The sequence below is a fragment of the Nomascus leucogenys genome, chromosome 18, assembly GCF_006542625.1.
Source record: "Nomascus leucogenys isolate Asia chromosome 18, Asia_NLE_v1, whole genome shotgun sequence".
Taxonomy (NCBI): domain Eukaryota; kingdom Metazoa; phylum Chordata; class Mammalia; order Primates; family Hylobatidae; genus Nomascus; species Nomascus leucogenys.
The window spans coordinates 89,251,523-89,323,611 of NC_044398.1; the positions used below are offsets into that span (position 1 = coordinate 89,251,523).

At 41.5% G+C, this 72,089-nt stretch overlaps 1 protein-coding gene across 1 annotated transcript; it reads right to left on the reverse strand.

Annotated features, from left to right (window-relative positions):
- Positions 1 to 14,387: 14,387 nt before the first annotated feature.
- Positions 14,388 to 56,200, reverse strand: ERCC4 (ERCC excision repair 4, endonuclease catalytic subunit). The gene is made up of 11 exons (XM_030798432.1): positions 55,994 to 56,200; positions 54,165 to 54,345; positions 37,291 to 37,486; positions 35,832 to 36,039; positions 33,184 to 33,364; positions 31,789 to 31,917; positions 29,807 to 29,917; positions 28,366 to 28,963; positions 26,246 to 26,338; positions 19,201 to 19,313; positions 14,388 to 16,427 (listed from the first exon to the last, which is right to left on the reverse strand). The coding sequence occupies exons 1-11, from the start codon at positions 56,198 to 56,200 to the stop codon at positions 15,694 to 15,696; spliced, it is 2,751 nt and encodes a 916-aa protein (XP_030654292.1). The 3' UTR covers positions 14,388 to 15,693.
- Positions 56,201 to 72,089: the final 15,889 nt, after the last annotated feature.

Genomic DNA, 72,089 nt, shown 5'->3' on the forward strand with positions numbered 1-72,089 from the left:
GGAGATCGAGACCACGGTGAAACCCCGTCTCTACTAAAAAAAAATACAAAAAATTTGCCGGGCGTGGTGGCGGGCGCTTGCAGTCCCAGCTACTCGGAGAGGCTGAGGCAGGAGAATGGCGTGAACCCGGGAGGCGGAGCTTGCAGTGAGCCGAGATTGCGCCACTGCACTCCAGCCTGGGCGACAGAGCGAGACTCCGTCTCAAAAAAAAAAAAAGAAGACACACAAGTGGCAAACAGGCATATGAACAAGTGCTCAACAGCACTGATTATCAGAGAAATACAAATCAAAACTATGATGGAATATCACCTCACACTACTTAAAATGGCTTTTTTTTTTCTTTTTTTTCAGATGGAATTTCACTTTTGTTGCCCAGGCTGGAGTGCAATGGCACGATCTTGGCTCACTGCAACCTCCACCTCCTGGGTTCAAGCGATTCTCCTGCCTCAACCTCCCAAGTAGCTGGAATTACAGATGCCCGCCACCCCTCCTGGCTAATTTTTTGTATTTTTAGTAGAGATGGGGTTTCACTATGTTGGCCAGGCTGCTCTCGAACTCCTGACCTCGTGATCCACCTTTCTCGGCCTCCCAAAGTGCTGGGATTACAGGCATGAGCCACTGTGCCTGGCCTAAAATGGCTTTTATCCAAAAGACAGGCAACAAATGCTGGTGTGGATGTGGAGAAAAGAAAACCCTTGTACACTGATGGTGGGAATGTAGATTAGTACAACCACTGTGGAGAATACTTTGCAGGTTCCTCAAAAAACTAAAAATATAGCTACCATATAATCCAGCAATTGCCCTGCTAAGTGTATACCCAAAAGAAAGGAAATCATTTTACCAAAGAGACATCTGCATTCCCATGTTTATTGCAGCACTATTCACAACAGCCAACGTTTGGAAGCAACCTAAGTGTCTAGCAACAGGCAAAAGGATAAAGAAAATGTGGTACTTATACACAATGGAGTACTATTCAGCCATAAAAAAGAATGAGATCCCATCATTTGCAACAACATGGATGAAACTGGAGGTCATAATGTGAAGTGAAATAAGCCAGGCACAGAAATACAAACTTCCCGTGTTCTCACTTATTTGTGGGAGCTAAACATTAAAACAATTGAACTCATGGAAATAGAGAGTAGAATGATGATTATGAGAGGCTGAAGAGGGTAGTGGGCAATGGGAGTGGGACTGGGGAATTGGTACAAAAATATTGTTATATAGAATGAATGAGGGCTGGGCGGCGTGGCTCATGCCTGTAATCCCAGCACTTTGGGAGGCCGAGGGGGGCAGATCACGAGGTCAGGAGTTCGAGACCAACCTGGCCAACATAGTGAAACCCCGTCTCTATTAAAAACACAAATTTAGCCGAGTGTGGTGGTGGGAGCCTGTAATCCTGGCTACTCAGGAGGCTGAGGTAGAAGAATTGCTTGAACCCGGGAGGCGGAGGTTGCAGTGAGCTGAGATTGCGCTATTGCACTCCGGCCTGGGCGACAGAGTGAGATTCTGTCTCAAAAAAATAAAATAAATAAAAACGACAAACTAAATGAATGACAGCAGGTCATGCACGGGTCCGTGATGTGTTTGATAAACTAATAATTATGATTATTCTGATTCTAGGCACTAGTGGCCCAATTAAAAGCAAAAACACCTATCTTAAACAAACAGTAAAAGAAACAAGGTGATAAACTAGAGGGAATGCAGGAAGCTCAATCTGGACTACAGATGGAAGACTCAGTTTGAAGGGATACATCAAAGGTTTGGAGCCCCAGCAAAAAGCCACATCACAAAAGCTTCTCCAGGACAGCTCTAAGGAATACATTACAAAGATCTGCCTGGAACACGTCTTTCCTTTTATAAACCTTTTCTCCCATTTCAAAACTGCCCTCTGACACCACTCCTCGAAACCGGCGAACTGCCTGAAGATCTGAACAGCTGAGGACATGGGTTATTTGCTTTTCAAGATGACTGAACTTTCTCATCTGTTCAACTTGGGCTATCTCTTTCCTACAAGGCATTAAATGTGAAATAAGCCCTTGCTTGGCAGTCTGCCATGGAGAAGTATACTTTTACAACTCCTGTAACCTACGCTCTTAGCACCCAGAACTCTGTAATACAGATCACAGTGCTGTGACGCTTTGGTCATTTCCAGGCAATGAGTGTTATTTTCAAAAAAATATATCTAAGGAGTACTTTGCTGTAATTCCATCATTACAGATACAAAAGCTGGCTTTGCTTTTTGCACTCTTTAAGACTTGGAGAAAACTACAACTTGTAACTCCAAACTATGGGCTGGGTTTGCTGTTCTGGCACACAGAAGATGCTTCATGAATGTTTGTGGAATAAACTGACATTGTTTTCCAAACAATAATTTTTAAGACCCCGAATGTCAAGAGAAAATACTTGTTGAATGAAACATTCTTCCGATAGATCATATTTACATAGCAGAAAATGACCTACAAAGTATGAATGTATATTTATGGAGGTATGTCAAAGGAATTGTTAAAATTTGGGACTGTCTTTGGAAATTAAGGACACGGACAGACATATGTGAGATCAGCCACTGTGGCAAGGACACACCTTCAAAATAGGAACAGAATCCAGAGGGTCAAAAAATACACACACACAAACACACACACACACACACTACACATACAGATTTAGTGACAGTGATTGAGAGGTTAGGAGATTCAGAAAAAGACTGCCTATATTAATGACCCTCTTGTTTGTTTGTTTGGAGACTGAGTCTTGCTCTGTTGCCCAGGCTGGAGTGCAGTGGCGCGATCTCAGCTCACTGCAACCTCCGCCTCCCGGGTTCAAGCAATTCTTGTGCCTTAGCCTCCTGAGTAGCTGGGATTACAGGTGGCTGCCACCATGCCCAGCTAATTTTTGCATTTCTAGTAGAGACCAGGTTTCACCATGTTGGCCAGGCTGGTCTCAAACTCCTGACCTCAACTGATCCGCCTGCCTCAGCCTCCCAGAGTGCTGGGATTACAGGTATGAGCCACCGGACCCAGCTGACCCTCCTGTTAAGATGGCAAATTCTCCAAATCACTTGCGTATGTTGAATTTGTTTGCCAAAAGATGGCAGCAGGAAAATGCTGGCCTCACCAGAGACTGAAGGGAAAATGAAAGAGATAATTAATTCCTTTTGGATGAAGTCAGCACTCAAAATGAAAGACCTTTCCCATAAGGTTAGCAGTCAGAAGTAGATATTCCAGAATATCTAGAGCAAGAGGAAGGAAAAGCCTCCTTTCCCATCATTAAGGGCATTTATCTGAAATAGAGAGACATCATGTACTTTTCAGAAGATCATAAGCAAGTCCATGCATGGATACATGTTCATATTTTCCCAGTTGAAGTTATTTACATTAAAAAAAAAATCCAGGCCACTCCACCCTCATGGCTGCCTGGTCTTTGCTGAACCTGGCTTGCCCAAAGACTTTGTTCTTTCTTTTGTGCCATCTAAGCACACACGTGTTCATTTCTCCCTAAATTAATTTGCTCCCTGGTGTGCTGGTTTCCAAGCGTTAAGCCATTTCGCGTGTGCGTGTTTTGTGGCCGCAGCCCAGTGGCACAGCTCTTGCATGCTGTCATGCTGTTGGCTTGACTCAGCTTGCATTTGCTGAAACCTGAAGGCAAAAACAGCCTTCTCCTGTCCTGTGGCCGCCTGGGGTGGGGTACCTTGAAGGTGCTTCTTTTTCCTTTGCTACTAGGTTGGTGTAAAAGTAATTGCGGGCTGGGCACGGTGGCTCATGCCTGTAATCCCAGTGCTTTGGGAGGCTGAAGTGGGTGGATCACCTGAGGTCAGGAGTTCGAGACCAGACTGACCAACATGGCAAAACCCCTCTCTACTAGAAATACAAAATTAGTCAGGTGTGGTGGTACATGCCTGTAATCCCAGCTACTCACTAGGCTGAGGCAGGGGAATCACTTGAACCTGGAAGGCGGAGGTTGCAGTGAGCCAAGGTCACGCCATTGCACTCCAGTCTGGGCAACAAGAGGGAAACTCTATCTCAAAAAAAAAAAAAAAAAAAAGTAACTGAGGTTTTTGCCATTGAAAATAATGGCAATAACTGCAATTACTTTTAAAAAATGTTTTATTTATTTTTTTATTTTCATTTTTTTTGAGACGAGTCTTGCTCTGTTGCCCAGGCTGGAGTGCAGTGGTGTGATCTCGGATCACTGCAACCTCCTTCTCCCGGGTTCAAGTGATTTTCCTGCCTCAGCCTCCCAGGTAGCTGGGATTACAGGCACTGGCCACCATGACCGGCTACTTTTTGTATTTTTAGTAGAGATGTGTTTCACCATGTAGGCCAGGCTGGTCTCAAACTCCCGACCTCAAGTGATCCGCCCGCCTCACCTCCCGAAGTGCTGGGATTACAGACGTGAGCCACCGCTCCTGGTATAATAACCACAATTACTTTTGCACCAACCTAATACCCAACAGCTCCCCCGCCCTCCTCCAGATTTGTCACAACCTGGGTTTCACCTATCCCGACTGCCTTCATTCCCTTTTACCTAGTGAAATACGGAGTTGAGTAAAAATAAATTTTACCTACTAACACACACTCTGGGAGTTTGAGATCAGCATTGGATGCTGTGACCTCATGATCCCTTCAGGCAGGTACTCTGTGTGTGTTTGCACCCAAATACAAGCAATAGATTGGTATGGATGGGGAAGGGAGGAGGTAATGCTGAGCTTCATGATAAATCATAATAATAATTAACCACCACACAGGATGACCAGCGCTGTCTTCGTTGTTGCGTCGAAAGCCACCAGGCTACCTGCGCTGATACTGCTCAGCTCCTGATGTTCTAGGTCACTCCCTTGAAATTCCCTCCTGTTTTCATTCTGGCTGCTGGATGACTCAGTTTCTTCTTCTAATAATCTGTGTCTATCTTCCCATCTCCTAAGTGTAGGCATTTTTAGCGTTCTGTTAGTCGTTTCAGGTTTCTTTACCTTAACAGCTTATTTATTCAATCAGTGTCTTCAGTTCTCATTTCAATGCAGGTGCTTACTACATCTTTTTTTTTTCCTGCTAAACTACGTTTCTTCTAAAAAATATTTGAAGTATAATTTATATACAATACACTGCACATATTAAGAATGTATGCTTTTATGATTTTGACAACTATGCATTGCAAAACCATCACCGCTAAAATTACAAACATTTCTATCAATTCCAAATGAGTTTTTTTGTGAGCACAGCCAGTTTTTATCCTTACTCTGGAAGCTCTATTGATTTTGAAGGGATGTGACCTCACGCAGAAGCCCAGGGCTTAATATGGGGTCACTGATAGTATTCAAGAAATCAACAGAACTCTACTCAAAAATCCACCTCTTTCTCAGGGGGAAAATTTCCAGCAAGACTTGGGATTTCAAGTCTGACTCATGCTCTGTCCTGGGGCGCAGACTCTGATAAGAGGAAGTCAATCTGTCCTCTATTTGTTTATAATGAGTCATGCTCGAAGTCAGGCATCTACTTTTTGTCTCTCCTCTGTCATGGTTAGGCAAGAATCGGAGGCAGATACACCCCAATTCGGAGTGTAGTCATCCTTAAAGTGTCTGGGGACTCCAGTGTAGTTCAGGACGTGGGACTTAATGGGGACCCCAACCAATGGAGTCCGGGAGCACCAAGTCTTGGAGTTGAGGTCTACCTTCCTCCCACATCTCAAGGGCAGATCTTAGTGAGTTACAGATTTATTTGCAAGAGGAATGGGAAAAGTCAGCTGAGTTTTCAGTACGTCCTTGAGTCCTGTCCACTCTACCCACTACCCCCATCTACTAGTGACAGTGGGCGGCATGAGTCACAACTCTCAGCCCAAGCCCACACTGGAGCAATTAACCACATAATTGCTTCAGTGATGAACCTTCCCCCAGCTGCAAGCCACCCCCGGGGCAGCGCTCTAGGCTGTGAGCCAACAGCCTTCAGTTGAATGAATTGTGAAGGCCTGGGTTTAAAAAGCCGAAGTTGCAATTCTTTTAGCCAATGCCTTCTTGGCCCCAGTTTAAAATTCCTATACATGAGTCCTGATGGGAGCATGGAGGATGTTTCAGCTAGAATTAACGTCACGATCAAGTCAACATAAAGTAGATTTATCTGCTGTTTCAATGCATTGAAGCAAAGTGCTCTGTTTTGAGAACAAATTACCATAGCAACTCAGCCGCCCCAGTTACAGTAAGCTCAGTACGACCAAAAAAAAATCCTTACCAAGTTGTAGGATTGGCGAGTGAGAGTTGCTGAACATCGACTTTCAGTTTCCAGATGACATTAGCCAGCATATATTTTGGTTTAAAAAAATCGCTGAAAGGGAGGCTTTAAATAATAACAAAATTATAAAGCCAGGTTACAAACAGAGAGGGGTTCTAGGCTGTTCCACTGCGAGCTTAAACACAAGCAAACTTCAACGCCAAACAGCAGCGTTTTTTTGTTAAAACAGAAGGCTGCCGAAAAGGCTCATTACTACTTATTGTGGCGTGCCGGTTCCATTTCGCATGGGGGGGAGCATGATCAGGTAAATGCTGGTCTTTAAGAAGAGGCAATTCAATACAAAAACAGGTTTTCTGTAGGTGTGAAAGGAAGAAAAGCAAAACCACGTTTGTTTTTTTCCCTCCACCCCCATCCCCCACAATATTAAATTTTGGTTCTACCCAATTCTCTGTTCTCTCTAGTATCCTCCTTCTCCCACTTTGCTCTGCTCCCTCATCCTGATCACCAACAAGCAAAATCGCCCCTCTGTTCAGCCTGCCCATCCTCGTTCTTCATCTTCACCATCCCCCATGGCTTCCTCAGATCCCCAGGCAGGTGTGTGCCCCTAGGTCTCCTGGACTCACCACACAGGATGACCAGCGCTGTCTTCATTGTTGCCTTGAAGGCTACCAGTGCTCATACTGCCCAACTCCTGATGTTGTGGGTCACTCCCTTGAAATTCCCTCCTGTTTTCATTCTGGTTGCTGGATGACTCAGTTTCTTCTTCTAATATTCTGTCTCTAGCTTGCCACCTCCTAAGTGTAGGCATTTTTAGCGTTCTGTTAGTCGTTTCAGGTTTCTTTACCTTAACCACTTATTTATTCAGCCAAAGTTTTCAGTTCTCACTTCAATGCAGATGCCTAGTACATCTTTTTTTTCCCCCTTTTTTGAGACAGTCTCTCTCTCTCTCACTCAGGCTGGAGTGCCGTGGTGCAATCTCGGCTCACTGCAACCTCAGCCTCCCAGGCTCAAGAGATTCTCACACCTCATCCTCCTGAGTAGCTGGGACTACAGGTGTGGCTAATTTTTGTATTTTTGGTAGAGATGGGGGTTTCACTATGTTGACCAGACTGTTCTTGAACTCCTGGCCTCAAGTGATCTGCCCACCTCGGCCTCCCAAAGTGCTGGGATTACAGGCGTGAGCCACCACGCCCAACCCCTACTACATCTTGTATTGAGACTGTCCCCTGACTCTGCTATCTCAAAATCAACCTGATCAAAACTGTACTTCTCCTTTTCCATCAAAACTGTACTTCTCCTTTTCTAAATCAAGTCCTTCTCCAGATTTTAACTTTTCTCTTCAATAGGCTCATCATGTCCTGAGCCCAGGCTTAAAAAGTAGGCATTATTTACACTCTTCCCAGGCATCCATTTCATTTGCCACCTTCCAAAGATTGTCCTTCCTTTCATTTCCAAAGCTGTCATCCTTCTGGCCTTCGTTACCTGTTGCTTAGATTGTTACAACAGCTTCTGAGGTGGTCTTTTCACCTCCAATCCTTCTAGACAGCAAGGTCTGGCAGAAAGATGACAGGTTTTGGAGTCTGAATCTACAATGTCCTTCCATTGTGGCTTTAATTGCTTAATGTGTCAGTATGTCTGTCTGTAAAGGTAGCATACATAACCCACATGACATATGGTAAATTAATATTAGTTCCTTTCCATTTCAAAATCTCTACTGCCAGACCAAAAATTTAAAAGGCTTCTGGTTCATTTTTTCCTTAATCGAACATTCACTTTTCTACTGAAATATGAACAAACTCCTCATCCTAGCCCTTAAGAGACTCCTAGAATATGGCCCTCGTATTGCTCCTACTTAGCGTTCACAACTCCCTCTTTAAACATCATTATTCTATTTCCCATCTGTTTCTTCACTAACGTGGTAGACCGGGGCTGAAGTGCAGAGCCCTGCATCTGTCTGCTGAAATCCTAGCTGTTTTTTAAGACCTATCTCGAATTCTACCTCCTCTCTGAGGCTATTCCTGTTCCCTGCAGGGATATGACTGCTTCCTCTGACCTCAGGAACACTTATATATCTCTTGTGGAATTTTTATTCTTCCACCTGCTCATTTTCTGCCTCTGACTTCTCTTCACTGCAAGACTGAATGTCCCTTGATGGCGTGGACTGTTTGTTATAGCATCAAACCCAGAGAGAGCCCTCTGCCGTATGCAGTAATGCCTGACGCTGAAAATAAACCTGCCCGGTCACGCTTCTCTTGGTCTACTAAACATCTTCTCTCCTAAGCTTCTGTTGGGTGTCACCCTTCCCAGAAATAAAGTTGCACAGGCAGGCAAATCTTTTACTCAGTTAAGAGCACTCTTTAATTGACACCAAGTTCTGGAACTCATAATTATAGGAAAGGGTCCCTAAATATTTTTTTTTTTTTTTTTTTGAGAGGGAGTCTTGCTCTGTCGCCCAGGCTGGAGGGCAGTGGTGCAATCTCGGCTCACTGCAAGCTCCGCCTCCCGGGTTCACGCCATTCTCCTGCCTCAGCCTCTCCGAGTAGCTGGGACTACAGGCGCCCGCCACCACGCCCGGCTAATTTTTTGTATTTTTAGTAGAGACGGGGTTTCACAGTGGTCTCGATCTACTGACCTCGTGATCCGCTCGCCTCAGCCTCCCAAAGTGCTGGGATTACAAGCGTGAGCCACCGCGCCCAGCCGGAAAGGGTCCCTAAATATTATCATCTCAAATATGCCATGCTACCATTTCATTAGACCTGGTTTATTTACTATTTTCATGAAACGAGCAAACTCTTTTATTTAAAATCTTGAGTTGATTTTGTTTACCTTTCAGGTCTCAGAGAGCTGTGTTCTTCTCACGTAGAAATATCTTAGTCACACAAATAGATCCTTGGGAGTACTAAAAATTCCTTTTCTTTCTCATTCATGAATCAGCGTCTTTAACACTGATAGTCAAGGGTTACACAGAAAAGGAACTCAGACTAAATATTCAGCTGAGCTTTTGTAAACGGAATGAGAATGAGTCCATTGAAAAATGTCAGCATCTTAAAATTTGTAGTTCTTTTTTTTTTTTTTTGAGTTGGAGTTTTGCTCTCGTTGTCCAGGCTGGAGTGCAATGGTGCCATCTTGGCTCACCGCAACCTCTGTCTCCTGGGTTCAAGCGATTCTCCTGACTCAGCCTCCCAAGTAGCTGGGATTACAGACATGCACCACCACGCCTGGCTAATTTTTGTAATTTTTTTTTAGTAGAGACGGTGTTTCTCCATGTTGGTCAGGCTGGTCTCGAACTCCCAACCTCAGGTGATCCGCCCACCTCGGCCTCCCAAAGTGCTGGGATTACAGGTGTGAGCCACCACACCTGGCCAAAATTTGTAGTTCTTAAAATTAATATCTAATCAATTTATAGTTTTCAACGTTAATGTATTAGTGCGTTATACTTCTCACATATTTAAGAAATATATATATTTCTTAATTTTTTATGTATACATGTGTATATATATTACCCTCTTCTATTTTATAACTTTAGGATGCATGAGGCTGGAAACAGGGTTTTATCATTTTATGGGAGCTTCAGGAGCTCATGCTGGCAATACCATTACAAAGGACAATTTTCAAAAAGTTAAAACCATAGGCTGGGCGCAGTGGCTCACGCCTGTAATCCCAGCACTTTGGGAAGCCAAGGCGAGCAGATCACCTGAGGTCAGGAGTTCGAGAACAGCCTGGCCAACATGGCGAAACCCGGTCTCTACTAAAAATACAAAAATTAGCCAGGCGTGGTGGTGCACGCCTGTAATCCCAGCTACTTGGGAGTCTCAGGTAGGAGAATCGCTTGAACCTGGGAGGCAGAGTTTGCAGTGAGCCGAGATTGTGCCATTGCACTCCAGCCTGGGTGGCAGAACGAGACAACATCTCACACACACACAAAAAAGTTAAAACCATGCCTCTCATAAAAAAAGAACAAAACAGAAGTCAAAGATTTTATTTGACTCAATGAAGGAGGAAATCATTAAGACTGGTTCAGAAGAAAGTCAAGGACCTGGAGATTTGGAGTTTGTTGGTCAAAGGAGTGCAGAAATACATTTGTGAAAAAGTGCAAAACTGGTTAATGCTACAATAGGCAATGACCTTTGCAATGTAACTGGACAAGAATCATTTGCATGGCCAATAGTTTTATTTAAATTAACCTCTATTCTTATGAAGTTGCAAAACAGCCTTCCTAATCAGTGACCAAGAGGCATATGGCCCTAGAAAATCAGAGGCAGCCTAGGCAACTGCTAAATATCTAGCTCTACACAGAGAGGAGACTCAGTATTATTGCAGCTAAGTTTTACATACTTGCTTTTGACACTTCAAGAGAGATACAAAAACATACCAATTTGCAGGCCGTGCATGGTGGCTGACGCCTGTAATCCCAGCATTTTGGGAGGCCAAGGCAGGCGGATCACGAGATCAGGAGATCAAGACCATCCTGGCCAATATGGTGAAACTCCATCTCTACTAAAAATACAAAAAATTAGCTGGGCATGGTGGCATGCGCCTGTAATCCCAGCTACTTAGGAGGCTGAGGCAGGAGAATCTCTTGAACCTGGGAGCCGGAGGTTGCAGTAAGCAGAGATCACACCACTGTACTCCAGCCTGGGCAACAGAGCGAGACTCCATCTCAAAAAACAAAACAAAAGACCAATTTGCATTTTCTACGACATATTTGTAATCAGAGACATAAAAGTGTACAGAAATGTTTCCCACTCCCCCCCATAGCCCCCACTGTTTCATTATGGGCCGTACATTAAGGTTTCAACTCACGGTTCCACCATTTACTACTGGGTGACCTTAAGCAAATTACTTAGCATCTCTGTGTCTCAGTTTCATCATTGTAAAACAAGATTAAATAATAGTACCTTCATGGCTTTGTTATGAGGATTAAATCAGATAATGCATAAGTGATTTTAAAAAAATGTGAGTTACAGTGCTGCTACTAAGAAGGGGTTAGCCTGCCAAAGTTTTATTCAGGCACTAAAACATGTTGAGAAATAACCTGTCTCACACCTTGTTAAAAAGGGATACAGATCTACATTTTGAAGAAGCAAATGTAATTAAGTCATTGAAATGAGCCAATCAGTAACCAATAATTAAACTTGTTTGAATGATTACAATAAATTCCAGAGGTGTTGAAAGGATAATTCATTTCTTCCAACTCTGACATTAAAGGAACAAAAATGTACGAGGCAGGAGTGGCAAGGAATTCACCTTTGTTGAGCTAGGATATCCCAGGCATTGTGTTTACCACACACTCATTACAAACTGACAAATGAATATTTTCAGAAGAATCGTTTTCTTGTTTTGTTTTCCTCCTTAAGGAGACATGATACAGAACGAAAAGCAGAAAGGAAAAATAACTAATAGTTTCAAGTCTTAGAAAGTAGGTTATCAAATGAATGAAAGAGCAAAAGCAGTGGTTCAAAGAGCATTTCTGCCTTAATCGTTTATTCTGCATAACAAAAACGACAAAAAATGAAACATTTTCAGGATTTTAAATTATTACTGCTGGTAATATATGCCCTTTCACTATGCATTGTTATTTTTACTTTGCCCATAAAATACTGAGGAAAATACTGAATAAGTATATATTTTATTAAACACACACAAATACAACTCTGTGAAAATTCATATAAATCAGTTATGTCTCACTCCCATCCAAATTTTGGCTTATACATCTTTAAATTACAAAAACAACAGCATAGTGGTTTAGGCTACCAAAAGCCTGGTTGATAAGGATGATTAAGTGCTGAAGTTCAGAACTGAACCAGAAATAGCTGTAAACCAAAATAGAAAACAAAATAATAAAGAAAAGTGATAATTCACGTCAAAGCCTGGCTTAATTTTAATATACTCCATCCTGAAAAAAGAACTTTCCTAAAATGTTGGTTTTTAAGAGGACATTTCTAGGTTAAATTGAACACAAAAGAGAATTTCCCCAAATGAGTTTTCTGAGCCAAAGGAAAACCAAATTATGCTTGCAAAACAAAAGGAAAGACCCGTAATGCCTCTCTCCCCCTGCCCCACTTCTTCAGATTTGCTTTAGTGTAGGTTTTCCTACTGAAGGCCATTTATTAATTCTATATTGTGGAGTTTCAACGTGACCAAATCTAGACTTAACCCTTCACATCCGAGTGGGCTGATGAATGAGACTATTTTCATCTTTATTCCCTCATGAGCTGGGAAACTGTATCCAGGGTGTACTCAAACACATGTAGACATATTGTCTACTGAGCTTCAGGCTGAATTAGTAATAACTTACTGCCAAAAGGATAATATTTATGACCACTACTAAAAATGATTTCTTCTTGCACAATTTTAAGAAAGTATCAAAAGAGGCACCATGATTTAAATGAAACTTAAAATGATTTCTCATAATATCTCTTATGTTCACATTTTTATACAAAAAACCTGTAAAATAGAATAATGCTGATCTAGCTTTTAGAAAAGGTTTTAAAAGAGCCAAACATGAGTTCATAAGTACACTGGATATTTACTATCTAGACAGAAAAAAAGTAAAGTTAATAAAATTATGCTGGAAAATAAATACATTAATTTTGCAACTGCATGCATCTCTAGTTCCTTTAACAAGGATTCTTAGATTGTAAAAAATTTGTACAAAAATCTAAGTAAACACTTGATGGATGTATTGAAAACTTTCCAAAACTGGAAATACATTGAAATATATTTATGTAGTTGGAAGACAAAGTGGTAGCGAGAGGCTTTCACTTACAATGACCATTTTAGAATTCATTAGAAATTACTGTTCATAATTCAAATACATACGAGACAGTGCACCTGTCTTCAAGCGTCCAGCAGATACAAGAGCAAAGAACAGATCTGGAGAGCCATGGGGCACTGGTATTAGTGCAATTAAGACTTTTATGTTGTAGTAGATAACAAGGACTGTTGAAAATGGTAGCTTTAAGAAGACCTTATTTTTGAAAACTCAACTTGGAATGAAACCCCTTTCATAGAATATGCTATGTGAAGATGTTCCTTTTATATAATGAAACAACAATAAAAGGCAAGTGGAATTATACAAGAAGAAAAAAATAGAAACCACATACTGCAAGCAGAAGTGCCAGAATAGGGTGAAGAGACATCATAATAATCATTATCATTTGAAGTGGTAGGTCTATTTTAATATACTCTGAACTATATTCAAGAAAACAATAAATACAAAATTGAATGTTAACAATAATGTTGTAATCATTCAAATTTTTGTTTCCCATTCTAGGGGGTATATTTTGAATCCTGGGAAAAAATTAGCAGCCCAAATCTTTATTCCATCTTAAGCTAATTTTTATTTCTTCTCCTTTTCCTTACTCTCCACATCATCTTACAGAGTTCTACTGTAACCAATCTGGTTTTTGATACCCCTCAATTCATTCTGGTAATACCCTTGTGTAGAGTTGAAAATCCATATATACTGTTAAGTACCAACAAATCAAGATGCCAATGTGAGAGGTTCAGTTCAGAAAGGACAGTTAAAAATAATTCTGTTGGGTGGGTGTGGTGGCTCACGCCTGTTATCCAAGCACTTTGGGAGGCCGAGGTGGGTGGATCACCTGAGGTCAGTAGTTTGAGACCAGCCTGGCCAACATGGTGAATTCTCAGTTTTAGTCTCTACTAAAAATACAAAAATTAGCCGGGCATGGTGGTGCACGCCTATAATCCCAGCTACTTGGGAGGCTGAGGTGGGAGAACTGCTTGAACCCAGGAGGTGGAGGTTGCAGTGAGCCGAGATCACGACCCTGTACTCCAGCCTGGGCAATAGAGGGAGACTCTGTCTCAAAAAAAAGTAATAATAATGATAATTTTGTTAAAGTTGAAGACAATTTTGTATTACATGATCCACTGTCTATTAGTTCAATAGTGCAGCAAACAAAAAAACAGCTGATGTTGATGAAACATTAAAATATGTGATATGGCTAGCAGAACTGATGTCTGTATCAGCTCCTGAGGTAGAAAATTTGCTACTCATTACTCAACATGTGAATAAAAGCCAAGTTAATAATGTTTAAATATAAAAGTTTAAAAACTGCACAAAGATGCTCTGAATATCCTATTTGTACACTTACATAAAAAGCCAACTTAATCAGGAGGTTTAGAATGAGATTTTTTTTCTTTATGGATTTTTAAATGTATATATTTCTTCTGAATTTTTATATATTCCATACATTGATCTTTCATTTACCTACAATCCTTTTTATCTCAAGGCAGGAAAACCACATCTTAAAAGCTTAGCGGGCCACTTACTGGCTTGTATTGGAGTCCTCACACAAAGAAGAAAGTAGACCCTGGAACAGGATTGTGAAAAATGAGGAGTCACAGGAAGGTGAGCTTAGGCTGTATTTCTTTTTCTTTTTTTTTTTTTTCAATAGAGATGAAGTCTCGCTCTGTCGCCCAGGCAGGGGTGCAGTGGCGCGATCTCGGCTCACTGCCAATTAGGTTGTATTTCTAGAGGATATGATGCTGGTGTCTTAGGATATAAGAGCTGGGAAACGAGGAAGTCTGAAAAAACTCTAACTAGCCAGCTCGACTTAGGGATCTCTGATATTAGGAGACTGAGTATGTGCAAAAATTGAGAATTCTAAGAGCTCCTTCACCATTAACTTTTGCAAATAGGTAATTCATTTTGCTTTAAAAATACTAATTTGGAACAATGAAATTATAGTATATGCTACATATGTTCGGGTCATTAGAAGACTAGTCAACCAGTTTTAGAGGAGACTGTCTTGAATTAGTAGTTGGAAGGCCCCATGAAATTTCCTTAGAGCAGACAGGCAGAAGAAGTATGGAGCTGAAGAAAATGTGGTAGAAAGAACTGGTCAGGAATGGCAAAGAGATGTTTCTTCTCAGTGTTCCAGAAGGCTCCTTTGTAAACAAAGGGTCAGAACATGATTTCCTACACAAACATCAGTTCAAGTGTCCAGCAGACACAACAGCAAATAACAGATTTGGAGAGCCACGGGGCATTGGTATTAAGTGCAATTAAGACTGTTATTTATGTTGCACTAGATAACAAGGACTGTTAAAAATGGCAGCTTTCTTGTGCCTGCTCTTTTCCCTCCCTGCACCGTCCATGCCAGGCTTAGCATGTTCCTTTCTAAATGACATATGTTAGGATCAGGTAAAGTTTCCACCTTCTGTAATCACTTGTAGGAACTTTACCTGATCCTGACAGATCTCATTTAAAAAGGAACACGCTAAGCCTGGCATAGACAGTGCAGGGAGGAAAAAGAGCAGGCATAGGCAAGCTCAAGTGATGCCTAACTGCAGAGTTCAGAGAGGAATCCTGGCTTCTGGTCCACCGTACAATCATTAAGAGCATTGGAAAAGAATGAAATATCAAACCAATAATTAATAATGACCTATGATGTCTGGCAAGAAGCCGCTGAAAAGTACAGGCATGGGATAAGAAAACAGCCACCATTGCTCACTTTTTCCCTTTTCCTTTCGATATGACTTCTGCATAAGAGGTGTGAATGAAATCATATAGCTGCTTGGCATTTGCAGCATTCCCCAGAATACTCGCGAGCTTGTCTTGTGACAGGGTTGTTAATTCTGCGATGTTCTTAACGTGGTGCATCAAGGAGCGGCAGTTTTTGGCATTCACCCCTGGCATTTTTAACAAGAAGTCTTGGGGACCAGGATTATACTTTTCTGACTCGGGAAGGGCTTCGGAATCTGCTGTAATGGCCAGTGCTGTCGCCGCATCAGGCTGTGGCTTATTTTGTTTCAGCTCCTCAAACAACTCCGCCGTTGCATGAGGAGAGGGGCACCAGAGAATCCGTAGTCTGGGGAAGTGAAGTGTAAGAAGAGTGAGTTTGGAACTAATGTCATTGCTGGAGATCTCCTGAAACAAGGCACCTCGGGAAGTGAGAGAGAAAGGCTTGCTAGGGTCAAATTCGATCAGAAGCACGGGACGCTTGTAGTAGCGGGACATGGAGATACACTGGCTGTAGAGGCGGCCGTTATTTAAAGAGCCGATTAAATCACTGATACTCTTGCGCTCCACGCACATTTCTGGAGTGAGGATGTAATCTCCAACCTCTAAAGTCACGGGTTCAATGTCAATGCCCCGACGATGGATCAGAGATGGAAGCTCACTTCGAAATTCACGCATATCCACAACTATGCTTTGCTGTGTACCATTCTGTTCCTGGCCACCTATAGAGAAAAAGTAAGTAATGTCACTGGGGAAGAACTCTCAAAGAAGGAATATAACAAAATCTAAAAATCGATGTTTCTGTTGTTAACTCTGATGGATGGTCACATAATTCTATATGGTAATATTCCATATAATTTCTATATTTTCAAAAAGATTTGTTTATAAAGTAGAGGCAATTTCCCTTGAACGAAACCGAGCTAATAGGAAAGTTAGACTCTCTCAGTAGTTCCTTACTTGCAATGATTCATAAATCCACACATATCCGCTAAGGTCTCCCCTCTGCAGTTTCCTCATAGCCCATTATTATTGCACTGATCACATTTTGTTGGTTAATGTATTCCCAACTCCTAGGACAAAGCCTGAGGGTAGATGCTTAAAACAGCAGACACAGTAGATGGTCAAAATGCTCACTGAGCAAATCTAGTAATTTAGGGACTATTGTATTTATATCAGTGAGTCCAGAGATGGGGAAAGGGAAGGAGCTGGGAAAAACATGAACATCTTAGACCACAGCTTCTCACATTATAACATGCACACAAGCCACCTGGGGTCACATTAAAAAGCAGATTCGGGCCGGGCACAGTGGCTCACGCCTGTAATCCCAGCACTTTGGGAGGCCGAGGTGGGCGGATCACCTGAGGAAAGGAGTTTGAGACCAGCCTGGCTAACATGGTGAAACCCTGTCTCTACTAAAAATACAAAAAATTAGCTGGGTGTGGTGGCGTGCACCTGTAATCCCAGCTACTCAGGAGGCTGTGGCAGGACAATTGCTTGAACCCAGGAGGTGGAGGTTGCAGTGAGCCGAGACTGCACCAGTGCACTCCAGCCTGGGCAACAAGGGCGAAACTCCATCTCAAAAAAAAAAAAAAAAAAAAAAAAACGATTCTGTATTTAGTAGGTCTGGGATCTAAGGGGTGTAAGAATCTGCATTCATAACAAAATCCCAGGTGATGCTAATGCTGCTTGTTTAAGGATCACATTTTTAAGTATCAAGGGCTGCTGTAGGCAGAATAATGGTACCCTGCAAAGATGTCCACATCCAAATCCCTGCAGCCTATCAATACGGTCACGTGCTGTACAACAACGTTTTGGTCAATGACAAAGTGCATATAAGACAGTGACCTCATAAGATCACAATACTGTATTTTCATCATACCGTTCTATGTTTAGATGTGTTCATACACACAAATACTTACCATTGTGTTCAGTTGCCTAGAGTATTCAGTACAGTAACATGCTGTGCAGTTTTGTGGCCCAGGAGCCATAGGCCATACCACATAGCCTAGCTGTGCAGCAGGCTAGACCGTCTAGCTTTGTGTAAACATGTTCTGTGATGTTCATGTAATGATGAAATTGCCTAATGACACATTTCTCAGAATGTATCTCTCTTAAGCATTTTGAGATCGGGAGATTATCTGTGTTATCTAGGTAGGGTGAAGGGCTCTCAGAAGTGAAAGATGGAGGCAGGATGATCAGAGAAGAGATGATGCTATGCTACTGGCTTTGAAGATGGAGGAAGGGGCTACAAGCTAAGGAAATCAGGTGGCCTTTAGAGGCTGGAAAAGGCCAGGAAAGGGATTCTCCCTTAGAGCCTCCAGGAGGAACGCAGCCATGCCAATATCTTGATTTTAGCCTTGTGAAACCCATTTGGACTTTGAACCTGCAGAACTGTAACATAATAAAATGTGTGCTGTTTTGAGCCACTAAGTCTGGGGTAATTCGTTATAGCAGCCACAGACGACTAATATGAAGGCGTGGGGAACTGACCTCTAAGGACAGACTTCTATGAACAGCTCTCTGTGTGGTACCCGTACTGCCTTACATTGTGTCGTTCTTCATGAAATGTCAACAACCTGGTTGATTTTTCAAAGAATCTTCTTTGAACAAGACACAGAGGCTCTGAGGCAGTGTTTCCCAAACCACTTCCATCAGAAGCCCCCAAGCTGCTGGCTCCATTTCACATCCACTGAGTCGGAATTTCTATGAATTGAGGGCTATGAAACTACAGTTTTAACGAGCATCTGAGGTTATTCTAAAGTCTACTAAATTCTGACACCCACTGCTCTAACTGTACTTGCCCTCATCAAAGGTTAAACCAACTCAATCGTATTGCTTTTCTCATGCCACCTGGCTGAAATCAGCTGCTGGCACAGGAAAATAGGAATTTGGGGAATGGGAAAATGGTGACTTCTGTATCACAGTGCACTTGGAATTCAGCAGGTCTTGGTGGCATGCCACAGTTTGGACACTGCACAGCAATGTGTACCAGACACCGGGGATCTGGGGAGCTACCAAGAAGAAATGAATACAGAAGGAGAGGAGGAGTGTATGCACCCCACCTATGTATACAACTAAGGGGAGAGGCAGAGGAGGGAAGGAGAAACTTCCTTTAACTACTCTGAGTTAAACTGGCTTTTTAGGTTGAGATAAGAACCTAATCACCGTTTACCAAAGTTTATTTGCAAAAGTACATTCTGAGTCTCAACCAACCAAATATAAAGGAAACGCTGGAACATAACCCACTCTACGCTGGGGTGCCTAAAACTCAACCTCACATGATTTGCAGATGACACAGTGCCTTCACTCTGGGGAGGACACATGGTTAGTGAATGGCAGAGCTGAGATTCGAGTAGGGAAGTACACATCCTCTCCTTGGCCCAACCCCCATTTTTAAGAGTTTGTTAATATAGACCAAGCCTTGGCAGAGTAACTCTGGAACTTCAAAGCCCCCTTTGCAGGCAATGGAGGGGCCTGACAAAGTGCAGGACTCACCGGCTTTCCGAGTGTCAGTGGAAACATCTGTAGACGCTGTGCCTCTTACTAGGTCTAGGTTTGTTTCATCTCTGCCTTCTCTTTCTTCAGGGACAACCATGCTCGCTTTTTCCCTGCGGGAGAAAACACTGTCAACGCTTTTGAAACGAATTTCAAAATTCCAGATTTTATTGTGTGTAAATTGTAGTATTGAAAATGATCTACATGATGATAGCAGTAAGAGAAAAAAAAAAAACAAAAACAAGGAATATATTAGAAGTAAATATGCCAAGGCAAATGATGGGTAAAGGAAGTAGAAAAAGTTAGTAAAAAGTACCTTGGTCGGGTACTACTTCTTGATTTTCCAGAGTAAAAAAAGCAGTTGTTTATTTTGACTTTATATTCAAATATTTAAGAAACAACATAAGCATGTCAAAAAACACCACATGTAAAAAATGCCACCAAGAGATTCCTGAGACTGTTTGTAAGGTTAAAGTGTTATTGATGTTAAAATGTAAACCATTTATATTCAAACATTTTCAGGGTAATCATAAATAGGGGTGGTTAAAAATCATTAAGAAACTAAAAAACATATATGATAGAATTTTGATTTTAAAAACTCCAGGTGGGAGGCCCCATTAAACACCCTGAGTGTTAACGGAAAATTAAGATCAAGATTTTAAAACAGATATAAGAAATCAAATTTCTATCAGAGATTAAAACAAAAAATCAACAGCTCAGGTTATGCCTTGGGAGCAGCATTCATTACTCACTCACTCATGCATTTATTGAAAAACATTTATGGAGTGTGCCTGCGTGGTGCTCTAGGTACTTTGAATATAATCATGATCACACAAGAATTCTTGTCTTCAAGGTGGCTCATATCTTATACAGTAGATCTAGAGGACAGTACAATCATAACTAAGATTCGCAATTTGGAGCTACATCATGACAAGATCCTCAATAATCACAGAAAGAGTAAGCCAGGTTTGCAGTAGCCTTATTTTTCAAAATTGATAAAGTATGTTATAATTAATTCTGCCAGGTATGGCAGAAAAGATGTATAAGCTGAGTCTCTTCCCTCCTTGGGTTCACAACTGATGTCGAGGGAACAAAGCAAACATGAGAAGAAAAAAAAAAACAACAACTGGAACTGAGGAACTGCGATAAAAGAGACTAAGGTGAGGGGAATAGAAGAGGAACCATCAATGTTAATTAATTTCAACAAGGGTTAAAACAACCAAGATTTTCCCATTGATATGGTCTGGCTGGGTCCCCACCCAAATCTCATCTTGAATTAATAGTTCCGATAATCCCCATGTATCCTGGAAGGGACCTGGTGGGAAGTGATTGAATCATGGGGGTGGTTTCCCCCGTGTTATTCTCGTGATAGCGAGTGAGTTCTCACGAGATCTGATGGTTTTATAAGTGTCTGGCATTTCTCCTGCTGGCACTCATTCTCTCTCCTGCTGCCATGAGAAGGACAAGTTTGCTTCCTCTTCTGCCATGATTGTAAGTTTCCCAAGGCCTCCCCAGCCATGTGAAACTTGTGAATCAACTAAACCTCTTTTCTTTATAAATTACCAAGTCTGGGGTATTTCTTCATAGCAGTGTGAAAATGGACTAATACACCCATTAGAGGAAATGAAATCAGAGGGTCCAATTCTTCAACCACTCTGGATAAATATTTTAGAGCAGGGTATCACTAGAAGATACTACTAAAGAACAGAAATTGTAATTTAAAATTTTATACTATTTGAAACAACCTATAAATGCAAATGTATTATTAGTACAAATTTTATAACTAGATCACAAGGGGGCAGACAATGGTTCCAGTTCCATGTTTTTTTCTCATTATTCTCAATACCAGACTCAAGCGCTACCTGCTGAAAAGCCCTTTGCAATGGCAATGGCTCTGGCTGCCACTCATTACCACTCCATTCTGTCTATTGCACTCTGGTTAGGACAAAGGGCAAACCATTCAAAAAATTATTGCTCTTCTATTTTTCCTTAACATTCATTTGGTATTATTATGTTGTGTCCCCCACTTTGTTTCTACTTGTTATACTGGCTAAGCTGTATATCACACATGGGATCATCCCAATTTCCTGATTAATTTGTAGTCTGTACAATCTTAGGGGGTTAGAGTACAGATTCTAGTTCCAAAGTGTGTGGATCTGAAACCATTTACTGGCCACATGACCTTAGGCAAGTCATTTCATGGCTCTGTACTTCAATTTCTTTATTGGTAAAATGAGGATAATAATTTAAAAACTTACCTCAAAAGACTGTTATGAGGATTACATAACATATGCAAGGTGCTCAGAACAGTACCTGGCACCTGGTAAGCACGATATAAACGTTAGGTGTTATTATTACTGTACTTTTCTTATAACGTGGTAATCTCTTCGTCTAATTATCCATGATTATACTAAAAAACTGAAGATTTGCTTTCAAATAATTCCACAATTGTTTCCATTAATAGCTATAGAAAACAGCTAGTTTACCACTAAATGTTGTAACTTAACTACAAGTCGAATATGAGAAAAAATATATTCCAGAGATGAAACCTGGACTATGAAGAAAATAAGCCTTCCTAACCAGTAATTCAGTTTAACAGAAATGTATCATAATTATAAACAGCCAGTCTCTTGCTTTCAACATGTGGCATAATTATCCAAGTTCCCCTATGTGACAGACACAAAACAATAATTAAAAAATTCAGATTCCTATTTCTGCTTAAAGCACCAAGCTTTCCTATGTTTGCTTTAGTATCTTCAATGGTATTTTTATTAAAATTTATTTTAATTTTTAAACAAATTGAGATGAGTTCTCACATGTTGCCCAGGCTGGTCTTGAGCTCCTGGGCTCAAGTGATTCTCTCGCCTTGGCCTTCCAAGGTGCTGGGATTACAGGCGTGAGCCACTGCATCCAGTCTTCAATGTTATTTGAATAACGTGTACAACGTAATCCTATGCCGACATAGGAAAGTGGCACTGAACTAGAAGTCTCTTCCAATGGGCATTTACTTAAGCCCTCATGCTAGCCCATTTTGTGATCATATTTTCAAAAAGTAAAATTTCAAATAATCTTACCCTTTCCTTTGAAAAGCAGTGACCTCCTCAAAGCTATGTATACTGAGGATGTTATTACTAAGTTTTCTACCCAGGGAGCTAAAATGCTCCCTGGGTAGAAATAAAATTATTATGATATTTAGCAGTATAATCTTTTCCTCTTTACCTGTTATCTGTAATCTACAGATCTTTGATCCAGCTAAATAATCCTTTCACTGTCAGTTCACCTGATTTGTTCCTTTCTGGTTATTTTAAAGAGCCACAACTGCTTTTGTTCTTACATCACCCATGGAGGTCTTGGTAAAAGCACATTGTCTTATCTTCACATTAAATGTTTTTCTAAGTATAGGCACAGTGCAAATGTTTTTTGAACAATGCACCTCAAATATGTTTTTACTTTGCAAAAGAAGCACCTCTCAAATTTCCCAGGTTTCCTGGGAAAGTAAGTATCGTAAGATTCTAAATAGTGCAACCACCTGATTGACTGCTGGGTAAAATGGGAACATCTTATTTATGACAAGTAGACAATCATCATTGAAAGCATAAAAAAATTATGCCAGATAACAGATAAAATTATGTTAAAAGCTGAGCAGAAATTTTTCTATGGATTGAAATGTGGGAGAGACTCCATGTTCCAGGTTCTGCTGAGTGAGGTTTTCCAGTACGCATAAGGCTAATCCACATCTTGTCACTGAGTCCTCTGATGTGTAGAAGCAGGTGCATAAATCAGGAATGGCATGGGATCTGATACCTTACTACTATCTACTACAAGTGCCCTTTTCTAGATTAGATTCCCTGATGCACTGGAGAAGAGGCAGCTGCATGAAGACAGGCGAAGTATGAAACTCACCTACTCAGGTGATGTCTTCCTCCCATTCTATCAGGCTCCTCTGGCTCTAACACTGTGCACGAAAGGATTAACTCAGCAGGCCTGGGCTGCTCAAACTCCGCATGTTTCCAAGAAAGGCTTCTCTCCTCAACACTGGCTCTTGGTCAGCTCCTGGGAGATGAGCTCTGAGCCCATGGAGTATTCTCCCTGATAAGAAGGTTTTTATATGCCTGAGGCCTTGGGTCACAATGTGCCAGTTGGATCAGATAGTTTATGCTGACGATGTGATTTACGGTAAATGTCTGTTGTTGCTTTGGGGGCTGGAGTCTGAGGAGCTGCAGCCAGCCATGGAGGTACTCTGTGTCTATGTGACTCAGCTCAGTAAAAATGTGGGGCCTCAAGGCTCAGGTGAGTTTCCCTGTTGACAACACTTTGCATGTGTGGTCACACACTGTTGCTGGGAGGATTCAGCACATCCACGTGATTCCACTGCTAGAGGATACCTGGAAGCTTAGGCCTGGATTTTCCCTGGACTTTGCCCCATGTGCCTTTTCCCTTTGCTGATTTTAATCTGTATCCTTTTTTTTTTTTTTGAGACGGGGGTCACTCTGTTGCCCAGGCTGGAGTGCAGTGGCACGATCTCAGCTCACTGCAACCTCCACCTCCTGGGGTTTGAGTGATTCTACCACCTTAGCCTCCTGGGTAGCTGGGATTACAGGCATGTGCCACGACTCCTGGCTAATTTTTGCATTTTTAGTAGAGACACGGTTTCACCATGTTGACCAGGCTGGTCGTGAACTCCTGACTTCAAGTGATCTGCCCACCTTGGCCTCCCAAAAGTGTGGGGATTACAGGCGTGAGCCACTGCATCCAGTCTTAATCTGTATCCTTTTGCTGAAAGAAACTGTACTGTGAGTATAACAGCTTTTCTGACTCATGTGAGTTCTTCTAGTGAATCATCGAGCCTGAGGATGATCTTGGGGAACCCTGACATGAACACTGAAAAGCCAATCTGAGTATTTTAGCTCTGTGCACTCATTTCTATCTAGGTGACAATTATTTTAATGAGCGAAAACTTGGGCAAAGGCTGTTTTAAAAAGAGTGAAGGAATGGTCAGGAGGTACTGGCCCACATCCAGTATCACCAATTCTTTGATTCTATCTCCCAAATCTCTCTCAAATCTGTCTTCTTTCCTCCATTAACCTAATCTTGGCTACCACTTTCTCTCATCAGACTGCAACAGCATTCTGACTGGTTTCACACTCACTCACTCCTCAGCTTGATGCCACAGAGAGCCTTTACAAACATACTTAAGTCACTTTCCTACTTAGAATGCTTCAGTGCAGTCTTACTGGACGTGAAGCCCTAAATCCTTCACAGGGCCTCTTGTACCTGGGAGCCTTCATACACGTCTTTGTTCAACATAACCCCCTTTCCACCCCATCTGCCTAGTATCAGCTTGAATATCACTTCCTCAGGGAAGCGGCTCCCCATCAGCTTGTGGTCTGGGTGAGGTCTTTGATGTACTCTCCTGTTACACCCTCTTCTTTCACCTTTGCAGCCAGCGGTGCTCTGTATACTTCCACTTATTACAATATTTATAATAATTTAATGTCTGTCTTTTCCACTGAAGGGTAAGTTCCAGGAGGGCAGAGGCTTTTGCTGCACCACTTGTAACCTCAGCACTTTAATATTAGCACAGGGCCTGGCACATACCAGATGCTTAATAAATATCTGTTTACTATTTGAGCCTTGTGGCGTGAAGGTCTAGAAGACAAAGAGTAAGACAGAGCAAAGAGCCTGGAACAAGAGGCGGCTGGTATAATGCCTGGTCTGTTATAACACGATTTCTGAACTATGTTTTTCAAAAATATATACACCCACATATACGACATAAACAATCCCATAGAGGACGCTGGTAGAAAACATATTTTCACAGGCTGAGAGGACTGAGCAATACTTGTATGACTAGTCGCTGGATGAATCCACGGCCAAGGCATGTCACCATTCGAGAGGATGTGAAGGGAAAGGAGGGGACTGCCCATGCACCATGCTGACCCCCATCATGGGACTCCATGCCACTGATTCAGCAAATACCCCCATTTCCAAGAATTCTTCTCCCGGGCTATCCAGGTTTTATGTATATTTTTCACATACCCTGAGAACCCGCAGCCACCACTGTAGAATGGTTATCCATTTTGAAATTCGGCCTAGGGTCCTGGCAGGTTGACTACTGCTAAAAATAATTTCTGCCCTCCATTGCCAATGTCTGAGGCTTGGAAGATTGGTCTGGCCCAGCCCACTCCATCCAGGCCATAGTCTCTGCTGATCTAACTTTCTCTGGCTCAGCTCTGTGATGCCCCATCCGGCCCTTGCCCTGGCTTCTGAGGCCCTTAGAGAACATCTGGCCCATCTTCCCACACCAGGCTGCAATCTCCTTGACAATATACCTGGTGGGTGGTTATCAGATTTCTCGAATGCCTTCAGGGCAAGAGGTAGCCAACCAGTTTGTGAATATCTCACCATTTGCCTTTTGTAAAATGGAAAGCCATTTTCTACTTGGATTTGGAATAGTACCAGATACTCATTCTTAAAAACATACACATGTGTATGTTCAGACAAACAACACACTTCCTAAGAAATATTTTCCCAGAGTGATTCTATTGATGGTGATCGTAACTGGCTGTGTTGTAAAAGCATTTCCCAATAAACGGTAAAGCAGCCACCCACCCACAGACAAGGGAAATTTTACAAGGAGAAAAAAAAATCATTCAAAGGAGGGGAGAATATTGTGCATAAGGCAGGGAGGAGGGAGATTTACTAACATATTTCTTAGAAAAACAGTATTTTAGCTATATTTCTGGTGTTTGATCATACTGCTTCATAAACAGAAAAGCAGTTGTCTTTGTCACATTTCTAACATTCTTAATATTAAACAAACCACTGAAAAGCAACTGGAGATGAAGGAAAAGAGGGGGAAGAGAAAAAGGAAGCATGTGCTGAGGTCTACACTGGAAGACAATTCAGACCACAGGTTTATCTCCAGGTGATCCTCTCCAACTTCTTCCTTGCCCCATCCTTCCTGAGCAGGGCTATCCGATATTCCCCCATCCAGAGGTTTCCAATGTAGTTGGGGCTTTCATACTGATTTTCTATGTATTACCTTATGAGTTTTTCAAAAGCTTCCTTTTCTTTCCGCAAGGCAGTGAGATAGCGTTGTTCCTCAGTTGAACCTCCGTATATAAGAAAGTAAACCCTGCATGTTAAGACAGAACTTTTAGGTTGGAAAAACAGCATTTTTAATCCCTGAAAGGAACAGCAGAACATGTGAAATCAGCAACCTAGAGTGCTCAAATAATAAATATTTGACTAAGAATCAAAGATTTCATTTATCACACTAGCTCAAATTAAGCTGCCTAAACCCCACCTGTTAAAGGTCTTGTTACCACACAGGGCATTTTTTATTTTCTTTTGCCAAAACGAAGAAAAGAGTTTAGCTAAACACTGAAATATAACTAGAGGGATAGAATAATTCTTTCCTCATAACTATAAACAAACAGAAAAAAACACAAATTTTAGAGGCTTCTCCAATTCTTTCTTTGCACCTCTGCCAAACAATCATTTAAAAAGTTGGATAGTAGTTACGAAAACCAGCCTATGAACTTTTTTTTATTCATGTCTTAACAGAATACAGCGGTCACACATTTTATATAAATACAGGGGCACAGAAGACATATGGATTATATCAGGCATCTCAAAGAATAATTTGATCTACTTTCTCTTAGAAAAGGCCTGCTTTTTAGGCTGGGCATGGTGGCTCACACCTGTAATCCCTGCATTTTTGGGAGGCTGAGATGGGAGGATCACTTGAGCCCAGAAGATCAGCCTGGGTAATATAGTGAGACCCCATCTCTACCAAAAAAAAAAAAAAAAAAAAAAAAATTAGTTGAGCATGGTGGCACATGCCTGTAGTCCTAGCCACTTGGGGCTGATGTGGGAGGATCACGTGAGTCAGGGAAAGGGGGAGGTGGTGAGGCTGCAGTGAGCCGTGACTGCAACACTGCACTCCAGTCTGGGCATCTGGGCAAGACTCTGTCTCAAAAAAAAAAAAGGAAAAAAGAAAAAAAAAAAGGCCTGCTTTTCCATCTTGTTTGTTGCTAAGAGAGCTGAATCAAGCACCTCCTCCGTCCCTTTGCTTCACCTTCAGTCAAAGCTATTGTCCTTTTTGAGCCTTGGTTTTTCTTTTAGCTGTTATCTTCCTAGATGATAATTCTTTGAAGTGTAAACAGAGAAAAGATCATTGGGTAATGAGTCAAGAGACTCAGCTCTCCCATGGATGTGTCATGTGGCCAAGGCCAAGTCAGTCACCATTTCTGGGCCTCAGTTTCCCGTTGATAGAGTAAGTGGTTGAACTCCCAGGTCCCTTGTGGTTCTAATATTTTGCTCCCAAATATCACACTATTCTGTTCTCAGGCAAGAAAGAAGCTTGGTGTACATAAGCTATCTATAAAGTTGATCAACAACAAAGTACAAAAAATTTACCAGCCTCTAATTATTTTACCAGCCTCATCTAATCTCTTCATCCTGCATTATTTCTGATCCAGCTCCTCCATTCATCTCTACTCTGAAAGGCTGTGTTAGTTAAAATGCTAGGGGAAGGTTTCTTTTGGCTCCGTTTTTGGTTCAGACTGAGTTCAGGATATTAATTTTGCTGTTTATTTCCCCTCAGATAATTGGAAAGCCAGAACACTATCTTCTTTGAGAGGCATCATTTTCTCATCTGATATTTCTGTAGATGTTTCATCTGATATTTCTTGAAACTCAAGAAAACCTGGTACAGTAATTCCCCAACACTTTAGTTTTATGTGGATGTAATTTAGAGTCATTTCTTAAAATTTATAGGAAAGACATTTTAGAAGATTAAAATTACTTAGCCGAGTCAGTTATATTAACTTTTGGTAGAAATTAGAATATTATGCATTTCCTAGACTTTTTCAGACACAGTACCCCATACGCTGCAAACCAATGCCCAAAGAATAAAGGCCAGAATGCACAGCAGCACGTAATGAGAACATGAGCAGTCCCCTTGGTTTGTTGTTCTGCTGTGACACTTGACATCCTTCCTATCCAAATTCCCAGATTCATCAGGAAGCAAAATAAGGTTTCAAAAACATAAGCAGTATTATAACGGATATTAAAGAAAACTAACATGAAACTGGTATAGTTTCTGGGTTAAATCCTAAAGAACTGTGCAACTGAAAGCTGTGATTCTTTATAACTTGCCTCAGAGGTTTCCCAGGCCTACTAGCCCTGTAAATTTCAAGCTGCCGAACAAAGGTTAGCTCTGCGTCATAGAGAACCACGTATCTTGGCTCCACTTCATGGAGTACCCTTGTCAGAGCATAGGGGTCGCTACAACCCAGAAGCGGATGGATGATAGTGAGGGGTTCTTTCAGGATTCCGTAAGCAGCATCCGATGACAAATTTACATCAAATTCTTCATGCTTAATTTCTTCCGGGCAGCTTTCTGGGCTACTGCTTATTTCTCGACGATATCCTTCCTCGACATCTCCTTCCTCTTCCAGTTCTTCAGGTTTTCCTACCATTTGAGTTAAGGTCAACTTCCGTTTTTTCTTTTTGAGGGTCCTTTCTTTGGTAGAAGACTGTTCTTTGTTTTGGGGGTCTTTAGGTCTTTTGTGAGATTTCCTAATTCTCTTTGAACTGTCTTCCTTCCTAAATGTCATCCAGACTTCTTCAGCTTTGCTATCCTTCTCAAAGGTTTTCCTATAGAGCCTCAATAAGAAGGCCTCCGCTCCAAGAGTGATATAGTCTCTCAGCTGGGAACATGTTCGGTCATCACTTGCACAAATCAGTACTTGGCCTGAAAATAGAAAAGAACATTATGTTACTATTACCTCACTTGTCCTCCTAGTTTCCCTGTGCCCCCTTATTCCTTCACCCGAAGGGAAGACATCTTACCCTTTGGTATTAAAGATCCACAATTTACAAACTATTTAAAAAGGGTCTTAGGTATTGATCAAATGCTTTCTCCTCTCTGGCAAGATTACTTAAATATTTTCAGTAAAGTTGAAGCCAGACTATTTAATCTTATGAAAGTACAACTGTGGTGTAATGGTGGCTTTAAAGAAGTTCTTTTTAATTAATATTTTTTTGCAGAGGATCTTATATATGCCTAAATTCATTCCAAATGGATTTTTCCTCTTTTGTGAATTGTCTTAGTCTCCTCTGCCAATTTAGACAATGTCTTCAGTTTGTACCGGCTCATTACATATTAAAGTAATAGAAGAGTTGAGGCTTCTTTGGAAAGATACTTGGCTGAGGATATAAAACAGGAGACCCATTAGTTTATTCCTTGGGGATTCCAGATTTAAAGCTTGGTGAATATGTGTAGAGATTAGCTCAATCTTTAAATAGAAGTCCTAAGAACCCAACTAGTGAAAAAACCTGCTTTCATGAATATACAATGATTCAACCTGGAGAAAACTACATCAAACGAGCAGAAACGAGGTTGCCACTAGGATCTCAGTGTTCATTTGCCATTTATTTGTCTACATTTTATAGATAAAATAGCAGGGTTTTAAAATAGAGACAGGGTTTCACCACGTTGGTCAGGCTAGTCTTGAACTACTTCTAAAGAGCTAATTAAATCAGGACTCATTTGATAGATTTTGAAAGCAAATGTTTTCATCTCCTTTTTTCCTACCTGGACCACCAAGAGCTTCACTCTCCTTATTTTCTGCCTCAATTTCTTTTAATACTTCAGTCAGTGCCTCCCACTTTGGGTTGCTTTCTAGGACCAGTTCCTTTTTTGTTTCTGTAGAGAAATAAAAATATCTCATTCTGTGTGATAATATTTACCCATGAAGTCTTCCAAAGGCTTTTAAAACAACAGATAACACAAGCATCAGTACATATGCCCATTAAGCTTTCTTTATAATGTCAGATGGAATCTGCTTTCCTGAAAAAGATCTACTTGAGGTGTAAACGAAAGACACTTCAAACCATTAATATGGCTTTCAAAATGCCTTGGTAGAAAGTTACATGCATGGTCACTAATGAGAGACCATTCTGTGTTAGTTGTTTCTGTGACACTATATATAAGCAGCTATACAAAACAAAGGCATCGGTACAGAATGACAGTATTTGTTATTTCTAAAATCCCCATGACTTTCATAATCCTGAACACGGATAAAAGTAGACAAAAATTAAATTTTTTGTTTCTATAAGCATTCAAACACAAACACATCAGTAATATATTCAATTAAGTTTTCTTTAAAAAGATTTTTTTTTTAAGATGAAGTTTCACTCTTACTGCCCAGGCTGGAGGCAATGGCATGATCTCGGCTCATTGCAACCTCTGCCTCCTGGGTTCAAGCAAGTCTCCTGCCTCAGCCTCCCAAGTAGCTGGGACTACAGGCATGTGCCACCACTCCCGGCTAATTTTGTATTTTTAGTAGAGACAGGATTTCACTGTGTTGGTCAGGCTAGTCTCGAACTCCTGACCTCAGGTGATCCGCCTGCCTTGGCTTCCCAAAGTACTGGGATTACAGGCATAAGCCACCGTGCCCGGCCTCAATTAAGTTTTGAAACAGACCTTTAAACTAGGCAGAAAGCAGGCATTAACCCTATCCCATGCCTTAAAAAACTAGTGATATTTATAGTATCACTAGATAGATGCTGGAATAAAACCCTTATTTGCCTCATTCTAGTATATTTATGTTGCTTAAAAATTAAAAAGGATATTCAAATATTCCATCCTGACTTTATTAGTTTTGAAGACACAGTTGTACTCTGTCACCCAGGCTGGAGTACAGTGGTGTGATCATATCTTGGTGTAACCTTGAACTCGTGGGCTCACCTTAGCCTCTCAAGTAGCTGAGATGATAAGTGCACATCACCTCACCAGGCTACTTTAAAAGTTTTTTTTTTTTTGAGACGGAGTCTCACTCTGTTGCCCAGGCTGGAGTGCAGTAGTGTGATCTCAGCTCACTGCAATCTCCACCTCCTGGGTTCAAGTGATTCTCCTGCCTCAGCCTCCTGAGTAGCTGGGATTACAGGTGCCCACCACCACGCTTGGCTAATTTCTGGTATTTTTAATAAAGATGGGGTTTCTGGCCAGGCTGGTCTCAAACTCCTGACCTCAGGTGATTGGCCTGCCTCAGCCTCCCAAAGTGCTGGAATTATAGACGTGAGCCACTGAGCCCGGCCTTAACATTTTTTTTGTAGAGATGGAGTCTTGCTTTGTTGCCCAGGATGGTCTTGAAGTCCTGGGCTCAGGCAATCCTCCTGCCTCAGCCTCCCAAAGGGCTGGGATTATAGGTGTGTGCCACCATGCCCCAACCTCACTCTGACTCAAAAATAATAATTACTTTGAAGTTTTAAAAAAATCAATATATAGTTCCTTATGTAGCATACTTTTGATCGATATTTGGCATCTGTTATTTGGAACCCCCGGGCAATAGATTGCAAGACTTGCCATGCTGTATACTTTGACATACATTACATATATACTTTTCATATATACTTTCGACATACATTACACGTTACATATAACAAACACACATACACTTATCTTCAAGGAACACACTTTTCACATGGCCAAAGAAGACTTTAAATTGCACTTTAAATTTCCATACCAAATACTGAAATAAAAAACACATTTAAAGACTTAACCCTACAAGATACCTTGCCCTTCTTTAATTTCCATTTTTTCAGATATTTTTTCTTTTTTACTCATTTTGGCATCTGGAAGATGATAAACCCTTGCTCGAGCATTTATAAACATCGAGGTGCTGGAGTCAAGAAACAGCCAACCTAATATGAAAAGTTAAAAGAAAAAGTGCCATCAATTTATGGTTAATTTAAAAGTCTCTCATGGTCACATGACCCTACATATGTAACTGGCTGTCATCCTGTCTTCCTACCAATCACACCTCCTCTCACTATTGTGATCAGTCACTGTTCAGCTAAACCAGTGGTTTTCTCGGTGTCGTCCATGAACTCCCAGGGGTCCCCAAGATGTTTTCAGGGCTATGTGATGTCAAAACTTTTCTCATAACAATACTATGACATTATTTGACTTTTTTCACTGTGTTGACATTTCCAGTGATGGTGTAAAAGCAAGTTATTTTAATATTTGCAATATTGTTAATAGGAATTTGCTGTTATTTAAGAATAAAATTGGAGGTCATTTAAAACATAGCTTCTTTGGTTTACTGGAAAGTAATAATTTATAGTAAAATATGTGGATTGGCATATAAGCATCGCTCTGACTTTTGCAGTTATATAGTAAGTATTTATCTCTTATTTTAACTATAATCAAGAAGAAAATAAACAACATTTTTTACTTTGAAATGACAACATTTGGATATCTACAGGTAGAAGAGTTTTACATAAGAACGCTCCATAATTGTACATGCTGGTGCCGTAGCACGAACCAAGGCAGTGCCATCTAAGTGTACTGACATTCAATGCATTCTTTGCTGTCACGCTTCTGCAGTTCATCACTTAAGAATGTCCCTAAAGAATCATCAGAATTATTAACTGTATTAAATCTTGACCCCAGGGGTTCATGGACCACACTTTGAAAACCGCTGGTCTGGTCAAACAGTGACAGAGGCCAAAACAGTGGTAGCCAAACAAGATGGTGGCCAGCTGTATATGTATATTTCTCTACAAATCTCTTCTGCTCTTCAGTCTTTGGCACTCTAGCTGATAGAAACCCCATACTCCCTTGCTTTTGCTTTGAGGAAAATGAATTTTAAGTTCTTAACAACTAAACTTCCAGAACACAACCTATTTCTAAGTTGAGGACTGCCTGTACTACACAGAGTCTTTTCTAGAAATAAAATTGCCCGGAACGGATATGAATATTTATTATTATACAGAACAGACGTTAAGTAGGCGGAAACATTAGCTATCAATAAAACCTACATCTTTGTGCTATGAACATAAAACATAATTTGAAATCTCAGTATAACATATAGTTGAATATAGCACTTTTCACACCTGATTCCCCCAAAAACCTAACACTTTATTCAAATCAGTTCTTAGAATATTATTAGTATTTTAATCTCCCACCTGAATTCTGACCAAAAGCTTTTTCCGTTGCTCTCAGAGATTCCAGAAGATTAAGAAATGTGACACAATCATACTGAGAGAGATACTGCAGCAAAGTTCGTAATATCTTCAAATCCTGAACTAAGGATTTAGTCTTGGCTCCAAGCTGGTGCCACAAAGGATCCAGATAATGGCGGATTGTCTAAAACAAGAATAAAATTTGGTATTGCTAAAATATGTTAAGTATAGTTATTCTTAATACAAATCATACTTTCAAAAGGATTATTTCTTGTATATCTAAAAATGGTTAAAATGGTAAATTTTATGTCATATATATTTTACTATAATAGAAAACCGCAAACATTATTCAAGGAAGTGGCTAGAACATTTCAGTTAATAAAATTCTAATAATAATGTTTAAATTTTCAAATATAGAAGAATGTCTTACTGCTAGAATCTTTATGATCAGATAGAGTCAATCTATCATCCAAATATATATTACTGTCAGGAGAGAAAAGACCTGATAAACATCAGATAATCAATGATTTGTTTTTATGAACAGAATCTAAGCATGCAGCTCAGATATGTTCAATTCCTGCCAAGTTTGACTCTGACTATCCTGGATGGATAACGACACGGGATCCAAATGGACCAAGCAGAGGGCATAAACCAAGCACGATGGCTTACTAACAAATTAAGGTACATTGTTATTTAATTTGTACACGAGTATCACGTTTTTTGACCTTTAAAATAAGGTATAACCAAGAAATGAAAAATTTAGTTTGATACCCATGTAGAAATTAAATAACAATTACCAAATTAAATAACAACGTACCTTAATTTGTTGGTGTAAAAATTTCTTTAGTGTTTTTTCTAAAGTGGATTCATGATAGGAAAATATTTGTTAAATTAACAATGGACTAAGTTTGATTATTATTATTATTATTTTGAGATGGAGTCTCGCTCTGTCGCCAGGCTGGAGTGCAGTGGCACAGTCTTGGCTCACTGCAGCCTCCGCCTCCCAGGTTCAAGCGATTCTCCTGCCTCAGCCTCCCAAGTAGTTGGGACTAAAGGCGTTGCCACCACGCCCAGCTCATTTTTTGTATTTTTAGTAGAGAGGAGGTTTCACCGTGTTAGCCAGGATGGTCCCGATCTCCTGACCTCATGATCTGCCCGCCTCGGCCTCCCAAAGTGCTGGGATTACAGGAGTGAGCCACCGCACCCGGCCAATTATTTTTTAAGATTCCAAAACGCTGTCTAAAAGAACAGCTTTATGTATACACTATGTAGGTACCTACATATCCACAGCTATGTATATGTATGTTTCCTTCACAGAGTGATTCTGTAACTTTATAGGTACAGAATTATCTGATTTTTTATCAGAAATTTGTAGCCTGATATAAAAGCAGTACCATGGCATGGAATCTTATCTAACAAATTTAATAATGAGCAGGAGAAGTATCTGGATGACTGTATAGTTTATTGTCTAAACCAGAACACTTGTGGAAAAAGAAAAGATACACTATTTATAATCACTGCAGGACAACAGGTAGATACTGGGACTGTCCTGAACAAACTGGGATATATAACTACATGCCTTTTTTGTAAAATCGTCTACAAAATATTAAACATTTTAACAAGACACATGGGATATCTATATTTAGATATGGTTACTAAAAGAATATCGAAAACAATGAAGTGACTTACTAACCGGGGGATAATCAACAGAAATTTAGTGTGAAACATGTTAGGCTACAATTTTATTTTTCTAGGGATATAACATTCTATTAAAAGATTGTGTGGGATTTTAAAAAAATCACCATGGACTAAATCAGAAAACCTTTAAGCACAGAGGAACAGAATATATAAAATTAGTTTTATGTATCAATATTTCATAGTCAATTGACTTTTTTGAAGAATCAGAGAAATAAGAAGTTAATTTTTTCCTTTTTTATAATTGCCATGCATTATTGCCAGTAACATAGACTCAGAGTTTAAAAGACAGAAACTTATTCTACCAGAATATGACAAAAAGGCTGCCAAGAATTTCTAAAAGGTCAGCATTTTCTGGATCTCCAATTCAATACTAGACATTTATGTATCTGTAATAATATTAATCTATAATGAAGAAGTAGACATTTATATATCTGCAATATTAATCTATAATAAAAAAATTAGTTAGAATAAAAATTCCTGGAACTGATGTCTTACCATTTCCTCAATTCAGAACGTAATTTTAAGACAGAGCAAGTTTCACACTCCTCAGTCATGAAAACTCATCCAAATTATTTTTTATTCCATAAAAGAGATCATAAATTCATGTACAATTATGGAGCATTCTTATGTAAAACTCTTCTACCTGTAGACATCCAAATGCTGTCATTTCAAATTAAAAAAAGTTATTTATTTTCTTCTTGATTATACTTAAAATAAGAGATAATCACTTACTATATAACTGCAAAAGTCAGAGTGATGCTTATATGCCAATCCACATATTTTACTATAAATTATTACTTTCCAGTAAACCAAAGCAGCTATGTTTTTAAATGACCTCTGATTTTATTCTTAAATAACAGCAAATTCCTATCAACAACATTGCAAATATTAAAATAACTTGCATTCTTTAAAATTACAACATAATAAACTGTGCTGAAAAGGAAAAAGAGTACCTTGTCAAAAGGTTTTCCAATAGCATTTTCTAAAGATAAATCTTCCACTTCAAGCGATGGGTTATGGCATTTTAGTTCCTTTAGACATGCATTTAAAATGTCCAGTATAGCAGTCTGTATAGCAAGCATGGCAGGTGTCATAGAAACGTGGATTTCTACAACTTCAGGTTTGTGCTGTTCTAAAAATGAGTTTACTGCTACATGGAACCTAAAGAGACAAATATTTTTTCAACAATTTTCTAGATTTCAGCAGCTATATATTTCTGGTCTTGGTTTAACACCCCATTTTTATAAATGCTACAAACAACACGAAAAGCAAAACAACAAACAAGTGAAAAGCAAAACAACGTTTTCAAAAACACTTTGAACCTCAATGAATAGAAGCATTGTATTATTCAGATAAGGTAAGGGTCAGCAAACTACCGTCTGGGCCAAATCCTGTACGTGTTCCTATAGTCTCTTTGGAATGCAGTCACACCCATTACTTATGTAAGCAGTCTATACTTGCTTTTGGGCAATAACAGAGTTGAGTAATTGTCACAGTCTACATAGCCTGCAAAGCCCAAAATGTTTACTACCTGGCCATTTACATGAAGAGTTTGCTGACTCCTAAAACAAGGTATAATCAAGAAAGTTAAAAATACTATAACTACTCTTTTTTTTTTTTGAGATGGAGTTTCATTCGTTGCCCAGGCTGGAGTGCAATGGTGTGATCTCGGCTCACTGCAACCTCTGCCTCCTGGGTTCAAGTGATTCTCCTGCCTCAGACTCCCAAGTAGCTGGGACTACAGGCACGTGCCAACATGCCCGGCTAATTTTTGTATTTTTAGTAGAGATGGGGTTTCACCATGTTGACCAAGTTAGTCTCGAACTCCTGACCTCAGGTGATCCGCCTGCCTTGGCTTCCTAAAGTGCTGGGATTACAGGCGTGAGCCACTGCATCTGGTGTACAACTACTCTTAAAATAACATATATCATAACCAAAATACATGGTAGCATAGGTTGCAAAAATGTTTGAAAACTGAAACCTAAATGTTATTCCTAGAAATTAACAAAACTTCTTCAAAACCTTTGTGCTTCATTTCCCTGTTGAGTAATTTTCAAAGCAGAAGTGGTAATCTTAGCCAATAAATCTGCAGTACACCTAAAGCTGTTGTATATGTGGGTCTATAGATCCCTGGGAGTTTCACTAAATGTATAAGAAAGAATAAAGTGGCTGTCTTGGATGGACCAGCAGAAAAGTAACCATCAAATTGCTCTCGACTTAAATAAAATCACAAACTTGGTGAATACAAATTTATAGCTGGATGTGTTTGTTATAAACCTGACTAGGTTCTATCAAACAAAATTACAAGGAATTTTACATTATATTATATCAAAGTGCAACTAAGTTACAGTAGATCTCGCAAAAAAAGATGACAAATAATGTCACCATTATTTGTCACATAGTGTTCTTTACCTTGGCCACAGATACAGTTTCCTCACAAAAAGATTTCTCATCACTCTTTCCACATGACAAAAACCAGTATCAAAGGCAACAGCATTGTCTGTGAAAGCTTTAATAAAACCACGTTTGTTTTTCTGGCGAAAGAGGCGCAAGATGAATGCTTCTTGACACGACTCAATTATTCTGTGGGCTCTATACACCAAGATGCCTGAGGGGGAGAAACGTAATTTAAACTACAGAACAGGTAGGTAATTTTTATGCTCATTTCCATTCATTCATCACATTTTTCTCAAGTACCTACATGAGAATGAACAAGCACCATTCTAGACTGGGCATATAGCCACGCACAGAATAGACATAAATCCCTGTCCTCAAGGAATTGACTATAAACAATATAAATACGTAAAATATTTAGGATATTACAAGTGCTGAGAAGAAAAAATGAATCAGAGAAGGAGGAGAGGGAGTATGTATGAGGGGTGGTCTCACCAAGGTGATATCTGAATAAAGGCTGGATGGAGCCTTGTGACCACCTGCGCCAAGAGATTTCTAGGCTGCCAGGCTGAGGGGACAGTGAGGGCACAGGTCCTGGGGTGGGGTGTTTCTGGCATGTTAGAGGAAGAATTTCTAAAAGCAAAGTAGGTCATGAATTTTTTTTTTTTAATATATGAATCAGATGTGGACTACACAAAATAGCCACGTTTTAGAAGTCTTGGCAACATCTACATCATCTATTAGATGAATTCAATTTTCAGAATCAGAAGATAGTCAATTCAGAGGTAAATTAGTCCATTTAAAACAAAAACCTTCAATCCACATACTTAATACGTGTCTTTGGGGGTGTGCATGATTATAACACCTCAGAATCTCAAAAATAAGAACAATTATACATGCTTTGTTATTTATGAAATCAGACTACCGATCCAGCTCTTTCATATATATTGTGTCATCTGATGCCGTGTGATTAGTGCTAAGTTAGGGAGAAACATGAGATGACATAAAGGCATACAGACATCCTTTTCAGACCAAAACCTCAATTACTCCATGACGAGTCTGCCTTTCAGACCTAAATCAAGCTGGTTACCTTACATATATTTGGGATAATGCTACTTGCATGCTTTTGATCCAGTTCTCATATCTGGAAGGGTATGGACAATGATACTAACAGTGATTTATGACCCTTCTAATAGTTCAATAAACTAAACTCAGATTTTCCTATTTTAATGTTTAAGTTTTGGATAGAGGTGGATGGAGATAAATTTACTCTAGCTCAGCAAATTATCTTCCAAATATAGTAAAAATTAATAGTGTTATTTAGGAATTTATAGACAAAGGATTTTCAATAATCCCCCAATACATGTACATAACTAATTTACCACTCAGAAAATATTCTGTACCTACTTGGTGGGTTTTCCCAAAGACTCTAAGAGGCCACATTTTGTTAGCCTGGATTGAAATATTACATAGAGTCAAGAATAATAAAAATGAACTTCCAAAGAAAAGGAGAAACTCAATTTAAGAAAATGTTGTGCTCCAAAAAGTTGTCTTTATTTTGGTTGGAACCCAGGAGGAAGAAGAGAACTAATACTACATCCCAGGTAACTGGATTAGGGGTTCCTATAGATTTTTATTTCATTTAATTGTCATGATAATTCCATGCAGTAGGTATCATGAGACCAAGAAAGCAACGTAACCAAGGACATCCAGCAAGCAAGTGCGAGGCCGAAGGTTCCACATCATGTGTAAAATCATGTTATTCCTATTTAGTCACACCAACTCAAGACACCCCTTTTTCAAAAAATAAAAATAAAAATAATAGAAGCACGTTAGGTTTTTGGGAGGAGTTTTCGCTCCACAAAAGCCTACTTTAGTTTTTTTGTTCCTATGACATTTTGTACCTCATACTGTACTATAACTACTTCTTTACTTGTCTCCTCCACTAAACTGCCCGAGAACAGGAACATCGTAACACCAACAGGCAGAGATCACAGAGATCACAGAATGCTGACTATGTGCCATGATACCAAGTATTTCACATATAAGCATTTAATTTCACCCTGACAATCCTAGGAGGAAGGTACTATCTTTATCACCAACGTACAGGTGAGTAAGCTGAGGCATAGAGAAATTAAGAAACTTGCCTAAAAATACACAGCTGGTGCAAGATGAAGAGAACTCAAACCCAGAAGCAGTCTAACTCACGAGTTCACCATACTGTCCCATTCATCTGTCTATCTTCAGCACCCTTCCTGCCAAACAAGGGACCCTTAGTGAGTTAAATATTTGTTGAATGAATATAAAGTGGGGGCACAGCACTGCGTACACAAATCTGAAGTGTAACTGAAAAATACATATATATTTCCCAGAAAGTGTGTTCTTAGTTCTGTCTGGAGATGTCAGGGTCAGTTTTGGCTATGAAAGCATCCTCCTGTCCTGTTCTTTTCAAAGTACAACCTCACCAGATATTTATATAGTTCTCCCACGTGTTAGGAGTTCTGGTTAGCAGGGACTCCCAGGGTGGGGTGTGGTGGTAATAATGGGTGGTGACAGGTGAAGAAGTTGGGGCTGGGGGATTCAGCCTTTCCAGAGGGTTACCTGCACTTCACGCACTGCCCTTTGTTCAGTCCTGGGGGATGATCCCAGGGGATGAAAGAATTCAAAAGAATTCATTTTTGGCATTCATTTACATTCCACTCAGCCAAGCATCAGTAACAGCTCCAGCTTCATTATTGGCTGGGCTTTGATCAGAAAGGAGGGGGGAATTTGGCATTTTTCACTAGGAGCTACAGATAAGCCAGACTTCAACGTTGCATAGATTCACATTGCTCTCTGCCTGATGAGGGTGCACTGTAACTGAAAGTCACGGGATATTACTGACACCTAGTGGTAGTTTCAAACACAAGGAAAAAATTTTTTTAAATCAATTTAAAAAATAAAGTAAAACCAAGCTTATAAGAAAGCAGCGAACAGTAAAAGACTGGTGTCTCAAGATTTCTGGTTATAAAAGGCCAATTTTATTTGGCATCAATTACTAAGGGTTTGTTGTTATGTTACCAGGCACTATACTAAGCAATTATTTTATTAACTTAATCCTTATAATAACTTTAGGAGGCAGTGTTTTCTTAATGAGAAAACTGGGGTTAATGAAAATTAAGAAGCTTGGTTTGTAAGCAGGGTGTTAGCATTCAAAATCAGGTGAGCCTACGATACTGTTTATAACAATTATAAAAGTTATAAAAGAGTAACCAAACTTCTTCAATCGGTTTACCATTGAAGCATTCACTCACACATTTATTTATCAAATTTGTCTTGAGGGTCATCTAGGTTCAGGGCCATATGATAGATACGGCGGGAAGTAAGATTATGAATTTCTGAGTCTCTCTGCCTCCAGAAGTTCACTAATGATCACAGTACTATATCCATCCATCATTCACCCACAAATACGTCTTTAGTGCCTACCATGTACCAGTTATTTAGCCTGGGATGAACAACTTGTTCCTTGTGCTTAAGCTTATCTTGTGAGTGAGACAGACAAACACATAAATATAATGTAGTGTTGTGGGCACTGTGACTGGGGAGAAATAGAGTGTAATATGTGAGGGCACAGAGGCACAGCCCCTACATTAGCTTTGGGGACATCAGAAAAGGTTTTTGAAAGGATAACGCAAATGAATTTCTTTTCTATTTAATTCTAGCTAAAATAATTTTTCCTCAAAATAAGCAAGCAACTACTTGATTTAATTTCAAATAATGCCACAAAAAATCTTAAAGAGGAAAACTAAATATTTTAGGAAATGTACAAAGATTATTTATAAACATTTCAAATCTGATTAAGTTCTAAAAGCAAATGCTAACGAATTGCAAGTATTTAGTGAATAAGAGCTTAGAAAACAAGGAAAAGTTCATTTAACATTTAGTCACTTATTCAGGCCACAGATATTTATTGAGCATCCACAATGTGTCAGGTATCGTGCTGAAAGTTGGAAGCATAACGTTGAGCAAAAGGATCCAGTAGTGCCCACTAGAAGGTTCTAGTAGAGTGTTTAGCAGAGGAGACAGACAAAAATAAAAATGTACAAAATACCCTCTCCGGTCCGTGCCTCCAAGATGACAAAGAAAACGAAGGACAACGGTCGCGCCAAAAAGGGCTGCGGCCATGTGCAGCCCATTTGCTGCACGAACTCTGCCTGATGTGTGCCCAAGGACAAAGCCATTAAGAAATTCGTCATTCAAAACATAGTGGAGGCCACAGCAGTCGGGGACACTTCTGAAGCGAGCGTCTTTGACGCCTACGTGCTTCCCAAGATGTATGTGAAGCTACATTACTGTGTGAGTTGTGCAATTCACAACAAAGTAGTCAGGAATCGATCCTGTGAAGGCTGCAAGGACCGAACACCCCACCCCGATTTAGACCTGTGGGTGCTGCCCCACGACCCCTGCCAAAGGTGATGTAGGGAGCTGAGTCCTTCAAGACTGAAGACAGACTATTCTCTGGAGAAAAATACAATGGAAATTGTACTAAAAAAAAAAAAGTAGAAATTTACATACAAATAATAAGATTTCAAATTCTTACCAGTAATTAAATCTGAAGGTATTCTATCAGTCAAGAAGTCAACCACAAGTATCCTACTTGTTGCAAATATAACACCACCTTGTGTGTAAACTTCATAGCGACTGTTGTTTGTGATTTCATTTGTTACACGGCGAGGGAGGTGTTCAACTCCTTCTATCTTCAGCTGATTGATAAAATACTCCTAAATCAAATCAAACTTGATTAGTAGGCTATTTAATACAGGGCAGTTTTTAATAGGTTACAGATATTTAAAATAATGTGCTATCTTTCTCTGAGATAATGAACTTAAGAATGAATATACACACTAAGTTACTTCTTTATAGTAACTTCAACCAACCAGTCTACATTTAATGAGGTTTTCTTGTTTTGGGGTTTACACTAAGGAATAATTGCACTTCAGTCATTATCAGCACTCAACTACAATAACATATGCGCACACACACAAAACCTCCAACTTTTAAAAGCTTGGATTAAAAGATTTCTGCTACCTAGAAAATACTTCCCACCAAAGCCAGGTTTGTAGCCAAGCACATTCTATGAGACGAGAACAAGGGAATCCTTTCCCCAGACAATGTTTTAGACTATCAGATCTGTGCGGATCCATCCTAGAGGGACTTCACGTCACTGGGTCCCTTGGCTTGGTTTATGTATATCCCCAGTTTAAAACCATCTTTACTAGGCCCTGTGTGTTGCCTTAGGCCCTATGCCAAGCACTGAGGATACCTAGATGAGTCAAACAGGGTGCCTGCCCTCAGAGAGACTGTGGTCACTCTTCTCAGCTGACATTTTTCTTCTGGCCACCTGATCTATCTAGGGGATCATCAGACTTGTCAGACCAAGCTGTGTCCCCTCTCAACACCCCCTAGCCCCAGGTGTAGCCCCATTCCATCTTTCTCAGTGTTCTCCATTCTCCTTAACTGTAGTTAACCTTTGCCAACATCCTCAGCGTTCAGCTCCAATCCCTTTCTGACCCTATGGCCCTCTTAACACAGCCTTGGTGAATGCCCCATTTCCTGGTCCCTCCTTTTCCCTATTGGGTTTTTCCAGTCTCAGCATCTCCTTTCATGTCTCCCCATCACCCTCAGAGACCCTTCCATCCTCATCACTGTTCCCTTTCAGGGACCTTCCTTCTGCTCCCAGAAACTCCCTTAATGGCCAACTTCAGGACTCTCCCCTTATTCCTATCCAGATCCTCCTCCTGACATCTCCCCTTCCCCTGCAGGGACCTCCGATCCTCTCCTACCACTCAGAGCCCCTTCACCTTTCAGCGCCCTTGCAACCATGTCAGGGACCTGCATCCTTCTGGGGACCCCTCCCATCCCTCTTAGTGTTGTCAGGGAATTGCATCCTTCTCGGGACCCCTTCCATCATTCTCACTGTGCCTGCACAGTGTCAGGGACCCGCATCCCCTGGGGACCCCTCCCAGTTCTCCTTGAACTCTGGTCAAAGACTTGCGTCCTTCTTAGGACCCCTCCCTTCCCTCTCAGAGTCCCCGCACAGTGTCAGGGACTGGTATTCCTCTTAGTATTCTTCAACTCCTGCCAGGGACCTGCAGCCTTCTCGTTGCCCCTCCAATTCTTCTCAATGTCCCCGCACAGTGGGAGCGACCGGTATCCTCCTCGCGACCCCTTACATACGTCTGTGTTCCCGCAGTGTGAGGGACCTGCATCCCCCTGGGGACCCCTGCCATCCTTCTCTGTGTCATCGCGTAGTGTCAGGGGCCTGAATCCCCGTCAGAGCCCCTCCATCCCTGTCAGAGGCCTCGCATCCGCTCAGGAGGTCCTCAACACTCTCGGAGTCCCCACACTCCCGCGCCAGCGCGGCCGCACCTCCTCGGCCGGCTGCGTGTTGAGCACAAGCACCAGGCAGGCTGGGTGGCAGTGCAGCTGGAGAAAGTGGTAGAGGAGCCGATCCGCGCCGAGCCCGCGGGCGCACACCACTAGCCCGTCAGTGTCCAGCAGTTCCAGCACCAGCTGCCGCTCGTACTCCAGCAGCGGCGCCATGGCAGTCCGTCGAGCCGGCAGTCCGTCGAGCCGGCAGCCCTGGCTCCATGGAAGCTCTTCCGGGTCGCAGCCGAACGCAGCCGACTCCGAGACGAGAGCAGGCCGAACTTAACCGAAGAGAGCCGAGTCCAAGAGGACGACAGCCAGCCGAACGTAGCCGAGGATAGTCGAGACTGAGACGATCGTGGGCCGAACGCAGCCGAAGGGGAGCCGAGGCCAGGACAGGAGCACTCTCAGAAAGCCGAAGAGAGCCGAGCCTGAGAAGGCAAGCGTCGGCCGAACTCAGCCGAAGAAGAGCCGAGTGGAGCCGAAGATTCAGAGTCACCTCGAGGAGCTGGCGCTCCCTAGCGGTGTAGCTTGCAGATGTCAGGCTCCATCCAGGTCGCTTTTGAGGTTCCACATGTCCTGGCACCCTAGCCTCAAGCTGCCAAAAAGCAAGGGAAGGAGAAGTAAGCCTAAGGAGCTTAATCCCCCGATATCGGCAGTTGAAAAAGTTAGTGGTCAATATTCCAAATGCGCCTAGAGTTAGTAGCACCTGTTTCCTAGGGTGGTTTTTGGCTCTTCCTTTTGCGATTAGTCCCCATCCCTCTGTTAATTTTTTTTTTCTTTCCCGAGACAGGGTGTTGATATGTTGCCCAGGCTGGAGTGCAGTGGCTGTGGAATAAGCAGAATCATTTACTCACTTCAGACCTCTGTTTGCCTCCCAAAGACTTCAATACAAGAAACTATTTTTAAAAATCCCTCCTTCCACTAGAGGGACACCTCCCGCAGTGTTTGTTCTATACCTAGAGATGCCTGATAATTGAACCAGTAGAGGAATTGTTTTGTATAGAAACCCTCCGCCTTTGTCATTAGAAAATAGAAAATACAAGTAAGCAAAAATGAAAATACTTGTTTCCATTACGTGGAAATAACCACTGTTAACATCATGAAATCTATTTTATTTAGTCCTTTTTTTTCTATCTATATGCACATTCTCTCATCACACGGAGTTCTTTTACCGATATGAGATAATTAATATCTCCGATTTAAATCCCCAGCTTTGTCATTAACATTTGGCAAACCTCTGAACATGATGTTTCATATTCTTTTACAAAGTCCTTTTATATGGCTGATGAGATTTCCATAATGTGGGTGTACTTATCTAATTGCTTATTAGAGTACATTTAGTCTGTTTCTGCTTTTTCCCTTCGAGTAATATAAATAATATTTCACAAACATCTTTGTATGTAAATCCAACCATGGCCTTCAGATACACGTCTAGAAATGAATCATCACTGGGATAAAGAGAAAAAAATTGCAAGGCTTTTCATTACATTCACATTGCCACATTGCCCTCTAGAAAGCCTATACCAATTCACATTCACACCAGCCGTTTCCAACAGCATCTGTTCCTCTACCTCTTTACGGCTGAATCCGGTATTTTGCTTATATTTTGTCAAGATGAAAATAGCATATAATTCCTGAATGCTGTTTAAGTGGAAAGGGTTGCCTGCAGACACTTTACATACAGCTTCTCCCGTGAGGCAGATATTAATCTCGTCAGTTCTGCCAGTGAGAAAAATGGAGGTGCAGGGAGGTTATGTAACTTGGGCAAGGCCATGGGAGTTAGTTAGTGTAGTTCTTAGATCTATTTCAGGACGTGATATGGGGGTACTCAACACATATTTAGGAAATGAAGCTTGCAATGACAAAGCTGAAATTCAAACCTGATTCCCAAGCGGTGGTAGGCAGAACATCGGCTTCCCAAAGATGTTCACATCCTAATCCCTGGAGCCTCTATGTTATCTTATGTGGCAAAGGGGGGTTTGCAGATGTGATTATGTTAAGGTTCTTGAGATGGGGGGATTATATGGATTATCCATGCGGGCTCAATGTATCACAAACGTGCTTATAAGAGAAAGAGAGAGGTAGGAGGGTCAGATTCAGAGATATGACAGGAGGCCGAGTTCAGAGTGATGTGGAACGGGCACTGAACCAAGGAATGCCGCCCTTACAAGCTGAAAAAGTCAAGGAAATGGATTCTCCCCTAGGGCTCCCGGGAGGAGTGCAGCTCTACCCACCCATTTTGGACTTCTGACCCCCAGAACTGGAAGATAATGAATTTGTGTTGTGTTAAGCCCGTTTGATCAGATGACGTCCCCAGGTGATCAAAACAAAATAAAATTTAAAAACGACAGATAAGGCCAGGCGTGGTGGCTCACGCCTGTAATCCCAGCACTTTGTGAAGGTGAGGCAGGCAGATCACCTGAGGTCAGGAGTTCGAGACCAGCCTGACCAACATGGTGGAACCCTGTCTCTACTAAAAATACAAAAATTAGCCAGGCGTGGTGGCGCATGCCTGTAATTCCAGCTGAGGCTGAGGCAGGAGAATCGCTTGAACTTGGGAGGCAGAGGCAGAGGTTGCGGTGAGCTGAGACGGTGCCATTGCACTCCAGCCTGTGCAACAAAAGCAAAACTCCCATCTCAAAAAAACCAACCAAACAAACAAATAAAAAAAACTATACATAGGAGTATACAGTGAAACAATCTTTTTGGAAGGCGATTGGTCAATCTACATAGAAATTTCAAATACATGTATAGATACATATACATGTAGGGACCAGCCCCACAGGGTCGGTGGGTCTCTCCCCGTATGCGGCGATGAGAGAGTGTAGCAATAAAGACACAAGACAAAGAGATAAAAGAAAAGGCAGCTGGGCCCAGGGGACCACTACCACCAATGCGCGGAGACCGGTAGTGGCCTCGAATGTCTGGCTGCGCTGTTATTTATTGTATACAAAGCAAAAGGGGCAGGGTAAAGAATATGAGTCTTCTCCAATGATAGGTAAGGTCACGTGGGTCACGTGTCCACTGGACAGGGGGCCCTTCCCTGCGTGGCAGCCGAGGCAGAGAGAGAGAGAAGACAAAGACAGCTTACGCCATTATTTCTACATATCAGAGACTTTTAGTACTTTCACTAATTTACTACTGCTATCTAGAAAGCAGAGCCAGGTGTACAGGATGGAACATGAAGGTGGACTAGGAGTGTGACCACTGAAGCACAGCATCACAGGGAGATGGTTAGGCCTCCGGATAACTGCGGGCAAGCCTGACTAATGTCAGGCCCTCCACAAGAGGTGGAGGAGCAGAGTCTTCTCTGAACTCCCCCGGGGAAAAGGAGACTCCCTTTCCCCCTCTGCTACATACCGGCTGTTGTTGCTTGACACCTTTTGTTACCACTAGACCACGGTCCGCCTGGCAACGGGCATCTTCCCAGATGCTAGCGTCACCGCTAGACCAAGGAGCCCTCTAGTGGCCCTGTCTGGGCATAACAGAAGGCTCGCACTCCTGTCTTCTGGTCACACCTCACTATGTCCCCTCAGCTCCTATCTCTGTATGGCCTGGTTTTTCCTAGGTTATGACTATAGAGCAGGGATTATTATACTATTGGGATAGTAATTACTACCAACTAATGATTAATGATATTCATATATAATCATATCTAAGATCTATATCTGGTATGACTGTTCTTGTTTTCTATTTTATTATACTGGAACAGCTCGTGTCCTCGGTCTCTTGCCTCGGCGCCTGGGTGGCTTGCCGCCCACATGTACACATACAGTCATCTGGTAAATGTTTATGGGGCACCCAATGTGTCAGGCACTGCTCTAAGCCCTGGGAGCCTACTAGTGGGCAAAGCAGGCATACAGCTTATATTCTAGTGGGGAGCTTGTATATGAAGATGTGTATTCATGATATCATTGTGTGGACTATTGTTATTTCTTGCATATTTCTCCTAAATGTCCAAGAATAGGAGAGTAGTTAAAATTTCTTCATGCATCTCTGATAGGTACAATATTAGCCATGAAAACCTGTATGTGGAAAGATACTCAATATGTATTTTTGTATACTGAAAAAAGGAGTTGCAAAACAGTAATGTATAGTATGGTCCCATTTGTATAAAAACAAAACGGTAAATGGTACGTGCATAGAAAAGCCCTAGAATAAACAGATCTTAACCACAGCAATTACTTCTGGGGAGCTGACATTAAGTAGTGGGTTTCAGGATTAGACGTTTGTACTTCAGTATATGCCTTTCTGCTCTGTTTGACCTTCTTATCATGAACTTATATTGCTTTTATAATAAAAATGAAAGAAGAAAATTTCCCAGCTACTGTATAAATACTTCATCAGCACTAAAAAATATCACCTTGTGAATTCTAGATTTAAATGTGTGTGTTGGGCAACATTTAATGTCAAATGTTGGTATCTGGGGAAGTAGACTTTTATAAATTGCGACAGGTTGTGGCTACACATTTTACTTTTGTCCCTGGGTAAAAGCTTTCAATTTGAGCTGAAGATTTTTTTTTTTTTTGAGATGGGGTCTCACCCTGTCGCCCAGGCTGGAGTGCAGTGGCATGAACTCGGTTCACTGCAACCTCAGCCTCCTGGGTTCAAACACTTCTCATCCTCAGCCTCCTGAGTAGCTGGGATTACAGGCACACACCACTATGCCCAGCTAATTTTGTATTATTAGTAGAGATGGGGCTTCGCCATGTTGGCCAGCCTGGTCTTGAACTCCTGACTTCAAGTAATCTGCCTGCCTCAGCCTCCCAAAGTGCTGGGATTACAGGCATGAGCCACTACTCCCAGCCTGAAGTTTGCTCTTTATATCACTTATGGTTTCTGATGTCCTTTCTGCTTTAAATTATCTCCAATGTGGATTTTAATTATTCTATTAGAATTTAAATTTCCTCGTTATTCTTTTCTTGTTTAATTTGGCTTTTTGTTCTGCATTTCTGTCTTTACCTTTATAGCTCCCTACTTTTGTTTCATAGAAGCTTCTTGATATTATGTTTATTGATCTATCCATCTCTACATAGATTTAGATATATGCAGATTTTCTATGTATCTACCAAGATATATTTAGATATAAATACACATTATCTTTACCTAAACTATAGATATAGATAGAGAGAAACTTACAGTTGGCCCTCTGTGGGTTCTGCATCTGTGGATCCAACCAAATGTGGTTTGAAAATATCAAAAAGAAAAACCAATAAAAAATAACAATACAACAATAAAATACTTTATAAAATTAGAAAAGTTAAATTTTATTTGAGGTTTTCCCAATATTCTACTTAAAATTTGATATTTTTGTCCTAATCCATAACATTTAGGGATTTAAGAACATAAAGCAATTTGGATATTTACACATTCGTTTAGTGAAGAGCTCTCAAGCAAAGCAATGCTTGGTCACAGTTGTCCTGCCTCTCCCTAGTTTTCTCTGGAACAGAGAATTTTAAGGGCATCAGCACCAGAACTTAATAGACATACAAGTATCTATGCTCATACATCAGACTTATAGCAAGACTCTTGTAAAAGTGGAATGACTTCATGTAAGATGTATGCAGCTTTCCAAATGTTGTTGTGTCTAAGTGTTCCTATATAGAAATATGAGAGGTGCCTATTTTTACAGTCTTAGAAGGCACACACATTTCAGGCGCCAAGAGTGAGCAACACCTGCTGGTGTAGGAAGAGCCAGAGATACTCTATTTAGATATCAGACCAGCTATCAATATTGCACAACAGCGCCTGTGCTGAGAATTAGTGAGTTTCTGCCCTCAGACTCCCTGCTGCATGATTCTCAGCAATGGTGACTCCCTCTTGTTGCTGGCATGCAGGCTGAGCATGCTGAATTTAATGAATTTAAGTACCAAATATAATATTTACACATCTGGAGGAATTCTGCCAATATGCACTAAACGACTGTGAACCAGAAGTCCCTCTGAATCCACTGTTTTGACACGGCTTGGTGTCTGCAGTGGCTGTGTGCTCTAGGGGACAGAACACGGCCTTTAGTCACGTAGACCTGGACTGAGGTCCAGCATTGCCCGAATAACCACTTGGCCTTGGTGAGTCACAAAGCCCATCATTTATTAAACAATGTGTCTTAGGTGGCCGGGTGCTCGTGCCCGTAATCCCAGCACTTTGGGAGGCCAAGGCAGATGGATCACTTGAAGTCAGGAGTTCAAGACCAGCCTGGCCAACATAGTGAAACCCTGTCTCTACCAAAAAATACAAGAATTAGCCCAGCATGGTGGCGTGCACCTGTAGTCCCAGCGACTCGGGAGGATGAGGTAGGTGAACTGTTTGAACCCTGGGGGGGCACAGGTTGCAGTGAGCTGAGATTGCACCACTGCACTTCAGCCTGGGTGACAGAGTGAGACCCTGTCTCAAACAAACAAAAAAACAAAAACCCAATTGTCTTAGGTCATATTCCCCAGAAGCAGAGCCTGAGGATTCCTGTGTGTATCAGGCAGGATTCAATCCGAGAAACAGATCTACAAGGAGTAATACGGAATAAGGGATTGATTACAGGGTTGTGGCCGAACACAATGACAGGAGATAGTTGAATTGTTTATGGTCATTGCTTCGGTGTTTGGTGCTGGGCTTGAAGCCAGCAGGGCAGGCAGATAGGAAGGAAAGATGGGTGTAGAATAGAGGAGGGGAGGAAGAACGGAATCCTATGGGGATGAGCTGGAACTCATGTTGGTTTCTTAACCACTTGCATGCCTCCAACTTCCATGATGTGGAGTCTCTTGCAGGGGAAAGTGGTGCCCGTCATCATGGGTTTAGACACTCACCTTGGCCAGGAAGCAGAGATGAGGAAGGAGGAGAAACTAAAAGGGGAGAGGCTGAAGGGGGAGGGCCGTCAGGAGATGGAGTAGCTGTGGACCTGCTCATCACCCCTCACCAACCAGGTAAGCCTGGGAACCAATGACAATATAGATGAGTTGCAACACTGTGTACTCCTCACCTGCTTTTGGATGCTGCTTCACTCTTGCCCTCCCCATTGGACGCTAAATTCTCCTGTGGCCAAACCTAATCCAGAACTGTATAGGGAAGGGAATTCTAGGTTATGTGGTTCCAGCTTAGTTAAGTGGACATGGTGAGGTAAGAGCGAGACTCAACTCAGGAGGTGGGACTCAACTCTGTAGGTGGGGCTCAGACCCGGACCAAATTGAGGACTAGCTAAAACAGGGATGGGGTGGAAGCAGCTTTCCATAAGCTATGCCCACCAGTGTGCCACGTCAGCTTACCATTGCCATGGTAAGTCACTGCCCTCTTCCATGGCAACAACCTGGTAACCTGGAATTACCACCCTTGTCTGGAAATTTCTGCATAAACTGCCCCTTAATTTTCGTATAATAAAAAATGGGTATAAATATGATGCAGAACTAGGCATTCTGGGCACACTGCCTACACGATAGCCCTGCTCAGCGAGGAGCAGTCCCTCTGCTGCTGCTGTGAACTGCTGCTTCAATAAAAGCTGCTCTCTAGTATCAGCAGTTTGCCCTTGCACTCTTTCCTGGGTGAAGCCAAGAAGCCTCCTGGGATAAGCCCCAATTGTGGGGCTTGCCTGTCTTGCATCAATAGTGCAAATCACTGTGCTGTGCAAGTGATTTCGGAAGGGAGGGATCCCAGGAGAAACTGGTAAGGAAGTGGGGGAAGCAGAACAGGAAAGGGAAAGAAGCCAAGCAAGGTGTGATTTTGGGCAAAGCCTAGGCTTATCCCACAGGGGTACAAGGGGTCGAAGTTACCCCTCATAGTTATCCTGCCCTGAGGCGAGGGAGCTGGGCTTTCATAAACTTGCACTGTCAGTTATTTTCTACTGGCCCAGGGGTGGGGAGTAAACTCCCAGGCACATTTTGTTCTCTGCAAATACAGGCACAGCAGCTCCTCTGGAGGAGTGGCAGGGGCAGGTTTTAGGAAGCAAAAGCAAGCTGCAGCCAAGCTAGCTAAGTGTCATGGACACCTGGGTTGGTTTCATACCTTGGCTATTGTGCATAGTGCTACAGTGAATATGGGAATGCAGATGTCTCTTTGACAAAATAATTTCAGGTCTTTTGGGTAAATATCCAGAAGTGGGATTGCTGAATCGTATGGCATTTTTATTTTCAGTTGTTTGAGGAACCTCCTTACAGCTTTCCATATGGCTATACTAATTTACATTCCTACCAATAGTGTACAACGATTCTCTTTTCCCCACATCCTTGCTAGCACTTGTTACCTTTTGTCTTTTTGATAATAGCCATTCGGACAGGTGTGAGATGAACTCACCGTGGTTTTAATTTGCATTTCCCTAGTGACTAGTGATGCTGGGCATTTTTTTTCCATTTCATCCTCCTGTCCTGTTCTTTTCAAAGTACAACCTCACCAGATATTTATATAGTTCTCCCACGTGTTAGGAGTTCTGGTTAGCAGGGACTCCCAGCGTGGGGTGTGGTGGTAATAATGGGTGGTGACAGGTGAAGAAGTTGGGGCTGGGGGATTCAGCCTTTCCAGAGGGTTACCTGCACTTCACGCACTGCCCTTTGTTGAGTCCTGGGGGATGATCCCAGGGGATGAAAGAATTCAAAAGAATTCATTTTTGGCATTCATTTACATTCCACTCAGCCAAGCATCAGTAACAGCTCCAGCTTCATTATTGGCTGGGCTTTGATCAGAAAGGAGGGGGGAATTTGGCATTTTTCACTAGGAGCTACAGATAAGCCAGACTTCAACGTTGCATAGATTCACATTGCTCGCTGCCTGCTTAGGGTGCACTGTAACTGAAAGTCACAGGATATTACTGACACCTAGTGGTAGTTTCAAACACACCAAAAAAAAAATTTTTTTAAAAAATAAAGTAAAACCAAGCTTATAAGAAAGCAGCGAACAGTAAAAGACTGGTGTCTCAAGATTTCTGGTTATAAAAGGCCAATTTTATTTGGCATCAATTACTAAGAGTTTGTTGTTATGTTACCAGGCACGATACTAAGCAATTATTTTATTAACTTAATCCTTATAATAACTTTAGGAGGCAGTGTTTTCTTAATGAGAAAACTGGGGTTAATGAAAATTAAGAAGCTTGGTTTGTAAGCAGGGTGTTAGCATTCAAAATCAGGTGAGCCTACGATACTGTTTATAACAATTATAAAAGTTATAAAAGAGTAACCAAACTTCTTCAATCGGTTTACCATTGAAGCATTCACTCACACATTTATTTATCAAATTTTTCTTGAGGGTCATCTAGGTTCAGGGCCATATGATAGATACGGCGGGAAGTAAGATTATGAATTTCTGAGTCTCTCTGCCTCCAGAAGTTCACTAATGATCACAGTACTATATCCATCCATCATTCACCCACAAATACGTCTTTAGTGCCTACCATGTACCAGTTATTTAGCCTGGGATGAACAACTTGTTCCTTGTGCTTAAGCTTATCTTGTGAGTGAGACAGACAAACACATAAATATAATGTAGTGTTGTGGGCACTGTGACTGGGGAGAAATAGAGTGTAATATGTGAGGGCACAGAGGCACAGCCCCTACATTAGCTTTGGGGACATCAGAAAAGGTTTTTGAAAGGATAACGAAAATGAATTTCTTTTCTATTTAATTCTAGCTAAAATAATTTTTCCTCAAAATAAGCAAGCAACTACTTGATTTAATTTCAAATAATGCCACAAAAAATCTTAAAGAGGAAAACTAAATATTTTAGGAAATGTACAAAGATTATTTATAAACATTTCAAATCTGATTAAGTTCTAAAAGCAAATGCTAACGAATTGCAAGTATTTAGTGAATAAGAGCTTAGAAAACAAGGAAAAGTTCATTTAACATTTAGTCACTTATTCAGGCCACAGATATTTATTGAGCATCTACAATGTGCCAGGTATCGTGCTGAAAGTTGGAAGCATAATGTTGAGCAAAAGGATCCAGCAGTGCCCACTAGAAGGTTCTAGTAGAGTGTTTAGCAGAGGAGACAGACAAAAATAAAAATGTACAAAATACCCTCTCCGGTCCGTGCCTCCAAGATGACAAAGAAAACGAAGGACAACGGTCGCGCCAAAAAGGGCTGCGGCCATGTGCAGCCCATTTGCTGCACGAACTCTGCCTGATGTGTGCCCAAGGACAAAGCCATTAAGAAATTTGTCATTCAAAACATAGTGGAGGCCACAGCAGTCAGGGACACTTCTGAAGCGAGCGTCTTTGACGCCTATGTGCTTCCCAAAATGTATGTGAAGCTACATTACTGTGTGAGTTGTGCAATTCACAACAAAGTAGTCAGGAATCGATCCTGTGAAGGCTGCAAGGACCAAACACCCCACCCCGATTTAGACCTGTGGGTGCTGCCCCACGACCCCTGCCAAAGGTGATGTAGGGAGCTGAGTCCTTCAAGACTGAAGACAGACTATTCTCTGGAGAAAAATACAATGGAAATTGTACTAAAAAAAAAAAAGTACAAATTTACATACAAATAATAAGATTTCAAATTCTTACCAGTAATTAAATCTGAAGGTATCCTATCAGTCAAGAAGTCAACCACAAGTATCCTACTTGTTGCAAATATAACACCACCTTGTGTGTAAACTTCATAGCGACTGTTGTTTGTGATTTCATTTGTTACACGGCGAGGGAGGTGTTCAACTCCTTCTATCTTCAGCTGATTGATAAAATACTCCTAAATCAAATCAAACTTGATTAGTAGGCTATTTAATACAGGGCAGTTTTTAATAGGTTACAGATATTTAAAATAATGTGCTATCTTTCTCTGAGATAATGAACTTAAGAATGAATATACACACTAAGTTACTTCTTTATAGTAACTTCAACCAACCAGTCTACATTTAATGAGGTTTTCTTGTTTTGGGGTTTACACTAAGGAATAATTGCACTTCAGTCATTATCAGCACTCAACTACAATAACATATGCGCACACACACAAAACCTCCAACTTTTAAAAGCTTGGATTAAAAGATTTCTGCTACCTAGAAAATACTTCCCACCAAAGCCAGGTTTGTAGCCAAGCACATTCTATGAGACGAGAACAAGGGAATCCTTTCCCCAGACAATGTTTTAGACTATCAGATCTGTGCGGATCCATCCTAGAGGGACTTCACGTCACTGGGTCCCTTGACTTGGTTTATGTATATCCCCAGTTTAAAACCATCTTTACTAGGCCCTGTGTGTTGCCTTAGGCCCTAGGCCAAGCACTGAGGATACCTAGATGAGTCAAACAGGGTGCCTGCCCTCAGAGAGACTGTGGTCACTCTTCTCAGCTGACATTTTTCTTCTGGCCACCTGATCTATCTAGGGGATCATCAGACTTGTCAGACCAAGCTGTGTCCCCTCTCAACACCCCCTAGCCCCAGGTGTAGCCCCATTCCATCTTTCTCAGTGTTCTCCATTTTCCTTAACTGTAGTTAACCTTTGCCAACATCCTCAGCGTTCAGCTCCAATCCCTTTCTGACCCTATGGCCCTCTTAAGACAGCCTTGGTGAATGCCCCATTTCCTGGTCCCTCCTTTTCCCTATTGGGTTTTTCCAGTCTCAGCATCTCCTTTCATGTCTCCCCATCACCCTCAGAGACCCTTCCATCCTCATCACTGTTCCCTTTCAGGGACCTTCCTTCTGCTCCCAGAAACTCCCTTAATGGCCAACTTCAGGACTCTCCCCTTATTCCTATCCAGATCCTCCTCCTGACATCTCCCCTTCCCCTGCAGGGACCTCCGATCCTCTCCTACCACTCAGAGCCCCTTCACCTTTCAGTGCCCTTGCACCCATGTCAGGGACCTGCATCCTTCTGGGGACCCCTCCCATCCCTCTTAGTGTTGTCAGGGAATTGCATCCTTCTCGGGACCCCTTCCATCATTCTCACTGTGCCTGCACAGTGTCAGGGACCCGCATCCCCTGGGGACCCCTCCCAGTTCTCCTTGAACTCTGGTCAAAGACTTGCGTCCTTCTTAGGACCCCTCCCTTCCCTCTCAGAGTCCCCGCACAGTGTCAGGGACTGGTATTCCTCTTACTATTCTTCAACTCCTGCCAGGGACCTGCAGCCTTCTCGTTGCCCCTCCAATTCTTCTCAATGTCCCCACATAGTGGGAGCGACCGGTATCCTCCTCGCGACCCCTTACATACGTCTGTGTTCCCGCAGTGTGAGGGACCTGCATCCCCCTGGGGACCCCTGCCATCCTTCTCTGTGTCATCGCGTAGTGTCAGGGGCCTGAATCCCCGTCAGAGCCCCTCCATCCCTGTCAGAGGCCTCGCATCCGCTCAGGAGGTCCTCAACACTCTCGGAGTCCCCACACTCCCGCGCCAGCGCGGCCGCACCTCCTCGGCCGGCTGCGTGTTGAGCACAAGCACCAGGCAGGCTGGGTGGCAGTGCAGCTGGAGAAAGTGGTAGAGGAGCCGATCCGCGCCGAGCCCGCGGGCGCACACCACTAGCCCGTCAGTGTCCAGCAGTTCCAGCACCAGCTGCCGCTCGTACTCCAGCAGCGGCGCCATGGCAGTCCGTCGAGCCGGCAGCCCTGGCTCCATGGAAGCTCTTCCGGGTCGCAGCCGAACGCAGCCGAACGCAGCCGACTCCGAGACGAGAGCAGGCCGAACTTAACCGAAGAGAGCCGAGTCCAAGAGGACGACAGCCAGCCGAACGTAGCCGAGGATAGTCGAGACTGAGACGATCGTGGGCCGAACGCAGCCGAAGAGGAGCCCAGGCCAGGACAGGAGCGCTCTCAGAAAGCCGAAGAGAGCCGAGCCTGAGAAGGCAAGCGTCGGCCGAACTCAGCCGAAGAAGAGCCGAGTGGAGCCGAAGATTCAGAGTCACCTCGAGGAGCTGGCGCTCCCTAGCGGTGTAGCTTGCAGATGTCAGGCTCCATCCAGGTCTCTTTTGAGGTTCCACATCCCCTGGCACCCTAGCCTCAAGCTGCCAAAAAGCAAGGGAAGGAGAAGTAAGCCTAAGGAGCTTAATCCCCCGATATCGGCAGTTGAAAAAGTTAGTGGTCAATATTCCAAATGCGCCTAGAGTTAGTAGCACCTGTTTCCTAGGGTGGTTTTTGGCTCTTCCTTTTGCCATTAGTCCCCATCCCTCTGTTAATTTTTTTTTCTTTCCCGAGACAGGGTGTTGATATGTTGCCCAGGCTGGAGTGCAGTGGCTGTGGAATAAGCAGAATCATTTACTAACTTCAGACCTCTGTTTGCCTCCGAAAGACTTCAATACAAGAAAGTATTTTTAAAAATCCCTCCTTCCACTAGAGGGACACCTCCCGCAGTGTTTGTTCTATACCTAGAAATGCCTGGGCATCTCCTGGGCATTCCGTCCCTGGAAACTCTAGTTAGAAAGCTGGAGTAATATGGAGGGACACTTATTAGGGGAGACCTTTAACCTTTGAGCTGTGCAATCTCGCATTCTAAATATAGACCAAATAAGATTCTTTGTCAACCTTGCCAAATGTCAGAAGTTCTAATTCTAGATTTTACATATCAGTTTATCAATCGGGGATGTGTTTGGCTGCATGTAATAGAGGTTTCGACACTGTAACTTTTCTTCATGTGACAAGAAGTCCAGAGCTAAGAAGTCCAAACAGGTACAGTGAGTTCTGCTATAACAGGACATAGGCACTCAAAATGACAGCATTATGCAAAATTGCACAATAAAAACCTCAAGCTTGGCTGGGCACAGTGGCTCATGCCTGTAATCCTGGCACTTTGGGAGGCCAAGTTGGGTGGATCACCTGAGATCAGGAGTTGGAGACCAGCCTGGCCAACATGGTGAAACCCCATCTCTACCCAAAATACAAACATTAGTTCGGTGTGGTGGTGGCACCTGTACTCCCAGCTACTCGGGAGGCTGAGGCAGGAGAATCACTTGAACCTGGGAGGCGGAGCTTGCAGTCAGCTGAGATAGCACCACTACACTCCAACCTGGGCAACAGAACGAGACTCTGTTTAAAAACAAAAACAAAAACAAAAAACAAAAACAAAAAACAAAAACGGAAACAAAAAACCTTCAGGCTTAAGGGAAAAATGAGACTGGGGCACAACACTCAAAAATTTCATCAGGGACACATTAACAAAAGAAGAAAGTCCAGGTCACCAGAGGCTGGGAAGGGTAGTGAGAGGGGTTGTGGTGTGGGGGGAAGTAGGAATGGTTAATGGATACAAAATAAAAATGGAAAGAATGAATGAGACCTAGTATTCGATAGCACAGCTGTTGGGCTGTGTCCTTTGTTGTGGAGATAGGAGAGATGTGGTCCCAGGAAGCATGGAGCTGAGTTTCCGGCAGGAAGGTATCAGGAAGGTCAGAGGGGAGGAGAAGATTTTGCTTTGTAAATCCCTAGCTTTTTCAACTTAGATGGAAATGCCAGCATTGCCAACCCCTGAGTTTAAACTCTAAGTTCAGAAATGTCACTCTTCTCTGAACTTTGCTGGAAACTTCATGGCTGGTGGGTAGATAAATCAGGACACAGACTCTGGCCTATGCGATGCTGAAATCCTCAGCTGTGCATTGACACTTTTCCATTCTCTCTAAAGAGAACCCAGCAGGCAGAGATGGGGTGATGTCTAAAAAGAGATGGACTGGAGATCATATTTAACGTGGCCCAGTGATAAATCAAGTGTCTACTCGGGAAACAATAAATTGCGGCTTTATGGTGACATAGTCAAAACAGATGTATTCAAAGCAAAACAAAACAGTAGCAGAAAAATAAAATTAGGAAGTTATGGTTGACTTTGCCTCTGAAACAAGTCCCAAGAATGGACTCTTCAAGGTGCTTCATCGTTCTTATTCTGATGGGGAAGAGAGTGCCCCTCTGGTCTTCTTTCTCTCCCTTCCTCCTGCTGCTTTTTCACTGAGATGATGCTTTTGCTGTCACCTTTTGGTGACAAATGTGCACCCTGTGGGCACTGAATTTATTCAGCTAGTCTACCTAGGAAGGATTACAAATGAAGAACAAGGGTAAGATCTATAAAACACTTGTAAAAGGAAACAAAGTAGCTTTAGAATGATGTTGGCATGCCATCTCCTCTAGCTAGAATCCAAAAAGGAACTGGAAGGAGACAAATTCATTTCTGGTTACTACACATTTACAAAATGAAGCCAAAGGCCGGGAGGAAGAAAACACGGAAGGACACTACCTGAATAGTAATTATGGACAAGTACATGTGAGCCAAATACATTGGCTGTAACTACGTAATGTTTGACATTAAGCTGGCACTCCTTTCATATCTGTCTCCTACATAGGAAGACAAGAAGTAGAGGATGGGTGGGCCTAGGAGGTAAGACCGTGCAAAAAGTAATTCTTAAAACAAGCATAGCCAAATGAAGGATGTTCTTTCAGCTAAGAGACTTGACATTCAAGAGGTGATGGAGGGATAAGAAACGCAAACAGCTGTTACGTATTGGGCTGTTGACGATAAATCTTGATCCAAGCCACTAAAAATTTGCTGTATCAGTGTGGGAAGGCTTCTGCTGTTCTCTGCTTGGGAGGAGGTTTCTCAGAATGGGGAGAAGGAAGAAAGGAGCTCAGGGTGTGATAAAAAGCTGCTGCACCTACTGTTTCTCTACACTGATGTATGTTGAAAGGCAATGATGGAGGTGAGGAAAGATGTCCCCAGCCCAAGGCAAACCAGTTCCATCACAGCTATTCTTCCATTTACTTTTATTTTTTAACTTTTATTTTAGGTTCAGGGGTACATGTGTAGGTTTGTTAATACAGGCAAACTCGTGTCATGGAGGCTTGGGATATAGACCATTTTTGCCACCCAGGTACTAAGCATAATAGCCAGTAGTTACTTTTCCCAATCCTCTCTCTACTGCAACCCTCATCCCTCAAGTACGCTCCAGTGTCTATTGTTCTCCTCTTTGTACCCATGGGTTTTCTTTATTTAGCTCCCACTTAAATGTGAGAACATGCGGTATTTGGTTTTCTTTTCCTGAATTAGTTTGCTAAAGATAATGGCCTCAATTCCATCCATGTTCCTACAAAGGACATGATCTCATTCTTTTTTTACGGCTGCATAGTATTCCATTGTGTATATGTACCACATTTTCCTTATTCAGTGTACAACCAATGGGCATTTAGGTAGATTCCATGTCTTTGCTATTGTGAATAGAGCTGTGATGAACAAAGGTTTAATATTCAGAATATATAAGGAACTTAAATAAATTTATAAGCAAAAGACAAACAACCCTATTAAAAATGGGCAAAGCACATGAGCAGACACTTTTCAAAAGAAGACATACGTGTAGCCAAGAAACATACAAAAATGCTCAATATCACTAATCATTAGAGAAATGCAAATTAAAACCACAGTGAGATACCATTTCACACTAATCAGAATGGCTATTACTAAAAAGTCAAAAAATAACCTATGCTGTCGACGTTGTGGAGAAAACAGAATGCTTATACACTGCTGGTGGGAGTGTAAATTAGTTCGGCCATTGTGGAAAGCAGTGTGGTGATTCCTTAAAGAACTAAAAACAGCTATTCTTTGTTAGGTATCCATTACATGCTGAGCACTTTACTGATGGTATTATCCCTAATCATCACAATATCTGTAAAACTTAGGCAACATTATTCTTATTTTTAAAATAAATTTTAGGATAGTTTTAGATTTACAAAGAAGTTGCAAAGATAGTGCAGAGAGTTCCAGTATTCCCATCATCCTGTTTTCTCCATCGCCAACATCTTCTACTGCCATGGTACATGTGTTGAAACTAAGCAATTGACATTGTTAGGCTGCTGTTGACTAAATTCTACAATTTGTTTGGATTTCACCAGTTTTTCCGTTGATATCCTCCATCTGCTCCAGGGTCCCAGCTGTGGCATCACTCTGCATGCAATCATCATGCTCCCCAGTCTTGTCTGGTCTGTGACAGTCTCTCAGTCTTTCCTTTTTGTTCATATCTTTGACAGTCTTGAAAAGCACTCATTATCTTTATTTTACCAGATCTAGAGATTAAACCTTGGGGAGATAAGTGACTTGTCCAAGTTCAGGCAGATTATGGAGGCAGTGCGGGATTTCTGCTAAGTCAATTTCACGTCTGTTTCTCAGACTTCAGGGTGAGATCATCAGACTCACCAGGTGGGCTTGTGGGGACTCAGATTGCTGGACTCACTCCCCAGAGTTCCAGATTCAGTTGCCTGATATGGTTTGGCTCTGTGTCCCCACCCAAATCTCAGGTTGAATTGTAATCCCCCAGTGTTGGAGGTGGGGCCTGGTAGGAGGTGACTGGCTCATGGAGGTGGTTTTTAATAGTTTAGTGCCATTCCCCTAATGCTGTCTCATGATAGAGTTCTCATGAGATGTGGTTGTTTAAAAGTTTGTAGCACTTCCCCCTTTGCACACTGTCTCTCTCTCTATCTCTCTCTCCTGTCACCATGTGAAGATGTACTTGCTTCCCCTTTGCCTTATGCCATGATTGTAAGTTTCCTGAGGCCTCCCCAGCCATGCTCCTGTACAGCTTGCAGAACTGTGAGTCAACTAAACCTCTTTTCTTTATAAACTACCCAGTCTCAGGTAGGTCTGTATAACAATAGGAAATGGACTACTACAGTTGCTCTGGAGTGAAGCCCAGAATTTGCATCTCTCTCTTTTTTTTTTTTTTTTTTTTTTTGAGATGGAGTCTTGTTTTGTTGCCCAGGCTGGAGTGCAGTGGCGTGATCTTGGCTCACTGCAACTTCTGCCTCCCAGGTTCAAGTGATTCTCATGCCTCAGGCTCCGGAGTAGCTGGGAATACAGCACCCGCCACCATGCGCAGCTAATTTTTGTATTTTTAGTAGAGGTGGGGTTTCGCAGTCTCTACTAAAAATACAAAATCGCTGTATATTTACAATAATTTTGGCCAGACTGGTCTCAAACTCCTGACCTCGAGTGATCCACCCACCTTGGCCTCCCAATGTGTTGGGATTACAGGCGTGAGCCACCCTGCTCAGTCTGGAATTTGCATTTCTAACAAGTTCTCCTAGGCGCTGGTGCTGCTGCTGCTTCTGGTCTGGGGACCACATTTTGAGAACCATTGTATTAAGCCAGGTCCCACAGTGGAGTTATTTTTAGATGAAAAAGATCCATTTGAGCTGTTTACCCAGATCAAATTAATTAGGTACTTGTCAAATCTCCCCATTTCACTTTCTGAAGTGTAAAAATGAAATTAACCTCTGACATGACTTTCCTTTTATTCCTCCCTCTCTCCCATGTTTTGAGCATTACTGAACCAGGAACAAAGGAGTGCAGTAAAAGGACATTTCTTACCCTGAGCCTGGAAAGGGCATGGCATTTGCAGCCTGGCAGAGTCTGATTTTCACCCCATTCCATCCCATCTGACTTCATGTGAGTATTTCGGTCTTAATGCCCTCATCTGAAACATGTTAACAATTTCCTATCCTAGACATCAAGCTGATGCAGTTATTAAAAAAGGAGATAGATGAAACAAAGAGAAACCCACGTATCCCCTTGGAAGGAGAATTTTTTCTTCTTTCTTCTTGAGAAAATTCCTATAGCACTGATTCAAACTTTTTTCTTCCTTCCCTGCTTTTTTTTTCTTTTAAAAATGCTACCACAAAGCTGACATATGCTAAAAGCAAAATCTGGAGTTTGTTAATCATTGATTTGAGAATTATGCCATGAAGGAGAATAGAAAACAGGGTCTCACTAAAGAAGTGTGCTCATTTATTGACCTTAAATAGTCAAAGTTAACCATGATGCCGGTGTAGCAGTGTTCAGGCACCCAGCATCGAATAAAGCCATGGGTAGGAAATTGACATTCCATTGTTAGTTACTTAAAAACAAATTGCTTATATTATTTGTTGTTTCCTGCAGCAGTTTATAAAGTAACAACTCAAATTCATTTTACTTCCTTTAGAAGATCTTGACCCTGGGACTACATTAAATATTTCTTTAAAAGGACCGGAGGGAGAAAAAAATAAAAATATACAGCCTCCCAGTGTTATCTGAAAAGTTCCTGCAGATTTTCTGAAACGCTTGAAGAATTCATAACCTTAGGCACTCCCCTATTAATAATTAATATTATTTGCAAGTTCGCTTCCTATTTCATGTTTTGATTAGAAGCTCAGTCTGACTTTGAAGTCATGCCCAGTTCACAATAAAATACGATGCTGTTGTTGCTTCATTTGCTATCCGACACATCTCTGCTTGTTAATCATTTAAAACACTTCCAAACAATCACAGGTTTTCTAAAACAAAGAACAAATCATCATGCACACAGGTCTCAGGGCAGAGACAGCATTCTCTGTGTGTTAGCATATTTAATTATCCCGTTTTGGGGGAGATAATCCATTTTAATTTTCTTACACCCTGTTCCCCTGCTTTATTATTTTCTTTACTTCAAAGATCAACTTGACAACTGTTTTTTTTCAAAACAAGGTTTATGGTATTCCTCCGAATGTGTCTGATTTCATGGCCTTCTGGGTTACTTTCATGTATTATGAATTTCTCATTAGCAGTGTTTATTAGATGGAAACTTACAACTCCTTGCAGTATTATTCTGTGGAATTCTGCTGGGTTTTTTTAGAAGAGAAAAAAGTATTAACGTTTTCAGAGGAAGCTGAGGAATAGTTTGCTATTAGTTTGCAGCGGTCCCCAACTTATATTCATTCTCTCCCTCCCTCTTCAAAATCCTAAACACATTGATGAGAACAGGGTTTGAGCACAGAGGTCTTTTCTCCAGACTTAGAATAGGGGGCCTTGCAAAGATGCCTAGGCTTCTGGGCTGACACCAAAGCAGCAGGGGGAGCTAGCAGATTTGGAACAGGAATTGCATTTGGCTGCAAGTAACAAACTACTGTCTCATAAAAGTGTGGCTTAAGCAGTTTATGAAGTGGCCTAAACAAACACAAAGAAGTCCAGAGGCAGGCAGTCTAGAGCTGGTGTGCCAGGAACACAAAGTTATGAGGGACTTCTGGCTGTTAGTGTCTCCATCCTCACTTTATGGCTTCCAAGCTCAAGGTCACCTCATAGTCCAATACAGCTACCAGTGCACCAGCCATCACATCTGCATTCTTTTCAGCAGGAAGGTTGAAAGGGTGCTTTTCCCAGCCCAAGCAACTGCAACTCCTTTTGAAAGATCTACCTCAGAAGTCACCTGTAACATATTTATTTGAATGTCACTAGGCAGAACTTAGTCATATGGCCATATCTACCTGAAACAGAGACTAAGAAGTTTAGCCATTTTGTAATGGAGTTGTGTTACTAAGGAGGAAGGGGAGATGAATACTGGGAGACACTAGCAGTGCCCGTCAAAGGTCTGGAGAGGATAGGGACAGAAGCAAGATGAGGTTCATGTGTGCTCAGTGGCTCAGTTATCATGGACCAGATGCCATGGGCCCTTCATCCTCCTTGATGCAATGGGACAATGTAAAGCCAATAGAACCTTATCACAGCCATGCGAGGGGGCAGGGAAGCACCTGAATCCTTCAGACCACAGGAATGAGGCTTGAAATAGAAATTAAACAGAGTTATGGAAAATAAGAAAGCTTTGGTTTCTGAAACACTAGTTGATGGATTGAGAGTTGTAGTCATTAGGGATAGAGTATCTAAAAGTTCAAGCTTTGATTAAAATATATATATTACATATTTTATATATGTAATATATATTATTATATATATTATTATATTATTATATATATAATATATATTAATATATATAATATATATTGTTATATATTATATAATATATTATATATTATATAATATTTATTATATATTATATATAATATATATAATTTATTATATATTTTATATAATTTATTATATATTTTATATAATATATATAATATATAATATATATTTTATATATATATGTATTTTAGTTAAGCAGTTTACAAAGTGGCCTAAACAGACACAAAGAAGTCCAGAGGCAGGCAGTCTAGAGCTGGTGTGCCAGGAACACAGTTATCAGGGACTTGATTAATTTTCTTGTTGTAAAAATGCAACATGGAGGAAGGCTTGAGCAGCATTTTTCTAAAATGATCCATTATTTGCTGAGGACGGGGCTGATCCTTTTATCTCTGCAGAGTATCTGGCAAACATAGGCACTTCATGTATATTTGTTAAATAAAAGCATAAATGATAGTCATCTAAGAGATTTTGTCCCCTGTATTTTCATATCTATTTGTGTGCTTCTGTATTAGTTAGAACTCCTTCAGTTCCAAGTAATAGAAATTGAAGTCAAAATGCTTAAGATAAAATCATAATTTATTGGCTCTTATAATTTAAACAATGGGCTTCAGGCATGGCTTGATCTAGGGGTTCAGTGATCTCATCAGAACAAAGTCTTGTGTTCTTTACTGAACTTTTACATATATTAATTCTATTTTCAGATAGACTATTCCCTCATGGTGGCAGAATGACTGTTAGCAGCCCCATGAAAACTTATCTGTTTAGCTTTGAGTATAGTGGGTAAGAACACCTTTTCTCAGGCACCAGCAAAAACTATCCCTCATTGAAGTCTCTATTGGCCTTGATTGTTCTAATTTGGGATCAGGACCCGGCTCAGAATCCATCATTAGGATGTGGCAATCTAATTGGCCAGGCTTTGAGACTCATGCCCGCTGTGTCGGTCAGGATTCAGTCAGGAGACAGAATACCATACCAGTTATTTTAACAGAAATAATTTAATAGAGGTAGGCCAAATCTAGTCCACTGCCTATTTTTTGTAAATGAAGTTTTATTGGAACACAGCTACAACCATACCTTTAAGCACTGTTTATGGTTGATTCCGTGCTAAAATAGCAGAGTAGAGTAGTTGCAACAGAGAGACGGTGTGACCTGCAGGTCCTAAATATTTACTATCTGCCCCTTTACAGAAAAAGTTTACTGACTCCTTATTGGATATAGGAAAGTGACAGTGACATATTGAAGCCCTGAAAAGAAATAAGGAAACAGTAAGATATCATGAAGGAATACGCGGCAGGAAGCTGTCTCTAGGGCAGAAAGAACAAAGAGAAAAGATTGGAATTATTCAAACTTAAAACTCTGGAGAAGAGGCCCCACAGAGTTGAAACTTCAGACCTCCAAGGAAGGAATAATTTGGTGCCAGTTTTGGTGACGTTGAGGGGGTTCCATTAGGCTGGTCCCGTGAGTATTGAAAACGCTGCAAATTGTGATCAACTGCTGTGTGTAGAATAAACTATCACTGCTGAGGCAAAAGAGCATTGCTGGGGGTGACGGTGATGAGAGAATAGGAAGCAACCATAAGAAAACAACTTCCTTTTCCAGCCTCCTGATTTTCTCAGTGTAGAGTCTCATGGGAGCAGCTGTGAAGGGCAAATATGGGTGCATCACCAAGCGGAGCATGGATGTGTGGGTTTGAAGCTGAAATAGTTCAAAAACTGGCACAATCCACTCATTAGCTACGCAGTCTTCATCCACACTCCTCTATGCATATTTGAATTTCAGCCAAGATCACAACTCTAGGCTTCCACCTAACAATATACAGCTATCTTTCAGTCCAGTGAAGACACTCACCCTCTGCCCACAGTAAGAAGACTGAAAGTCTCAATAGTCATCGTAAGCTGATTACCCTCCCAAATCAGTCATGGTCTCAGCAGAATATTCTGTTACTTGGTGACTAAATTGTAAATTTCACTGCTACTAACAAGACTTGTGTAAGATATTGGGGGAAAAAATTAGCACACTTAGTACACACACACACACACACACATACACACTCCTTGAGAAAAGAAGTTATTCATAGTTGCTACAATCCCTGCTTCTATAACTGGTCACAAGTATGCAGTTGATATTACAAGTTTCTTCTACAACCAGCCTGTGCTATGTTTGTTCTCAGCCAGTACCTCAGCTGGAAGTGTTCATTACCTAGCAGTGAAATCCAAGCTTTCATTCCTGAAGGATTGGGCTTCTCAATGATCCTGTCTTTTTGTGTGTGTGTGTGTGCGTGTGGTGATTGTAGCTTTTCATGGAAGTACTGAGAGGGACTCCAGAGAACTCTGGTCCAGACACAAGCCTTCTTGCTCTTATGGTGTCATAGCAACCCTATTTCCTCCTGATGACTGGTTTCAATCTCCCCAGCCAGTAGGGGTGCATCCTTCTTTGCTCGTTAGTTCAGTAGCATAAGTAGTTGGTCCGTGATGGGCAGGTCTATGTAAACCCGCCCCCAAAGTCTGAGGGAGCTGAAAGGCTGAAGGAAAAGGCTTAAAAATTCAGTTTCTTAGTAAGAAACATTTAATAGGGACTTATGAACAGAAGCCATGTCTGTGACTTGAGCAGTGGCAACACAAGATGGTGGATCCCTGCGCCCCTACTGCCCCAGACCCAGGGCTTCTGTACCATAGGGAAAGGGTGGTTCAGAAGGGACAGGCAGGACAACTGAGGTATGAGAGCATCAATGTTTTTTGATCTAAGGCTAGAATTTATAGTAAGTGCATGCTGTTACATAAGGAGCAAGAGATAAACTGGAAATCTTAGAGGACTTTTGGGAGCTGGAATTAATCAGAAGTTAACACGGTTGATTAGCATCCAAGGTGGAACTGCTTTGGCCTCCACAGAAGTAAAAAATGTTTGGGTGGTAATTTCATCTTCTAATTCAATGGAATCATTCTTGTGTCCCCTGGTGCAAGCATTTCCCCCTTTAGGACTAAGATCTCTAAAGCAGCAGAGCTTAAAGTTGCCAGGATGGGAAGCAAAAAATAATCCTCCAAGTGGGTCACTGGATGTCATAGTGAGAGGAGCCAAACCCACTTCCGCCCTTTGATTCCTGGCCCCACATAATCCGAAGTTAAAACCAGGTACTGTGGTGGCTCACCTGATTTTTGATTCTTGTGATGGTGCTTTTTGTGTGTGGTTAGTTGTTAAAATTTGGTGTTCTTTTGGGGGTAAGGGAAGGGCGAATGGTGCAGGCTTCCATTGGCCATCTTGCTTGCCCCCTCCCATGTAATCTGGCTGTAGGATAAGCAGCATGAGAAATTGGCTGCTGAATCAAAGCGCAGATTGCATCCTGTAGCTAGAACTCCATCCTTTCTGGGTGCTGTCTTCTCAAAGGCTTTGTAATGAAGCCTTCGGTAAACCATTCCTCCATTCTGTTAGGCCAGCTCCTCCTAGATGATTGAGTGTATGGCAGAGCCAGTGAATTCCATGAGTCTGAGCCAAATGATGCATTTAAATTTTGTAAGAGGCATTTCTTGTTCAGGAGGAATGTAGGGGCAATGTTGTGACATTAAATAAAGCATTCGTTGAATTCATAAATGGTGGTGCTAGCAAAAGCATTATGGAGATCGAAGATGAACCTACATACACAACATGTGTCTGTTTCAGTGAGGATTAATCTCTGCCCCTGCTGTGATGGAAGGGGTCCAACAATTCCTCAGGTTTCCTGTGATGGAAGGGGTCATTCTGCCACTGGTGGTTGGTGGGCCTCCCCAGGGAATGATGCAATGGTGAGCTTCAGTGTTGGTCTCTGCTGCTGGCAGATTTGGCACCTGGTTAGACTTGGTTGGAGAAAGTCCATGTTGTTGAAGCCACGCATGGCCTCCATCCCAGCCACCCAGGGCAGTTTGCATGTGGATCCAAGCACTGGGATGGCTGGCGAGAAAAGCTGACCAACATCTATAGAGTTGCCACATAGATTATTAAATCTCTACTAAAAATACAAAAAAAAAAAATTAGCCGGGCGTGGTGGCGGGCTCCCTAGTCCCAGCTACTCAGGAGGCTGAGGCAGGAGAATGGCATGAACTCAGGAGGTGGAGCTTACAGTGAGCCGAGATTGCGCCACTGCACTCCAGCCTGGGTGACAGAGTGAGGCTCCGTCTCAAAAAAAAAAAAAAAATAAAAATAAATAAATAAATAAATAAAATAAAATAAAATAAAGTAAAATTTCTGTTACAGGGTTTGGGAAAATTATTTGGGGAAATATCTGTGAAATACTTAATCTAGTGTCAGGCACACCATAAGCCTTATATATATGCAAAGCTAATATTATTTTTTGTGCATATTTATATGTCATTTTGTGTGTGTGTGTTAAACAGTAGTTTTGTAGTATCTTCATATAAAAACCAGACTGTAAAAATCATTCCTGGACACACACATCTACACACTCATACATATATACATTTTTGTGAGTGGGATCTTTTTACATTGTTGGTTTATGAAGTAACTATTGATTTCTGTGTATTTATCTTATATTTAGCCATCTTACAGAACTCGTATTCTAGTATTTCTTAAGCTAATTATCTTGGTTTTCCTGGTTGTTCAATCATATTGTCTGTACACATTTTATTTCCTTTTCAAACTATTATTTGAGAACTACCTTGAACTTGAATTTTTTGGGAGGATAATATTTATCCTTGGAATCTAAGCCACATATTATAAATAGACAGTTTGATGGGGCAGCAACCCACTTTAAATTACCTCTGCAGTTGAGTAGGATGGTAATTGAGATGATTGCATAGGCCATTTGGAAGTTAAAAGTTGGATTTTTAATCTGCTAGGTAGAATAGAAAACTGGTTCTTACGTGTGTGATTCAATTTAATGGGCTGTTTATATGATCTTCATGTTCCACATGTGAAACCATGCATTAATTTCATCTTGAACTGAGGAAAGGTCAGAGAAGTTTAAATACACACCTCTTCTTCTCTTGCCTTACTGTTGATTTGGAATGTAAAGTGGATCTTGATTTCTAGGAATGCAGATTGACACTCACTAAACATTACGTATGTTTAAACTAAAGAGAAGCACACAGAGGGCATCTGGTACAGTTCCTGACACTTCCACATCTATAAATCACAGGAAGCAAAATTATACAACAAACATAGCTTTCCCTCCCCTGGCTTTTATTTTTTGTTTTTATTTTTAGAGATGGGGTCTCCCTCTGTAGCCCAAGCTGGAGTGCAGTGGTGTGATCATGGCTCACTGCAGCCTCAACCTCCTGGGTTAAAGGGATTCTCCCATCTCAGCCTCCTGAGTAGTTGGGACTAGATGGGGTCTCCCTCTGTAGCCGAAGTTGGAGTGCAGTGGTGTGATCACGGCTCACTGCAGCCTCAACCTCCTGGGCTCAGAAGATCCTCCCATCTCAGCCTCCTGAGTAGTTGGGACTACAGGTATGCACCACCATACCTGGCTAATTTTTTATTTTTGTAGGGTTTCGCTATGTTGCCCAGGCTGGTCTTGGGCAACATACCCTCCTACCTTCTTGGCCTCCCAAAGTGCTAAGATTGCAGGCGTGAGCCGTGGTGTCTGACGTATCTCCTATCTTTTAAAGGCATATATCCAAGTGGCCAGTATTTTCAATTTAAGTTCTTACCATGGCTTTCCAGGCCTACAAAGTCTGCCTCCTATCTCCACCTTCCTGTTATTTTCCTCCATCTCTCTTCACTTCAATCCTAAGACCTTGGCTTTCCTTAAGCCTTTTCACTGGCCGCTCCTTCTGCCTGGAATGCTCTTCTCTTCATAGTCACGTGACTCTCTCCTTGGCTTCTTCTAATTCTTTGCCCAAATGGCTGCTCATCGGAATTGAGGACTTCCATGACCACCTTCAGTTATCATTCCCTGGCTTATCAACCACTCTCTATTCTCTTCTGCTGTTCATTTTTTTCTGTATAGTCTTTATCACTAGATGACATATTTTATATCGATTTGTTCGTATGTTTATTCTTGCTTTCCTACTTCCTTTCCACACACACTGGAATGTTAGCTCTATGAGGGTAAGGGCTGCTCATGCCTTACTCTCTCCTCTATCTCCTGTGCCTAGAATATTGCCTGGTACATAGTGGGTGGTTAATACATATTTTCTAAGTTCATTAATGCACAAATGTTCCAAGCGGTAAGCACATTATTTGCGATGATGAGCAATGAAATGATCAGGCTTGATTTAGCAGAATCAGACACCAGATTCTGATATTTCCTGGTGCACACAGAGATGTTGTTTTTGAATTGTTTGTGTGGCTTTTGAGTCCACCAAGAGAAGGTCTGGAACATAAGAATAGCTGTAATTTTAATTGATAAAAAATAGGTTTGAGTTCTGCTCTTTGTGTCTCGTGTCCTTGAAACAGTGACTAGCTGGGTCCTGGTTTTCTCTTGGTGAGTGGCAGAAGTGCAAGATAGTGAGCAAGAATACCTGTTGCCTCTGGAAGCCTCTGCTGGGAATTGGCACGTTGTCATTTACACTCAAATTCCACTGGTCAAAGCAGGTCATATAGCCAAGCCAGTATCAGTAGGATTCCCCAATATACCCTACCCACCCTTATGTGAGATATTGTCCTGTCAATGGGTGTGAATGTATAATTCTATTACAGGAAGGGCATGAAGAATTGTAAACAACCGTGAGGGGTAGAAACCCAAGTCTAACCAACTTAAGCTAAAATAAAAGCTGAGTTTTTGGCTCACTTAAGTAAAAATCCCAGAGGAAGGTCAGTTTTCAGGTACAGGAAGAGGTTGTAGGGTTATTTGTTTAACAGTAAGAGATGACTGAAACATGCAACAATCCTCAAATTTCTTTAATGATGGAATCTTTTTGTCCTCACAGGGAAGTTTCTAAGACTAGTTTGAGCCCTTTCAATGCGGAGAAATGATGGTCTGAATATCTCTCAATCCTACATAAGTATCCCTTTATTCCACAAAGCTTTTGGTGAGAGTTGGATAGAAAAAAACAACCCTACCTACAGTTCAAATTAAGTCTAATCGTTTTTTACAAAAATTGTAGGAAAACCCATAGTGATAGGAAAACCCCTTAAAATTTACATTTATTTTTTGAGCTACTATAAACATGAACAGGAAGGTGAAAGAAAGGGTGAGAATCAGTCATGCACTTTTGGTTTGCCAATTTGCAAGTTTGTACATCTGGAAAGTGGTTATTGGTGTGAATTCAGTGACTCAGTAACGTCCGAGTTGATATCTTTGCAATTCTCATGCCCTTTCCTTTGTGATCACAAGTGATTGCAGCCTAGGCATCTCATGTCTCAAGGCCAGCTCTTTGTAAATTTTTCACCTTATGCCTGCTTTGTGTCACATGACCATCTCTAGCTGCAAGGGAGTCTGGGAAATCAAGTCATGGGCTTCTCTAGGCTCTGTAGTAGGAGATGGCAAAAGTTGGGAAGGGTGATTGGGACAGTCAATCTATTGACTCTTGATTTAAAAATTGGTATTTCTGTCAACATTTTTGGCCCTCTGGAGGGCCTAAAATGGGGGAGGTAATGGCCTTCCTCTGGCCCAAATGCTCTTCCTCATAGGTGTAGAAGTAGCTTATCTGGGTGCTGAGAAAGATAACTTGATGACTCCTTGTGTATGGTCAACTTCTTTGCCCTCTCTGCCTGCAGGTGGAGCATGTTTTCCCCTTTTCTTTCCTTCTGTTACCCCTGCTATGTTTTCTAGCTGCCCTGCTTAAAGCAAAACCAAGAAGAAGCAGAAACCCTTGGTTCAAGCAAAGGGACCAGGTCCAGCTATCATTAATGAAGTTGG

Coding starts and splice junctions, on each gene's coding strand:
- ERCC4 (XM_030798432.1), bottom strand. CDS start 56,200: ATGGAGCCAGGGCTGCCGGCTCGACGGACTGCCATGGCGCCGCTGCTG. Junction 26,339..28,365: donor AGGCCTGGGAAACCTCTGAG/GCAAGTTATAAA, acceptor CTTAACATGCAG/GGTTTACTTTCTTATATACG. Junction 19,314..26,245: donor GCTTTTGAAAAACTCATAAG/GTAATACATAGA, acceptor TTTCTCCCGCAG/GGAAAAAGCGAGCATGGTTG.